The following is a 71589-nucleotide window of genomic DNA, read 5'->3' on the forward strand; positions in this document are numbered from 1 at the left end:
TCTCTCTCTCTCTCTCTCTCTCTCTCTCTCTCTCTCGAGTCCGGCCAGATGCTTCAAGGAAGCCCCTGAGCAGATGATGGAAGTGGGGGGGAAAGGGGGGTGGAAATCCCCCCCCAAAAAAGGCAGAGAAGCCTCGGAGGAGAAAGTGGGGGGAGAGAGGATGCACCTTTCTGGCCTTCCTGGCAGGCAGAGCGGGAGGGGCGCCCTTTTGTGGTGTGTGTGTGTTTGCAGGTGTGTCCCTTGCACAGACCGACCCGGCCCTCCCTTCTGCAACTAGAGAGCGAGAGCCGGACCCCCCCCTTCCCTTCCTTCCTTCCTTCCTTCCTTCCTTCCTTCCTCCCTTCCTTCCATAGAGCGGGGCCAGCCTCCCCCCTCGCCCCCCCGGGTGACCTGCCTTCCCCATGGAATGCTTTCTTGCATTTCCTTTTCTTTGGGATGGTTTTTGTTGCTGCCTCCTGGACAATGTTACGAGCCTGTAGTCAAAGTTCTTCAGGCACTCTGTCCACCAAATCAAGTTCCTTAAATCTGTTCTTCATTTCCACTGTGTATTCATAAGGGATTTGGTTTAGATTATACCTGACTAGCCCAGTGGTTTTTCCTACTCTCTTCAGTTTAAGCTTGAATTTTGCTATAAGAAGCTGATGATCAGAGCCACAATCGGCTACAGATCTTGTTTATGCTGACTGTATAGAGCTTCTCCATCTTTGGCTGCAGAGAATGTAAACAGTCTATTCCACTGTTGCCCACCTGGTGATTTCCATGTGTAGAGTCGCCTCTTGTGTTGTTGGAAAAGAGTGTTTGTGATGACCAGCTTGTTCTCTTGACAAAACTCTATTAGACTTTGCCCTGCTTCGTTTTGAACTCCCAGGCCAAACTTCCCTGTTGTTCCTTTTACAGTGGGGTCTCGACTTATGAACGGCTCGACATACGAACGTTTCGACTTACGAACCGCTCTCATAGGACTATATGGACTCGACTTACGAACTTAGATTCGAGTTACAAACTCTTTTTTCCTTTTTTAAAAAGCTAAGTCATCTTAGGTTAAAAGGAAAAAAGAAAAAATATCCCCCTCTAGTGGCAGAAGGCGGAATAGCAGCTTCCCATTAGTTTCTATGGACGAAAAGAGCAGATACAGATTAAATGGTTTTCAATGCATTCCTATGGGAAATACAGATTCGACTTAAGAACTTTTTGACTTGAAAACCGCCTTCCAATATGGATTAAGTTCGTAAGTCGAGACCCCACTGTATCTCTTCACTCCCTACTTTAGCATTTCAGTCCCCTATAGTGAGAAGAACATCTTTCTTTGGGGTCTATTCTAGAAGGTGTTGTAAAATCTTCATAGAATTGGTCAATCTCAGCCTCTTCAGCATCAGTGGTTGGTGCATAAACTTGGACAACTCTGATGTTGAAAAGTCTGCATTGGATTCGTATTGAAATCATTCTGTCATTGTTGAGATTGTATCCCAGAGTTTTTCCCAGTCTTTTGTTGACTATGATGGTAATTCAATTTCTTCTATAGGATTCTTGCCCAGAATAGTAGATAGGATAATCGTCTGAATTGAATTCGCCCATTTCTGTCCATTTTAGTTCACTGATGCACAGGATGTCAAAGTTTATTCTTGCCAGGGTTTATATACAGTGGTGCCTCACATAGCGATTGCTCCGTTGAGCGACGAAATTGCTTAGCGACAGAGTTTTTGTGATTGCAAAAGTGATCACTTTTCAATGGTCCCTATGGGGTTTTTTGCTTTGTGATGATCGCGGGGAAGCAATCATCGCAAAGCCCCCATTTTCGCACAGCAGTTTCAAAATGGCCACCGGGAAAACAAAAATGGCTGCCTGCTGTTATTCCTTGCTTAAGAGGCACCGAAAATGGTGGTGCTATGGATGATTTTCGCTTAAAGGTGAGTTTTCAAGCCCATAGGAACGCATTTATCGTGTTTTAATGCATTTCTATGGGCTTTTAAATTTCGCTTAGTGAAGTTTTCGCTTAGCAACATTTTTTCCAGAATGGATTAACATCACTAAGCGAGGCACCGCTGTATCTTACATTCCAGGTTCCTATGCAGTATTTTTCTTTGCAGCCTCAGACTTTCCTTTCACTTCCAGGCACATCTGCAGCTGAGTGTCATTTCAGCATTTGCGCGACCACTTCATTAACTCTGGAGCTACTTGTCCTCCGCTCTTCCTCAGTAACATGTTGGATGCCTTCTGACCTCAGGGCTCATCTTCCAGCGTCATTTCTCTTAGCCTTTTGTTTCTGCCTATGGAATTTTCTTGGCAAAGGTACTGGACTGTCTTGCCAGTTCCTGCTCCAGTTGGATCATGTTTAGTCAGAACTGTGGACTATGACCTGTCCGTCTTGGGTGTCCCTGCACGGCATAGCCTGTTGCTTCTCTAAGTTACTCAAGCCCCTTCATCACGATAAGGAAGCAATCCATGAAGTAGGGATTCCATGCTAGGGATCATGAAAAAAGGGGATTGAAAATAAAACAACCGTACTGCAAAAAAGACGTGATGGCACTGGAAAAGGTGCAGAAGAAAGTGACAAAAATGATGACTAGGCTGGGGCACCTCCCTGATGGCGTAGATACCTCAAAAAGGAGATTGGACAGATTCCTAGAGCACAAGTCATGATGGGGATGTACAATCTCCAGGCTTAAAAGGAAAGTCCCTGCAAAGGCCAGATGCAAGAGAGGGGGATCAGGAGACAGGGATCACGTTGTCTCATGTGCTCCCAGAGGCTTCTGTTGGGGCCACTATGAGATACAGGAAGGTGGACTAGAGGGGCCTTTGGCCTGATCCAGCAGGGCTCTACCTATGTTCTTAAGTTCGCTTGAATGCCTCCATTGGTGGAACGCTCTTGGCCTCCTCTGAACTTGCTGCAATTTGTTAGTATCCTTCTTGAGGTGCGGGGTCCAGAACAGGACACAGTACTCTAGATGTGACCTAACCAATGTTGAATAGAGGGGAACCAGGACCTTGTGGGATTTGGAGACTCTCTTCCTGTTAACCCCTCTTAAAATAGTGTTTGTCTTTTTTGTAGCCACATCATACTGCTGGCTAATACTCAGTTTGTGATCTATGACGATTCCATGATTTTTTTTGTTTATAGCATTGCTGAGCCAGGGATATGTTTTTCTGTATATCTTGACTTCAGAAAAACATTTGACCAAGTGTCCCAAGAGATCCTGTATAGCAAGCTAACTAGGTGTGGGCTGGATAGATCGTCAGGTGGATAATCGTACTCAGAGAGTGATGATTAATGGGTCCTTCTCTAACTGGGAGGAGGTCAGACGTGGGCTACCCCAAGGCTCAGTTCTGGGCCCTGTGCTCTTCAGTGTTTTTATTAGTGATGTGGATTGGGGATGCAGGGAAGCTTGTCAAAGTTGCAGATGATACCAAATTGGGTGGAATAATTATTTATTTGTTTAATATCCTGCCCGTCTAGACTGAAGTCTACTCTGGGTGGCTAACAACATAGAAGAATAAAATAAAATAAACAACATTTAAACCATAAGGATATCAATAAACCAAGTATTGACGGGAGGGGAGGCCTGCCTAAAGAGCCAGTTCTTCAGTTGACTCTTAAAAATAACCAGCGAGGGAGCCAGACATATCTCTGGGAGGGGGGAGAGACGGTTCCAAAGTCGAGGGGACACTGCGCAAAGCCCTGGTTTCTTGTTCTTTCTCTTCAAGCCTCCATCGCCATTAGGCCTCTCAGCTGCCCATCTTGACTAAACCAAGTGATTCGGGTAGATCTAGGTGGGAGAAGGAGGCGTTCCGTCAGATATTGAGGTCCTAAATCGTTTAGAGATTTATATGTCATCATTAGTACTTTGAATTAAATGCAGAAACGAACGGGCAGCCAATGCAGGGCAGGCGGAGTAGGGGAGATATGTTGGTGTTTTCTCACCCCAGTAAGAAGTCCGGCTGCCGTGTTCTCCACCATTTGAAATTTCTGCATCAGTGTCAGAGGTAGCCCCACGTAGAGCGCATTACAGTAGTCTAATCTCAAGAATACAAGCACATGGACCAGAATGGCCTTGATAGGATGGAGCCCTGGGCCGAAAGCAACAGAATGAAATTCAACAGGGATAAGTGCAAAGTCCTGCATCTCATAAAAAGTAACCAATTCCACAGTTACGAGATGGGGAAGACCTGGCTCAGCAAAACTACATGCGAGAAGGATCTGGGAATTGTCGTAGATCGCAACCTAAATATGAGCCAACAGTATGATGTGGCTACAAAAGAGGCAAATTCTATTTTAGGCTGCATTAGTAGCTCCTTCATGGATTGCTCACTCCTTAATGGATTGGTGCCTTGTCGTGGCAAAGGGGCTTGAATAACTCAGAGACACTATGGGCTATGCTGTGCAGGGACACCCAAGACGGACAGGTCATAGTGGAGAGTTCCGACTAAACGCAATCCACCTGGAGTAGGAAATGGCAATGCCACTCCAGTATCTATGCCAAGAAAACCCCATGATCAGAAACAAAGGGCTAAAAGATATGATGCTGGAAGATGGGACCCTCAGGTCGGAAGGCGTCCAACATGCTATTGAGGAAGAGTGGAGGACAAGGACAAGTAGCTCCAGAGCTAATGAAGTGGTTGGGCCGAAAGGACGCTGAGCTCTGGGCATGCCTGGAAGTGAAAGGAAGGTCCGATGCTGCAAAGCATAATACTGCATAGGAACCTGGAATGTAATATCTAGGAACCTCGGTAAACTGGAATTGGTCAAACAGGAGATGGCAAGAATAAACATTGACATCCTGGGCATCAGTGAACTAAAATGGATGGGAATGGGCGAATTCAACTCAGACGATTATCATATCTACTATTGTGGGCAAGAATCCCGTAGAAAGAATGGAGTAGCCCTCATAGTCAACAAAAGAGTGGGAAAATCTGTAATGCAATATACAGTAATCTCAAAAATGATAGAATGATGTCAATACGAATCCAAGGCAGACCTTTCAACATCACAATAATCCAAGTTTATGCACCAACCACCAATCCTGAGGAGACTGAAATTGATCAATATTATGAAGACTTACAACACCTTCTAGAACTGACCCCAAAGAAAGATGTTCTTCTCATTCTAGCAGATTGGAATGCTAAAGTAGGGAGTCAGGAGATAAAAGGAACAATCGGAAAATTTGGCCTTGGAGTTCACAACGAAGCAGGGCAAAGGCTAATAGAGTTTTGTCAAGAGAACAAGTTGGTCATCGCAAACACTCTTTTCCAACAACACAAGAGGTGACTCTACACATGGAAGTTACCAGATGGGCAATACCAAAATCAGATTGATTATATTCTCTGCAGCCAAAGATGGAGAAGCTCTATACAGTCAGCATAAACAAGATCTGTAGCCGATTGTGGCTCTGATCATCAACTTCTTATAGCAAAATTCAAGCTTAAACTGAAGAGAGTAGGAAAAACCTCTGGCCTCGTCAGGTATTATCTAAACCAAATCCCTTTTGAATACACAGTGGAAATGAAGAACAGATTTAAGGAACTTGATTTGGTGGACAGAGTGCCTGAAGAACTTTGACTACAGGCTCGTAACATTGTCCAGGAGGCAGCAACAAAAACCATCCCAAAGAAAAGGAAATGCAAGAAAGCAAAGTGGCTGTCCAACAAGACCTTACAAATAGCAGAGGTGAGAAGGGAAACTAAATGGAAGGGAGATAGGGAAAGTTACAGAAAATTGAATGTAGACTCCCAGAGAATAGCAAGGAGAGACAAGAGGGCCTTCTTAAATGAACAATGCAAGGAAATAGAGAAAAATAATAGAAAAGGAAAAACCAGAGATCTGTTCAGGAAAATCGGAGATATTAAAGGAACATTTGTGCAAAGATGAACATGATAAAGTACAAAAATGGGAGGGACCTCACAGAAGCAGAAGACATCACTAATAATAATAATAATAATAATAATAATAATAATAATAATAATAATAATAATAATAATAATAATAATAATAATAATAATAATAATAATAATAATAATAATAATAATAATAATAATAAAATTTATAATATAATTTATTGTCACTGTAAGTATATACACAGTATACCCATACAACGAAATTCACAGACACCCAGAGACCAGACACATGCACACACATAACATTTCCCAAACATTCCCCACCCACTAGAAGTCCCCCACTAAAAATACAAACATCTACACCTCAGGCCAAGTAACGCAGTCCAACTAATTATTTACTACTGGTGGTCTTTAAGCTCATTATTAATTGCAATTATAGCTCTAGGATAAAAACTATTTAGAAAACGTGTGGTCTGAGTCTTAATTGTTCTATATCTTCTGCCAGACGGTAACAGTTCAAAAAAGTTATAAGCAGGATGGGAAGAGTCTCTAAGGATGCTGTGTGACTTCCTCAGACAGCGGGATGTGAAGATGTCATCCAGGGTTGGTAGCTGGAGCCCAATGATATTCTGGGCAATTTTAATGGTTCTCTGTAGAGCTTTTTTGTCCGCTACAGAGCTACTCCCAAACCATGCCAGAATGCCATAAGTTAGGACACTCTCAATGGTGCTACGGTAGTAGGACAGAAGTAAATGCTGTGATAAATTTAACTTCCCGAGCATTCTCAGGAAATACAGCCTCTTCTGTGCCTTCTTTATTAGCATGTTGGCATTTATAGTCCATGAGAGGTCCTCTGAGATGTAAGTACCCAGAAATTTAAAACTACCAACTCTCTCCACTTCCTCACCGTTTATGTACAGTGGTAAATGTACATTCCTCTTCCTCCTAAGATCAATTATGAGTTCTTTAGTTTTCTTGATGTTAAGTGTGAGATGATTTTCTTTACACCATAGTATCAATCTTTGTACTTCCTTTCTATAAGCAGACTCATTGAAGAGGTGGCAAGAATACACAGAGGAATTATATCAGAAAGATTTGGATATCCCGATTAACCCAGACAATGTAGTTGCTGACCTAGAGCCAGACATCCTGGAGAGTGAAGTCAAGTGGGCCTTAGAAAGCTTGTCTAACAACAAGGCTAGTGGAGGTGATGGCATCGCAGTGGAACTATTTAAAATGTTAAAAGATGATGCTGTCATGGTGCTACATTCAATATGCCAGCAAGTTTGGAAAACTCAACAGTGGCCAGAAGACTGGAAAAGATCAATCTACATCCCAATCCCAAAGAAAGGCAGTGCCAAAGAATACTTCATCTATCGTACAATTGCACTCCTTTCCCACGCTAGCAAGGTTATGCTCAAAATCCTCCAAGGTAGGCTTCAGCAGTATGTGGACCGAGAACTCCCAGAAGTACAAGCTGGATTTCAAAGGAGCAGAGAAACTCGAGACATTGCTAACATGCCCTGGATTATGGAGAAAGCCAGAGAGTTCCAGAAAAACATCTACTTCTGCTTCATTGACTATGCAAAGCATTTGACTGTGTGGACCACAGCAAACTATGGCAAGTCCTTGAAGAAATGGGAGTGCCTGATCACCTTATCTGTCTCCTGAGAAACTATATGTGGGACAGGAAGCAACAGTTAGAACTAGATATGGAACAACTGATTAGTTCAAAATTGGGAAATGGGTACGACAAGGCTGTATATTTAAGTTATATGCAGAATACATCATGCAAAAGGCTGGACTGGAAGAATCCCAAGCCAGAATTAAGATTGCCGGATTATCAACAACCTCCGATATGCAGATGATATCATTCTGATGGCAGAAAGTGAGGAGGAATTAAGGAACCTCTAAATGAGGGTAAAAGAGGATAGTGCAAAAAACAGTCTGAAGCTCAACATCAAAAAAAGTAAGATCATAGCCAGTAGTCCCATCACCTCCTGGCAAATAGAAGAGGAAGCAGTGACAGATTTCACTTTCTTGGGCTTCATGATCACTGCAGATGGTGACAGCAGCCATGAAATTAAAAGACGCCTGCTTCTTGGGAGGAAAGCAATGACAAAGCTAGACAGCATCTTAAAAAACAGAGACAACACAATACAAAAGTCCGCATAGTCAAAGCTATGGTTTTTCCTGTAGTGAGGTATGGAGGTGAGAGCTGGACCATAAAGTAAGCTGATTGCCGAAGAATTGATGCTTTTGAATTGTGATGCTGGAGGAGGCTCTTGAGAGCCCCCTGGAATGCAAGGAGAAGAAACCTATCCATTCTAATGGAAATCAACCCTGAGTGCTCACTGGAAGGACAGATCCTGAAGCTGAGGCTCCAATACTTTGGCCATCTCATGAGAAGAGAAGACTCCCTGGAAAAGACCATGATGTTGGGAAAGTGTGAAGGCAAGAGGAAGAAGAGATGGTTGGACAGTGTCACTGAAGCAACTAACATGAATTTGACCCAACTCCCGGAGGCAGTGGTAGACAGGAGGGCCTGGCGTGCTGTGGTCCATGTGGTCACAAAGAGTCAGACACGACAAAAGGACTAAACAACAAACACAAAAGAAGTGAGTTTCCAAATCCCGCACGGTGCTAATCCCCCTCTATTCAGCACTAGTGAGGCCTTGCCTTGAGTATTGTGTCCAGTTCTGGACACCAAACTTCAGGAATGATGCTAACAAATTGGAAAAAGTTCAGAGGAGGGTGACAAAGACGATCAGGGGCTGGACACCAAGCCTTAGGAGGAAACACTGAAATAGCTAGGCAGGTTTAGCTATTTAGCATTTTTAAAATGTTTGAAAGGCTGTCATATAGAGGAGGGGCAGGATCTGTTCTCAGTCATCCCAGAAAGCAGGACATGTAACCGTGGGCTCAAGTGAAAGGAAGCAAGATTTCAGTTCAATATCCAAAAAAACTGTTGCAGAAGCACGACAGTGAGATTAGTTACCTCAGGAGTTGGTGAGTGCTCCAACACTGGAGGCATTCAAGAAAAACGTAGATCCTCACCTGGCAGATACCCTGTTTTTTGCTCCATAAGGTGCACTTCCCCCCCAATAAAAAGTGGTGTGAAAAGTGTGTGCCTCTTGTGGAGCAAATACTGTCCCCCTCCGCCACCATCACTCCTTTCTGAGGCCTTCGGAGGCCTGGGAAGACTGGTGGCAGCGAGGCCCCCCCGGTGGTGCCTTCTGAGGCCTCCGGAGGCATCAGAACGTATCGCAGAGGTCCCCACCACCACCATTGCTTCCTTCTGAGGCACCTGGAGGCCTCAGAAGGCACCGTGGGGGGTCCCCTCGCCACCATCACTCCCTTCTGACGCTTCCAGAGGCCTAGGAAAGCAGTGATGGCAGCAGGTTTGAGTGTCTAAAGAAACTTTCTTACTCACAGAGCGATGTGGGCTATTTTTGCTCTTCGGGTGTCCTACCTGGTCAGGATGGTGTGCAGAGCTTAAAGTACACAGTCAACAGTATTTTGTCCCCAAATAAGGGGATAAGTGGGAATATAGGGTTAGAAGCTTTGTCCATTTCCACACCTTCTAGGTTTCATCACAGGGTTAAAAGGCTGGTGAAACTAGGAACTCAAGTTGGCCCCTTCCCCTTGTGGAATAGCACCTTTAACAGGGTGGGAGTGGTGGAATCATTTTAGCACTTAATCTTGTGTTTTAGTTTTTTTGTGTGAACTTTCTAGGACTTACCAAAGTTTCCATCCGAAGTAGCACATGGAAGAGGCTGCAACTGCATTTTTAAGGGTCCTGTTCTTAAGGCTAATGAGCACAGTGGAAACTTTCTCCCTGTGTTATTTTGCTTAGCTAGACAGGGCAACAAAGATGATTAGGAATGGAGAGGACGTCCCTGACATCCCCCCGTCATGCAACTGGGAGTCCCCTAGTTATGGTGTCGAATGATAGAATCATTTGACTTTGGAGTGGGCTATCAGTCTATCAAGTCCCGTCCCTTGCTCAATGCTATCATATACAAAAAGGAGAATGGGACCCAAATTATTTCCAACCCGGCAACAATATTCATAACCTCTTCATACGCCATAGGTCGGCTGAGCCACTCAAAATTTCTCAGGAACTACCAAAGTCCGTCTCTGTTGGTGCTCCAATCTGGGAAGTGGCTCTGCCCTTCCCTGCCTCCTCCAGCAGCTGACCTCTACGATGAGGAAGTGAGACAAGGATTCTCCCCACTAACCAAATGATTGATTGACCACAGGAAGAGGCAAGGAAAGGCCAGCAGGGCTCCGTTCTGGATTGGTGCACTACTGGAGAAGAAGGACCCCAGCAGTGCACAGCGAGACATGACTGGTCCAGCTATCCTGTTGGGCGTGGGAGAGTTTGTGTAAAAAAGGTAAAGGTTCCTCTTGACAAATGTACAGTCATGTCCGAGTCTAGGGGGCGGTGCTCATCCCATTTTTAAGCCATATAGCTAGCCTTTGTCCATAGACAGTTTCTGTGGTCATGTGGCCAAAGCGACTAGGAACGTCTTCTTTAGGAAAGAGTTCTATTATGTCTGTCCCCTCACACTTCCTTTCTCAAAGCAAAACGCACCCAGTTGTTTCCTTCTTTCTATGTTGGCTTTCAGCTGTTAATGCATTGTTTTCGAGTTGCTTGCAGAGTGTCTGCTTTGTAATCTCTGTGATGAGTTGTGTTTTTGTGTTACGAGAATGGGATATGTAGTCCTAAGATTGTCCAAATAGCATCCATCTTGATTTAATGTCTGTGTCTGTGGTAGGAAAATTTTACATGCTGTTTCAGAGAAGCTTTGTTCTCTGGTTATCTAGTTGCCAAGGAGAGTCAGGGAGTGACATTCCTGGTAGTCATAATAATTCCGCCACTACATGATAACAACTCAAGCTCCCATGAGAAAGTTAGGCGGGACAACAAGACCCAGGAGGGGTGTTCCTTATGAGGCATCCTGGGAAGAAGAAGGAAGGAGTAGTTGTTGAGAGGAGGAAAAAGATGGAGTTTGACTGAGACGGGAGAGACATGTGCTTTTCCCCGAAATGGATTATAACATTTGAATGGAGCCTTTTTACCAACATGGACTAATGGTTTACAACTGGATGTTACCTTACCTGTTGGACTATGGACAGTGATGTCTCAGGATACGTAAGAATAACTACGCTTATGCATTATTATAGTTTAGAATATATTTCTTGTTTTATTTTTATATCTGGAGTTTAAAGGGTGATCTGACTGACTTGGTTGGAAATGATATTAACTGATTTACTTTGCATTAATCTGAATTCTATTTAGAATTCTATTTCTTAATAAAAGCGTTAATGGACATGATTAGATGCATTGGTCTCTTGAACAGAATAGCCTATCTAATTGGCCACGGTGTTTGCTACTAAATAGAGCCCATATTTTTCCTGAGTAATAACTCATGGTAAAGTTGTGTTTCTGCTTTTTCTTAATAAAGGGGTTGGACTTGAGGAAGGAAAATTATGCAGGGCCTGGCTGAGATCTAGGGCTCGTCTTAGCGGATAAGGACTGACTAATTTTCTGGAATCTCTCCTTCTCCGGCTTCCCCTTAATCTTGGAGATGGGGGGAATGCTTACAATCTCCTCAATAATTTTCCCTAAGATGGATGTCAAACTGAGAGGTCTGCAGGACCCTGGTTCCTCTTTTAGAAGATAGGACTCTTCTTTCATCTCTTTTTCTCTCCATCAGGTGATGAAGAGGACAAATGGAATTCTATTTAGCCAGTCATTCTCTCAGTGGAAAAAAAAGAAATATGAAGGATGAAAAAAATTAGACACACTAAAAAGGCGAAAAAGTGAAGAAAGAAAGCGAGAAAACAAGTGGGAAAAAGAAATCTCCAGCTTCTGCTCTTGATGTTGATGCATTTCTGATCATCTGAAAAAGTCAACCGCGGGGGGGGGGGGGGAAGAAAATGTTCCCTGGACAAATAAACATTCAAGGGTGCCTCAGATAACAATAGACTTCACAAAGTCCACCCAGAGGGGAGACAAAGCCAATGCATTCAAAAAGGAAAGAGCATCACAATGCAGAGTCATTGTCCTTCATGTGAAACATCCCTGAGAGGTGAGAGACCATACAAATGCCTACATTGTGGAAAGAGCTTTAGTAAGAGCAGTACCCTGAGTTCGCATGAAAGAACTCACACTGGGGAGAAACCATATGAATGTGTGGAATGTGGAAAGAGCTTCAGTCAGAGCATTCACCTGAGTAACCATCAAAGAACTCACACTGGGGAGAAACCATATAAATGCATGGAATGTGGAAAGAGCTTCAGTCACAGCAGTTCACTGAGTTCCCATCAAAGGACTCACACTGGGGAGAAACCATATAAATGCATGGAATGTGGAAAGAGCTTCAGTCGGAGCAATTCCTTGAGTTTCCATCAAAGGACTCACACTGGGGAGAAACCATATAAATGCCTGTAATGTGGAAAGAGCTTCACTCAAAGCACTCACCTGAGTTCCCATCAAAGGACTCACACTGGGGAGAAACCATATAAATGCATGGAATGTGGAAAGAGCTTCAATCACAGCAGTTCACTGAGCTCCCATCAAAGGACTCACAGTGAGTCTAAAATGTATTTGCCTTTTTTGTAGCCACATCAAACTGTTGTCTCATATTTGGTTTGTGATCCACGACAATTCCTAGATCCTTCTCAGTTTTAGTTTTGCTGAGCCAAGTTTCCCCATCTTATAACTGTGCAATTGATTTCTTTTTCTGATGTGCAGCATGTGATGATATGTGTTCTTGAATCTAGAGTGTGTTTTCTATATGGGATGTGTAGTCAGGTAACTATGAAGAAGGAATCCATTTTAAAGATGGGAAATCCATCTTTCCCCTAGCTGCCAGTCTGTTATCTGGTTGCTAGGATTCCACAGAGAAGAGTCTCTGAAGTCAAAACATTCCCTCAACGAATGTAAATAACACCTGCAGTTTTCATGGGAATCAGAGGCGGAGAGAGACCACTTTTCCTTCACCCTGATTGGCCGTCAGCTGGAAGAAGAAAGAAGGGGGGTGACAGCACGGAGAGTGAAAATGGAGGATCTCTGAGAGACAGAGAAAGATGCCTTTTTACATCATGGATTTTAGAGGAATGCCTTTTTAAATTAGGGATTTGAGAGAGATGCTTTTTCACAGAATGGATCTTTGAGAGTTACTTATTGGACGATGGATTTTTGAAGGACTTTGGAGTTCCTGGAATTCGTAAGGATGTAGTTTTTCATAGAAGATAGGGGGGAGGCCTTGCCTTCCTAATTTCCTTTAGTTAAGTGATTTTATTGTGTTATTGTTATAGCTGGAGTTTGTTGAGTTTCCAATAGCTTATATTTGGAAATGTTCTTGATTGCTATGCTTTTGCAGTAAACTGAATTCTTTTTAAATCTTTATTTTTCTAATAAAAACAATTATACTTAAGAATTTATGATTGGTCTCTTGAAGAGAACAACCTGCTACCAGACTTGCTACCAGACTTTTGGCCACATACTAATTAACTTGAGTCCAATATTTTCCTGAGTTCTGAGAGTTCTAAATGACTCTAAGACTCATGGTTTATTTTTGGGTTTCTTAATGGTTCTTGAACGGGGATAGACCTGAGAAAAGAGGGTCAGTGGGACGGCCTGGATGAGAAAAGGACTCATCTCATTCTAAATAGGAGTACCCTGAACTCTGGACTCCCTCTATCCCGGCCTGTCTTATTCCTTTAGGGGAAGGGCAAGCTTACATAGCGGCAGCTTGGGATCTCCTACGTGGTGGGCTTTATAGTCTTGACATAGCTACAACGTGGGATCCGTTCCACAAGCTTTGAGATTACTTGGTAAGCAGTAGTGTGTTACGATACACATACTGTTTTGCTTTGATTTATATGGTAGCAAAGTGGCTGTTGTTTTACTTAAAGCTCTGATTGCTAAACGTGACAGAGTGGATTTTTCTTTTAGCTAGAGGTTTTACAGATAAGACTTTAGCTCTCAGGCTAAGTCTATTGGGACACCATTCTATGTATGTATTCAGTTGCATTTCCAAGTACTGAGCAGAGGAAAGATAGCAAGACTCCTGAGAAATCTGTTTCATGTCAGCCTCAAGCTCACCGTTTTATGGCTCTTCCCTGTGCCAACACTTCAGCAGCGGTAACAGGGGAAGTGAAGGAGAGGGAGAGAAAAGATGTCTCACCACGAGCGTGCATCTGCTGAGCTGAATGTAGCCAATACAGCTCAGAAAACTTTGGACAGAGAAATTTTGGAAACCTTTGAACACCGGATTTTGACTCAGAGTGGAGCTAAGCAGCGGATTGTCTATAGTTCTTTGCAACTACCAAAGGAGTTACAAAGGGGCAACATAATGTTCAGATTCACAGAGGATGACATCCAGAGATTACTTGCAGCAGACCCAGACTTAACTTGGTCTAAATTGGGGGAGATGGAGCAACAGGAAGATGACAGAGAGGAACGCATTCCAGTCCAGACAGGCCTGCCAGCCAGGGACTTTCCTGATGACAGCATCCAGACATCAGCAGGAGTAACTGTGGGTGAGTATTCTGCAGATGCCGGCAGCGCTGCTGCTGATCAAAAGAGACAGAGCCTAACATCTGAGTAGAAATTAACCCTAATGTTTGCAGATTTCATAGCTTGTCAGAAAAATTGGTTAATGCTAGAACTGTTAATGAAGTACAAGAGCAACATTACCGGGAGGAGAAATTGCAGCTTTTATGTAAAGAATTGTCAGAGAAGGAGCGTGATAGAGACTCATTAGGAAACATTGATCAAAGTAATTTACCTTACTACCATGAAGGCGATGATATATTGAGTTTTTATGACTAATTTTGAACTTTCTTGTAGGGACCTTAAAATACCAAAAGAGTGGTACGTTAAACTGCTACGTACACAAGTCTCTGGTCAGGGGGCAGCCATTTTAGCTAGATTAGCAGATGAACGAGTTGATTGGGTCATATTTAAAGTTCTTGTGCTACGAAAACATGGGTATACTCCAGAGATTTTGAGACAAAACTTTAGAAAATTGAAAAAATTTCCTCATGAGAGCTATTCTGCTTTGGCAGACAAGATAGAACACCTAGGTGATCAGTGGTTGGAATCATTAGGAATTAGCACATTCGAGGATTTAAAATGATACTTTATATGGAACATTTCATCAATATGGTGCCTTCAGACATAAAAAGTACTTTGCTTGAGAGAAATTACAAGGATTTACAGACGTTGGCCTTAAAGACTGACAAAATTCTGTCCTTTAAGAGACCTGAACTTAGTGTTAAGCCAAGGACTGCTCCAGAAGTGCCTAAGAGGCAGAGCCAGTATGATTTTAGAAAGCCTGCTTTTCAAGAGCCCAGGCAAACTTCATTTGGGCAGTGCAGGAGCCTAGCTCCTACCCAAAGTAAACCACCCTTTTTCTGTTTTGAATGTGGAGGTGAACACCTAAAAAGAGACTGTCCAAAATTAAAGGTACCAGCTACCCAAGTTAAGAAACCAGCTAGCAAAACCCGTATCCCTGCTCCACGCAAGATGAAGCCAAGCACTCCTAAGGTGACTTACTTAAGTTCTACCCCACTGGAAAATCAGCAGGTGCCAGCCAAAAACAGTGCAGTTCCTGTGCCTAACCAGACAAGCTTAGTGCCTACACAGAGACAGGAAGGAGTTAACTTCTGCCAGCGTTTAATTTAATTTAATTTACTTTTCTTTTCTTTTTCTATTTACTATTTATGATTCATTATGTTTTGTTAATTGACATTTGATATTTTTGGATTTATGCTGTTATAATTGTATATTTTTATGTTAGCCGCTCAGAGTGGTATTGACCTACCAGATGGGCGGGATACAAATCAAATAAATAAATAAATAAATAAATAAATAAATACCCAAAGTAAACCACCCTTTTTCTGTTTTGAATGTGGAGGTGAACATCTAAAAAGAGACTGTCCAAAATTAAAGGTACCAGCTAGCCAAATTAAGAAGCCAGCTAGCAAAGCCCCAACACCAGCCCCACACATGTTGAAACCTAATACTCCCAAGATGACTTACTTTATTTATTTATTTATTTATTTATTTATTTAATTGATATGCCACCCACTCTACCCAGAGGTCTCTGGGCGGCTTACAATAATTAAAAATTCAATACAATAAAATGGTTAAAATACAATTAAAATACAATTAAAATACAATTAGAATTGCCATCATCAGGACCCACAGTTGTTATTTCAATTAAAAGCTTTCTGGAACAGGAAGGTTTTGACCTGGCGCCGAAATGTCATCAACGTCGGTGCCAGATGAATTTCAGTTGGGAGGGCGTTCCATAGTCTAGGGGCAGCTGCCGAGAAGGCCCTTTGTCTACAAGCCATCCCTCTTACCTCTTTGAGGGATGGCTCTTTCAAAAGGGCCCCCTGGCTAGATCTTAACAGCCTGGTAGGCTCATATGGAAGGAGGCGGTCCTTCAAGTATCCAGGGCTTAAGTTCTACCTCATTGGAAAATCAACAGGTGCCATCCCAAAGCAATGCAGTTCCTGTGTCTAACCAGTCAAGCATTGTGCCTATACAGAGACAGGAAGGAGTTAATTTTTACAGTAGCTCCTTCACAAGCCAGCGGAACGCAGGCAGCAGTAAATCAATTTGTGCCTAGAATCATGGGGTTGCAAATTGCTGAAATAACAACAGAGCCTGTTAGACAAACTGAAAAGAGAGAGAAATTTACTGTGATGGACTCTTGTTGCATAGTTCCTGATTCTCAACGAGCTTGGACATTACAAAATTTTTCTGAAATTGTTTTTATGCATACATCTGGAGATGTTGCTTTAAGTGCTTCTCGCGATTCAGGAGCTGATATTTCGTCGATTAATCAGAAATTCTTGGATCTTGCTTTGATTCTGAATAATCTGAGATGTCCTGTGAGAACTTATGGGTCTAGGGAATTTGAGGAAAAGTTTACACCTTTAGCTTTTCTTCACCTAACTTTTAAGCGTTGGAGTGGCTTTAAGCATGTTCTAACTCATGAAGTAAAACCTGATTTCTTGCTGGGGAATGACCTTGCCTATTTGGATTATATTCAGGGCCTGAATACAGTGGGGTCTCGACTTACGAACTTAATCCGTATTGGAAGGTGGTTCGTAGGTCGAAAAATTCATAGGTCGAATCTGCATTTCCCATAGGAATGCACTGAAAACCATTTAATCCGTATCTGCTCTTTTCCATCCATAGAAACTAATGGGAAGCTGCTATTCTGCCTTCTACCACTAGAGGGGGATATTTTTTCTTTTTTCCCCCTTAGGTTCAGGAAACGAGGGGGAAGGCAGGGAACACTAAAGGCAGCACTTTAGAAATCTTTTTTTTCAACGAAGCCAATTTTAAATCATGTTTTAAAGCATGTGCTGATTTTTTCAGCACAAAGACACACAGGCAGGCTTTTTAGGTGCTGAGCAAGCCTCCCCAAGCCTCTTCAGAGCCAGCCAATCAGCTGATAGGCAGGGAGAGGAGGGTGCAGGAGGGAGGGAAAGCACAAAATGGCTGCCAGGCTCCCTTCTGGTGTGGGCTTTCAGCTGTTTCCTGCTCTTTTTCCTGCTGTTTGGGGGCTACCAAGGCCTGGTAAGTGACTTTCTTTTATTTTAAGTTTCTGACCTTTTTTTTTCCCCCAGAAGCCTCTAAGAGGAGGGAGGGGCACTTTTTTCTTGTTCGTAACTTGAGGGAAGTTTGTATGTCGAGTCCTTATTTCCCCTATAGGGTGGGTTCGTAAGTTGAATTGTTCGCAGGTAGGGTCATTCGTAAGTTGAGACCCCACTGTGCACCTTCTGTTAAGGTAGTCACCCGTGCTCAAAGCCGGGAGATTCAGGAAACGGAACCTGAGGAGGAATCCACTGAGAACAACTCAGATGGAAACCTAATGCAACAGCAGCCTCTTGTGACCAACCCTGATAATGCAGCTACTACAGAAACTAAATTGGAAGACTTGACCCCAATGGGATCAGCTGATTTTAAATTAAAGCAACTTAATGATCCTACTTTAGCTTCTCTGAGGTCACAAGCAGATAATTATGCAGTGCAACCTGTGCAACAGCAAGTTAGCTTTTTGTGGGGGCAAAATGGACTTTTGTACAGAGTATTTCCCCAAAGCCAACGTGGATGCCCAACCTGTCCAGCAGTTGGTATTTCCTAAAGAATACCGACTGAAGATACTAGAGATGGCTCATGACAATCCCAGTAGTGGACATCAAGGGGTACAGAAAACTTTAAATAGGATTTCTCAACATTTTTACTGGCCTGGCATTTCAAAAACTGTGAAGGACTATGTTAGTTCTTGTGATTATTGCCAAAGGACAGGCCATCAGACAGACCAAGTCAAGGCAGAGATGCAGCTAATGGAGATTCCTGACCAAATGTTCCAGTGTTTGCAAATGGATGTGTTGGGGAACGTCACTTCTGCCAGGATGGCAATGCAAGGCTGAATGTCTGTCTCTTCACCCGATATCTAAAAAATGAAGATAAATGCCTTTCTCCCTGCGGGTCCTGTGAGTAAATAACTTTTAAACTCCTTATGAAAACTTCTGGCAAATATAGAAGGACTTTTGAAGCGTAGCTGCATTGTCTTTAATCTAAAAGAAAACACTTTCACTTTTGACCGGAGAAGCCGGAGGCTGAAAAGAGAAACAATGTGGGCTGTTGAACACGGCTTGGCTTCCTAAGTTATAAATCTCTGCCTTGTTTATACATGAGGAGAGGTAGAGATAGGACGAAGAGTAAAAGCTGGGTGCGTGTGCCATCACAAAAACCTTCAGATCGCAGCCTCGATAGAGTTGCCCGGTTACAAAGAACAGAGGAGGGGGAAGAGTCGAGCTTTGCAACCACTATGGAGAAAACAGTTTCAGATTTGGTCTCCTCCATGAAAGGAATGCAAAGCCAGTTTGCACAGCTTCTCTCTAAAATGGGGATTGTCCGATTAAGATGGGATTGAACAAATAAAAAAGGGAAGGCATTTGGATATATATATGTGAATAAATATATGATGTGGGGTGAAAAGGAGGTGGAGGTTCGGCTGGGGTCCAGACTGGTGGGAGTGGCATCTCCCCCCCTCCCAGATCGCGTGTTTAACATTAGTGAGACGCGGGGAAGCTGGAGGGAGGAAAAATGTTTATATGTAGGGAGGAAGGGTAGGGATAGAGAATTAGAAAGAGGTGAATTTAATTTTTTTAGTTGTTTTTGTTTATGTTTTGGGAATTGCACAAAGGGACCAACTAAGAAGCAAAAGATTGAACAGATATGGGGAAAAACATAAGAGTAGCCACTTTAAATGTGAAAGGCCTAGGAGCTGTATTAAAGAGAAGGAAAATAGAATTATTATTAAAAAAAAGTAGAGTTGACATTATCTATCTACAAGAGATACATCAATTAAAGGATGGAGTCAATGAATTGAAATTGCAAAATATACATATATATGAAAAAACATTTGGGACATCCAAATCTAGAGGGGTAGCAATATTAATATCTAAACATTGTGAATTTGTAGTAAAAGAAGTAATAAAAGATAGTAATGGCAGATATTTGATAATCCAAGGACAAATGGGGAAGAAGAATACACATTAGTAAATGTGTATGCACCGAATATGAACCAAGGAGAATTTTACAAACATGTCATTAAAGAAATGGAAAAAGTTAGGAAAGGATATGTGATTATGGCAGGAGATTTCAACATGGTCTTAGATAAGTTGAAAGATAAATCTACACATAAAAAAGATGAATTGCATACAAGGGATAACCCCCTAAGTAAGATAATAAATACTACCGATCTGAAAGATATATGGAGAGAATTGAAGGGAGATGAAAGGAGGTTTACATATTATTCTGCGGTACATAAAAGTTACTCTAGAATAGATTTTATGTTTATATCACAAAATTTAATTTCAAAAGTAGTAGACACAAATATTAATGTGATAAAGATAACAGACCATGCATTGATGGTGATGGAAATAAAAGTGAAGAAAGATTATAGAGAAGCTAGGAGATGGAGGATAGACTCCAATATTCTTCAACATACAGAGGTGATAGACAAAGTCAAGAAAGAATGGTTGGAAATATGGTCATTTAATGAAGCGGGTGGGAATAAAATAGGCGTGTTATGGGACACCATGAAAGCTGCTATGAGAGGAATTGCTATAAGAGAATCTTGTAGATTAAAAAGATTGAGAGAAGGAAATGTAAAAAGGATTGAAGAATCATTAAAGGATTTAGAAACTAAATATTTTATAGATAGAGACAATAAAAAATTATTAGAGATACAAGCTAAAAGAAAGGAATTGGAAAGCTTAGAATTAGAAAAAGTACAGAGGGACCTGATATATACTAAAAGGAATTTTTTTGAACATAGTAATAAAAATTCAAAACTTTTAGCTAGAATGGTTCATACCAAAAGAACAAAAAACAACATTGGTGTGATTAAAGATAAAACAGGAAAAAACTGCAGTTTAATGAAAGAAAAATTAAAGATTATACAAGATTTTTATCAAAATTTATATAAAAGTAATAGTGCGTCAAAAGAAGATATAGAAACTTATATTAAAGAAAATGTTAAGAGTGAAATATCAGAGAACGATAAAAAAGACTTAGATAAAGAAATAAAAGAGGAAGAGATTATAGAGATAATTAATAAACTAAAATATGGTAAAACTCCAGGTTTTGATGGATTAGGTTCGGAATACTATAAAACCTTTAAATCAATACTGATCCCTAAATTAAAAGTGCTTTATAATGAAATCTTGGAAGGAGAGAGGATACCAGATTCATGGAAACATTCATTGATAACTCTTATCCCAAAACCTAATAAAGATTTAACAGACCCAAGTTCATATAGGCCTATTTCTTTACTAAATCAGGATGCAAAGATATTTACAGCAATACTTGCAAATAGAATTAATAAATTTATTATAAAATATATCAAAGAGGATCAGAATGGTTTCTTGAAAGGTAGGCAAATGGAAAACTTAACAAGGAGGGTTTTGAATATTATACACAATATAGAAAAAAATAAACTGAAGGCAGGCATTTTATCATTAGATATATTTAAAGCATTTGATTGTGTGGAATGGCCAACATTAAAGACTTTGTTAAAGGGTTGGGATTTTGGAAAAAAGTTTAGGGGGATAATAGATCAATTATATTTAGAGAATACTTCTGTAGCAATAGTTAATGATGGGATGACAGATCAAATAGCTCTTGGCCGAGGTACTAGGCAAGGTTGTCCTCTCTCTCCAGTTCTGTTTTGCCTGGTTATTGAAATGTTGGCAAATGTAATTAGGAACGATGATTTAATTGAAGGTATAGGAGAAAAGAAGACAAAGATTAATTTATTTGCGGATGATTCCTTATTGACAGTGAAAAACCCGTTAGAATGTATAGATAAAATTAAAACACACTTAGAAAAATTTGGAAAAATAACCGGATTAAACATAAACTGGCAAAAATCTGACTTAATGTTGTTTAATTATAGTAGAATAGAACAAGAAAAGTTTACTGAAAAACATGATTTTAAAATATGTAAAACAATTAAATACTTAGGAATAGATTTAGCGAAAAATATTCAAAAGATAAAGGATTATAATTATAACAAACTAAAGGAAGTAATTAATAAGAAACTACAAGAATATGATAAATTCAAATTATCTTGGTTTGGAAAGATTGCATTGGTAAAAATGAACATTTTACCGAAAATTAATTTTCTATTCAGAATGTTACCAATGCAGTTAACAGAGGATGAGTTGAAATATTGGCAAGGAATAGTTAACAAATATTGTAATGAAGGGAAGAAATCTAGAATAAATAAAAAGTATTGGTATAAAACAACAAAAAAGGTGGTATAGGTTTGCCAAATATAAGAAACTATTATTTAGCTAACCAACTGAGGTTTATTGGTGAAATTATATATAATCCGGAAAGGTTAATTTGGTGGGAAATGGAATCATCAGAATTACAAGGAAATATAGAAAAATATTTATTTGCTAAAGGTAAGAAAGACAAAATAAGTCAAGTTAATAATCCTTTTTTAAAGACACTGTTAAATATATGGTATAAGTATAAAAAGAATTTATGTTCATCATACTCTCCATTTAGATTAGTGACAGAAATAGAAGATTTTCCTACCAATATGAAGGTGTATATGGATTTATTTAAAGAAGAAAAAGTGATTAGACTGAAAGATTGGCTGTATAAAATGAGATCGATAGATCAAATGAAACAAGTATTTCAAAACAAGAATATTTCATGGTTGAACTATGTACAACTGGAAAGATGGACTAAGGAATGGGCAAATAAATATAATAAAGGTAGAGAACACACAAAATTTGAGCAATTTTTACTCTCATATGAGGACATTCAGATGACTGACTCAGTAAAAGGTACAGTGAGTAAAATTTATTCACTTCTTAATTTAGAGGAAGAAGAAAGTGAGAAAGAAGGATTGAAATTGGTGTGGGAACAAGATATTGGGAAAAGAATAAGTGAAGAAGAATGGAGGAGGATATGGAAAATGAGGATTTTAAGATTGATGTCAGTAAGAATAAAGGAAAAATTTTTTAAACTTAGTTTAAGATGGTATTTAACACCGGTAAAATTAAACAAAATTAACACCAGTCATCCGAATGTCTGTTGGAAATGTGAGAAAGAAGTTGGTACATACTTTCATATGTGGTGGGAATGTGAAAAGGTACAAAGTTTTTGGAGACAATTTTTTAAAGAATTAAGTTGTATCTGTGGAAAAGATATAGAATGTAAGGCTGAGATTGCTTTGTTATCAATATATGAGAACGTGGAATATGACAAAATGATTAAAGAATTGATAACTAATCTAATAACAGCAGCTAGATTGATTATTGCTAGACAGTGGAAATTAAAGACTGAATTACAAATTGAAGAATGGTATAAAGAAATATGGAATATAGCATTAAATGATAAATTAACTTGTAATTTAAAGATGAAGAAAGGAGAGTTGAAAAAGAATAATTTTTATGTAATATGGGGCAAATTTTTGGAATATGTGTTAATAAGGGGAAAAGGGAGAGCTCCAAATCAAGAATCTATGCAGTTCTGGAGAGGAGGACAATAGAAGAAGAATGAGAAGAAGAAGAAAAAGAAGAATATGGCAAGAGGTCCCGTATATGGTGGTGGGGAACACTGTTATTGTGTTGTAAGTGTATATGTTTTATGTATATGATTTTTTTGTTATAGTTATAAATAAATTAAAAAATATATTTAAAAAAAAGCAAATGGATGTGTTGGGACCTTTTGTTCCTACTAAATCTAAGAAGAAATACATAATCTCATTCATCTGTCAAGCAAGTAGGTGGATTGAGGCTTATGCCATAAACAACATTTCAGCACCAACCATCGCACGTATTGTGGACTTATGCTCACGTATTGGAATACCTTCTCAAATAATTTGGGACCAAGCTGGTGCTTTTAAAAGTGAACTGATGAGTAAAATCTGTGAGATAAGTGGAATAAATATCACATTCAGCACGGCCCATAATCCCCAGTCACATGGAATGATCGCGAGAGGTCAACAAACTTTGCTTAGGATGATTAAAACTTTGGTGCAAGAATATGGTAACATTTGGGATGAACTCTTGCCTTTTGCCTTGTTTGCCTATTGCAGTGAACCACATGCTTCTCTGGGAAACTTTTCTCCAAGCGAGATTGTATTTGGGAGAAATCTATAAGGACCTTTGGATTTGCTGAAATCTGATTGGGAAGGAGTTGTGAAAAGCAGTACTGTTCCAGTTGCTGATTTTGTTAGAAAACTTCAAGAGAAACTGTTAGCTGTCAAGGAATTGGCTAAAGAAAATTTGTTGGACGCTCAAACAAAACAGATGTTTTACCATGACAAGAAATCCAGACACAGGGAATTTTCTGTTGGTGATTTGGTACTTGTTCTGAACCCACTCAGACCTTCTAAGCTGGAAGTTGTCTGGGAAGGTCCAGGAGAAATTGTTCAAAAACTGGGAAATGTCAATTACCTTGTCAAAACGTTGAATTCTGGGAAGAAACCTGTTATGTACCATGTCAATAGTTTGAAATTGTATAGAGATAGATCTGCAATGGGTTTTCAATGTCATGCTGCATTTTTTCAATCTGAAAATGAACCTGTTGATATGTTAACTGAGTTACAAGATGTAGGTACATGGTCTGACAATATTGTTTTGACAGGTACTACTGATCAAAAAGAAAAGCTTTTTCAAATTCTAGAGTAATATACCAAGATGTTTTTTCAGACAAACTTGGCTATACTAATTTGGTCAGTCATGTTATTAACACTGACAACAGCCAGCCAATACAGTCTAGCCCATACAGAGCAATTGGTAATCATGCTATCCAGATTGAACAAGAGATACAAAAGATGTTATCTCTGGGAGTTATTGAGCAATCATTTTCTCTGTGGGCTTCACCGGTGGTTTTGATTCCAAAACACAATGCTTTAGGTGAAATTCGTGATGAAGTAAGATTTTGTCTTGATTACATAAAGCTAAACAGTGTTATGGTTCCTTACATAAAGCTAAACAGTGTTATGGTTCCAGATCCATACCCATTACCTAGAATGGATGATTTAACTGAACGCATTTCACAGGCCAAGTTTATCAGCGTCCTTGATCTAAAGAATGCATATTGACAGTTCAATTTAGCCAAGGAATCACGAGATAAGACCGCATTCATCACTCACGTGGGAACTTTTCATTTCCGACATCTACCATTTGGTTTAAAGAATGCATGTGCTTCATTCCAGAGAATGATAGACAAACTTTTACATGGTTTACCTTTTGCAAGTGCTTATCTTGACAATGTTGCAATTTTCAGTTCTGATTTTGATTCTCACATGTCTCACATTGAAACTGTTTTGTCTAGAATTCAGCAAGCAGGACTTACAGTCAAAGCAAGCAAATGTCAGTGGATGCAAGGAAAGGTCATGTACTTAGGTCATTTGATTGGTCAAGGAGAAATTCAGACTCTGCATGCCAAAGTACAAGGTATTAATGATTGGCCTATTCCAAAAACTAAGAAGCAAGTACGTCCATTTTTGGGCCTAGTTGGCTACTACAGAAAATTCATTCCTGATTTCAGTCATTTGGCTACACCTCCGACAGAGCTAACTAAGAAAAGACAGCCTGTCAAGGTAAAATGGACACCAGAGTGTCAAGGTGCTTTTGATGCCTTAAAGGCTAAGATTATGGCTGCACCTATACTGAAATCACCTGATTTTGACAAACCATTTTACAGACTGATGCCTCTGAATTAGGCCTTGGTGCTGTGTTGTTACAGCAAGGGGAAGATGGGAACCTTTATCCAATCTCATAGTTCTCCAGAAAACTCTTGGAAAGAGAGAGACATTATACAGTTCCCGAAAAAGAGGCGTTTTCTATATTCTGGTCTCTAAATCTTCTTAGACCATATCTACGGGGGAGTAAATTTACCCTCCAAACAGATCACAGAGCTTTGGTTTGGTTGCAGAAGATGAAATCTCACAACCAAAAATTGTTGAGTTGGAGTCTGGCATTGCAAGATTTTAATTTTGAAGCTCAGCATATTCTGGGAAAACTGAATGTTGTGGCAGATGGTCTTTCTAGGATGTACTGTGAAGATCCAGATGTGCCGGACTGTTGAAACATTGTTTTCAACTGTTTCTGTATTCTTAGAGTAATTACTGTGTTTGAATTAATTAACATGACTGTTTTCTATTTTCCAGACAGTAGAAGTGCTTAACCAAGAGATTGTATTAAATTACTACTATTAGTATGTTTTCTACCTCAATGCTTTGCTAGATTAAGTGCAATATTAAAATGTATTAATGTTAAACATTAGCATATACACTATGTAACCAATTCGTTACTTTTAGTTACTGTGTTTCATTACCTAAAATTAGAACAGAATTACTGTTCTGAATTTTAAGAGCTCCCAGTGGTGGCATGTGATGATATGTGTTATTGAATCTAGAGTGTGTTTTCTAGATGGGATATGTAGTCAGGTAACTATGAAGAAGGAATCCATTTTGAATCCATTTTAGGTCTGTGTCATTTTGTACCAGAAACTTCAAGATGCAGTTTCTTTCCCCTAGCTGCCAGTATGTTATCTGGTTGCTAGGAGTCCACAGAGAAGAGTCTCTGAAGTCAAAACATTCCCTCAACGAATGTAAGTAACACCTGCAGTTTTCATGGGAATCAGAGGCGGAGAGAGACCACTTTTCCTTCACCCTGATTGGCCGTCAGCTGGAAGAAGAAAGAAGGGGGGTGACAGCACGGAGAGTGAAAATGGAGGATCTCTGAGAGACAGAGAAAGATGCCTTTTTACATCATGGATTTTAGAGGAATGCCTTTTTAAATTAGGGATTTGAGAGAGATGCTTTTTCACAGAATGGATCTTTGAGAGTTACTTATTGGACGATGGATTTTTGAAGGACTTTGGAGTTCCTGGAATTCGTAAGGATGTAGTTTTTCATAGAAGATAGGGGGGAGGCCTTGCCTTCCTAATTTCCTTTAGTTAAGTGATTTTATTGTGTTATTGTTATAGCTGGAGTTTGTTGAGTTTCCAATAGCTTATATTTGGAAATGTTCTTGATTGCTATGCTTTTGCAGTAAACTGAATTCTTTTTAAATCTTTATTTTTCTAATAAAAACAATTATACTTAAGAACTTATGATTGGTCTCTTGAACAGAACAATCTGCTAGTAGACTTGCTACCAGACTTTTGGCCACATACTAATTAACTTGAGTCCAATATTTTCCTGAGTTCTGAGAGATCTAAATGACTCTAAGACTCATGGTTTATTTTTGGGTTTCTTAATGGTTCTTGAACGGGGATAGACCTGAGAAAAGAGGGTCAGTGGGACGGCCTGGATGAGAAAAGGACTCATCTCATTCTAAATAGGAGTACCCTGAACTCTGGACTCTCTCTATCCCGGCCTGTCTTATTCCTTTAGGGGAAGGGCAAGCTTACACAGCACTTTGCACTTCTTGCCAAATTTCATTCTGTTGCTTTCAGCCCAGGGCTCCAGCCTATCAAGCTCATTTTGATTTTTTTCTGTCTTCCAGGGTATTGCTACTCCACGCAATTTTGTGATATTCACAAATTTGATTAACATTCCCTGTATCCCCAATCCACATCATAAATAAAAAATATTGAAGAGCACCAGGCCCAGGACAGAGCCTTGGGGTACCCTACTTGTGACCTCCTCCCAGTTAGAGAAGGACCCATTAATCATCAGCCTCTGAGTACTATTCTATAGCCAACTGTGTATCCATCTTACACTTGATCTGTCCAGGCCTCACCTAGTAAGCTTGCTAATCAGGATATCATGGGGCACTTGCTCAAAAGCTTTGTTGAAGTTAACATAGAATACGCCTGCAGCATTCTCTCTCTCTATCCGGGTTCCTTGGACATATCCCAACATGTGAATGGCTTGTGAAATGCTTGGCAGACCCTGTTGGGGGGGGGAGGAATCAGGAGGGTCTCGCAACCCCGACGTGGGTCTTCCCTCTCCTATTTCTGTCCCCCTTTGAGGCTCTACCCATTCTGGTCTTTCTTCCTCCCCCCACCTACTTTGTTGTGGGATCCCCCCAATCTTCCCTTGGAGGATCCCAAGGAGGGGGCTTTTCAACTGAGGGGAGGATGCCTGGGGAGGGGTCCCAAACAAAGTGACCAAGGAGCATGAAAGAGCCCCTCTCAGCCCCCTGTTCAAGAAGGAGGGAGCAGCTAAAGCCACTCTTTTAATGCCTTCCTTGTCTTTTTTAACACTGCGGTGGGAGAGACCCACGGAAGATAAGTGGGGGGGGTGGAAAGGCCAGCATTCTTTTCAGCCCCTGCCTTCCTCCGGCACATTCTCGGTGCAAGTCAAGAGGGGGAAAGTGCTGGGATCTCTCCTCACGCTTTCACCCATCAGGTGCTTTCTCTCTCTCTCTCTCTCTGAATATATACATATACAGTATATTATTTAACAAGCACACCCTCACCAGAATATGGCGCATGCCAAAACGCAAGCCAGTGCCTCACCCCGCTTGTCGGGAGGTCTGCAAGGGAAGGTGGACCCCCTTCTCAGACTTGTCCAGCCCCCACAAAGGCCCCTCTGGACCTTTCTCCCACTGGGACCAGACTGACCTTGCTTGTGATTTAGCCCATTTCTTTTTAATTCACCTTTCAGGGCACACAGTCTTCTTCGTTAGGCAGCTTACAAGCCTTTTTCATGAGCAAGCTGGTGAAGAGAGTGGTAGCCCATCAGCCTTATGCACTCCTGGAGGAGACGAGTGCCCTTGATCCATTCCAAACTGGGTTTAGGTCGCATAATGGCATGGAGACAGCATGCAAGATGACCTTTTGAAGGAGACCGACAGGTAAAATGTCCTTGCTGGTCCTCCTTGATCTATGAGTGACCATGGTATCCTCCTTGGAGGGTGCAGCTTGAGGAGATGCTGTCCACTCCATGGACTCTAAATTGTGGAATCCTACAGGGGTCAATTATCTCCCCAGTGCTATTTAATACTTATATGAGGCCGGTGGGAATGGTCATCTGGGGGTCTCTCTTACCCTGAAGGATGAGGTGCGCAGTTTGGGCGTACTCTTGGACCAAGCGCTATCAATGGAGTCCCACTGAGTGTCTGTGGTCCACACCGCCTATTCTCATCAAAGATGAATCACTCGGCTGCATCCTTACCTTGACACAGGATCCATCAGCACGCTGGTCCATGCACTGGTAGTCTGGTGATCACACTACTGCAATGCTCTCTATGTGGGGCTGCCCTTGGCGCTATCACAGAAACTCCCAAAGGGTCCAGAACTCCGCCGCCAGATTGCTAAGTGGTCTGAGGAGACATCTGCGTATTTCCCCCACCTTGGCTGCCCTGCACTGGTTACCTGTTCATTTCCATGCCAGCTTCAAGGTAATGGTGTTAACATACAAAACTCTAAACAGTTTGGGACCTTGTTATCTGACAGAACATTTCCTTCTGGCTGGACTGGCCTCTCCAGTAAGATCTTCCCAGCTGAGTGGTTGACTCCTCTTATTGTTGACTATCTTGACTCATTTTATTGTTCAACCCCGCCGTCTGAACCTTTCGGTTCTTAATATTAATGCTTATTGATGTCATTTTTATTTGTTTAATTTTGTTTTGAGCAATTTATACTTTGTCTTCTTATGGTATTGTCTGTTTTATTATGTTATGTAAAGCGCCCAGATGGGCGGTATATATAAATCAATTAAATCAATCAAATCAATAAATAACTTCCTTAATCCAAGTCATTACTCATGTTGAAGAGCACCAGACCCAGGACTCAGCCTTGGGGTATCCCACTTCTTACCTCCTCCTGGGGAGGAGACAGTCATCATCACCCTCTGCAGTTGAACCCCCCCCACTCTCCTCTCTCTCCACCCACCACCCCAACAATATTGTCCACCCAAAACTCATGAGGAGCCCCCTTGGCAAGTGTTTTCCCAGGAGACCATAAAGATGTTTGTGGGGGGGGGGGTTAAAGGAGAGAGAGAGATGTGCAGGCGCACTCCTTCGATGTCCAGTTCCTGTTTGATCTGCACCGAGTCAAGAAGCTCCTCTACCGGGCGGCACTTGACTGCAGTGAAGCCAGCAGCACCCGGCAAACAGCTGCCGGGGAAAACTATGTTTTATGAGCTGGTCACCTGACCGTAATAAATAAATTCATTCATTCAACGTTGAGTTTTGGAGCCATAGGAACGCATTAAACACAAGGATCTGATTTTTTTTTCTCCCAAAAGGTAGTTGTGACAGGTATAAAAAAAAAGCACATAATCTTTAGAGCATTGTAAAGTTTTAGTGTCAAATTCAGGAGTCTCCATCTTCAGATCATTCCAGCTTTGAATATTTCCTTCCTTCTCCTGTCCCCCATGTCTTGTAAGACACCCAGAGTGGCATGGTGTCATCTAACCAGATGGGCATTATATAAAAGAAAGGAAAGGAATCATTTTTCCACACTTTGCGATTCTCCCTCCTGGTCTCGTCTTCCTCTTCTTCGGAGATCAGCCTCCATGCCCAACTAAGTCTGGCCCTTCCAGGCAAGTCCTTCCCTCACCCCCCTCCCAATTTTTCATATTTCCTGCTTCAAAGGCTGGAGTCTTCTCCTGCTGAGCGGCATTAGGAACAAGTAAAAGGGAGGGTTGTTAAAGTCAGTGGTAATGGTTCTTAATGCCACTGTTGACTGCTGTTCACTTTACATGGTTCAAATGTTATTCTGTATAGTTTATTAAATATTTTATTACACTATTTGGTTCAGAATATTTTTTTTCCAGTTTTCCTCCTCTAAAAATTAGGTGCGTCTTAAGTTCAGGAGCGTCTTATGGACTGAAAAATACGGTAATACATTCAGACTATTCTAAGGCCTTTTGGAAATGTGATGAAGAAATTGACACGTATTATCATATGTGGTGGGACTCTGAATGCATTCAGAAATTTGGGAAACTAATTTTTAAGGAAACACGTGATATATTTGGAAAAGATATTGAATTCAATTCTAAAATTGCTTTGTTGTTAATTTTTAATAAGATTTTGTTGTTTAGTCACGTCCGACTCTTCGTGACCCCATGGACCAGAGCACGCCAGGTCCTCCTGTCTTCCAATGCCTCCCGGAGTTGGGTCAAATTCATGTTGGTTGCTTCGATGACACTGTCCAACCATCTCGTCCTCTGTTGTCCCCTTCTCCTCCTCTTGCTCTCACACTTTTCCAACATCAGGGTCTTTTCCAGGGAGTCTTCTCTTCTCATGAGATGGCCAAAGTATTGGAGCATCACCTTCAGGATCTGTCCTTCCAGTGAGCACTGAGGATTGATTTCCTTCAAAATGGATAGGTTTGTTCTCTTTGGAGTCCAGGGTACTCTCAAGAGTCTCCTCCAACACCACAATTCAAATTTTGATAAGATAGAACTTCATTATTGCTCAAAGGAATTGATTTCCAATTTTATGACAAGTACTAGAATATTAATAGCTAGATTATGGAAAGATAAAAATGATATTAAATTAGAAGATTGGTACAATGAAGTATGGGACACTGAGCTAAATGATAAATTGACTATTGAACTTAAGATGAAAAGAGGGGAAATAAGTTCAAATATTTTGATGCTATTTGGGGTTGATTTATTGACTTTGTATTAGTGAAAGGAAAGGGTAAAGCCTCTGAACAACAAACAATACAATTTTGGAAAAGAGGTTCATATTAAAAGTATTGTTCCAAAGGGTCCCGTGGGTACGGGAGTGCACTGTGGTTTAGATTGTAGTAGTAACTATTTTGTTTTCTTTCATTTGTTTTGGAAATTTAAAAATAATCTTTAAAAAAATCTTATACACTGGGAATAACATTTTTTTCAAACAAAACATTGAAGAAGAGGTTAAGAAGACTGATAAATCTTTTTTTTTAAAGTTGTTAGAAAGTTGGTAATGTTACAGGTGAGAAGTCTGCCAATCTCCCCTCTGACCAAAGTGGTTGAGAAATTTTCTAGAAATTCTTAAATGGGTTTATAAAAGATTGGATGAAACGGATACAAGATGGCAGGGAAATAGGGGAGCTGGTGGGCGAAGGGAGGATTTCATGAGGAAACATAGTTGAGTTAGAAAAATGGACAAAAGAATGAAAAAGAAAGGAAGAAGGTAGAAAATTTGTGAAATATGAGGAAAGTGGGTGGGTGGGTGGGGTTGCGTGCTTCTATATCCATGATTAACAAAAGCCAGGAAATAGCCCAAAACTGCTGTACAATCTCATGCCCGCCTTGCCAGCAGGAAAAAGGAGGCCAAGCCTGACAGAGCAAAGGGCGGCTGAAGGTTGACAACCACCCAAGGCAGCCGTCCAGAGGGTCTACAGCAGGGGGTCCCCCCAACCTCGGGCTTCCGGATGTTCTTGGACAGAGGGCAGCCCCTCTTTCCCCCCCAGGGGCTCTCCTACCCCCCATTCCTCTGTGTGGGAAGAGTATAGGGGGTGGGTGGGTGGGTGTTGAGGGTCTGGGTTCAGGTCAGGGCCTGGTTCGCGTGTCAGGAACTTCCCTCCCTTGCAGGGGCAGCATCAGCAACTGCCTTGGCTGCCATAGACATGAAATATAATCCTCATGATCCACATCCCTCCTTCCCCCCCAAGCAAAACCCTTGTCTTCTGCCCCTCCTGTCCAAGCCCCATTTATTTCGGCCCCCACCTATCCTCCCTCCCCTTGCAGCCCCCCCTCCCCACTTCTCCCCCCCACCAAAAAGCCCCCCATTTCCCACTTGGGGCTTTCTAGGAACTTCCCCGCCAAGGTTTCCAACCAAAGGGGTTTCCTGGTGGGGGGGCTCAAGCTCAGGAGGGGGGGAGGAGGGGGAAAAACACAACGGGGGGAGGGGGAGGCGAGCCTGAGGGGACTCCGGGAGAAACACACACAAAGACACACACACACACACACACACACACACACAAAGAGCGGGTGGGTATTTTTCTCCTTTTGGTGGGGAATATCTTTCTAGGGTCCCCCACCCCCACTGCCACCCCTTTCTCCCCACCCCCCCAAAAATAAAGGCCCCAAATCGCCCCCACCTCCGTCCGGATCCTCAGGCAGGAAAGAGGGCGGGAAGAAGACATTGACAGAGGGGGGGAAAGTGGGGAGGGGCAGGGCCCCCACTTCCGGTTCTGGTGGGGGGGGAACGCAGTGGTGGAAGCAGCCCCTCCTCTTTCGTAGCTCCTCCTGCCCATCCATCCCCCTCCCCCTGGGTCAGCCTTTGTTTAGAAGACCCACACAGACTCTTTTCTAATCCCCCCAAATTATGAAAACTTAGCTTTGAGTATTTAGCCTCTGGGTTCAGAATGTTCGGACATTAGGAGTCCCTGTGGCTTCTGAGCCTGCAGTCTCCACCTCCAATGAGGTGTGTCTCAATCGGTTTGTAGAGCATCAGCTGATGTCAGTTCCAGGGATGCAGGTTGTGGGGTGTTGCAGCTGGGCTCCCCCCTCCTGTCTACCCCTCCAGGGCTAGACACACACACACACACACACACACACAAACAAGCCCCAGTAAAGATCCCCTTTCCCCCAGCAGGAGATGAGGAATGGAGAGGCCCCTCCAGCCCCCCGAGGAGTGGGGGGTGAGATGGGGGCAGGGGCTATATTTCTCCCCATTGTGGGGATATCTTTCTAGGGACACCCCCCCACTGCTCTCTCCTCTCCCCCCCGACCATCGCCCACCTCCGTCTGGATCCTCAGGCGAAGTTCCTGTGGAGGGGGTGGGGGCATAGGAGGGGCCCCAGAGAAATGGGGCTTGGAGGTGGGGAGAATATAGGGGGTTGGCTAGGAGTGAGGGAGGCTAGATCCAGGCCCCTTAGTCTGCCCTCCGGCCAGGTGGCCTCTGCCCCCTTTCCCCCTCCCCCCTCTGGCCAGCACTGGAGGGGTAGATCCTGCCGGCCAGTTCCTCTGCTCCCCCCAAGAAAGGAGATCTCTGCTGGAAAGTTTTCTCCTGGCTGCCCAGGAAGAGCCCTTTCCGGGGGTCAGGTCCCAAAGGCCCCCTCCAGGGCCAGCCCGTTTCCCAAAGGCCGGCTCCTCGTTTCCAAAGACGAACCACCTCTCCGGCGGCCTCTGATTTTGGAGGCTCCTCTTGACAGACGGACGGAGGGGGCTTTGGGAAGAGACAGAAGAAGAAGACTCGCCCCTCCTAGATGGAGGGCTGGAGAAAATAAAATAAACAGAGAAATGCAACCCAGAAAGAGTCCCTCCTCACAGGGATCATTTCAGCCTTTGCATCTGGGGGTGGGTGGGAGGCAGGCCTTTTGCAAAGCCAATGGCTCTGAAGCATCCATTCCAGACCAACCCAGGCATCACGATAGGAGGGAGGGAGCCAGCCGCAAGACCCCACCACCTTCATCTTTTGCAGCTCGTGCGACAGTTGTGAGTCAAGTCGGAGGGAAACGCAGGAATGTGTAAGTTGGAAGACAGCTGGGAATGTGGATGATGATGATGATACTGCATTTCTATGCCACCCATCTGGCAGCCAAAGCTGAACCTCAAACCCCCCCGCTCTTCCCACCCACAGCAATGGGGGCAGGAGAGACCCTGGGGAGAGGGCCTGTCCATTTTCTACACTAGGAGAAGTTTGTCTCTCTCTCTCTCTCTCTGTGTGTGTGTGTGTAGTCTTATGTGAGGTTTGCTGCTGCTGATTTTGGGTTCAAAAATATTCTCAGGAAATAGTCTGAATCTCCTCTTGGTTTCCCCATTTCCTGCATATCTCATACTGTAGATGTTGTTGTTTAGTCGTTAAGTTGTGTCCGACTCTTCTTGACCCCATGGACCAGAGCACGCCACAGGTCCTCCTGTCTTCCACTGCCTCCCGGAGTTGGGTCAGATTCATGTTGGTAGTTGTTGTGGGTTTTTCGGGCCCTTTAGCCATGTTCTGAAGGTTGTTCTTCCTATCGTTTCGCCAGTCTCTGTAACCAGCATCTTCAGAGGACAGGAATCAAAACTCTTTGCACTGGTGCAATACCGACTCCTGTCCTCTGAAGATGCCGGCCACAGAGACTGGCGAAACGTTAGGAAGAACAACCTTCAGAAAAGGGCTAAAGAGTCGGAAAAACCCCACAACAAACATGCAAAAGTATTTACAGTTAAAAAAGAAATATATACAAAGTAAAAAAGCACAATTTGGCTGTAAATGTGTTGTTAACAGACAATTTTGTTCTCTCCCAGTTGTTTCTAAAATCCATTGGTGGCTGTCACTTCCACACTGTTATCTTTCCGTTCTTCCAAGGAATTTCACCCGGCATCATGAAACCAAACACCTATGTTTCTCCATTCCTTTCTAATAACACTTTGTGTGAGATTTCTCCCAATATTTATATTCCTTTATTCTGCATAAGTCAGCAAAACCAAATCTTCCCAAGGCTTAGATTTCCCAGCCTCCGAGAAGCTCAGATGTTAAGAATCAAAGGATTTGGTCACCTCCGGCCCAGTGCAGTCCAGGGCCTAAAGAGAGCAGAGCTTGAAAAACCAAAATTTCCACTCCTTCCAGTGTAATCCCTGCCATTACAAAGCAGTATACTCTCAATACAGTAGCATAGAAATGCCTGGTTCTTCATGCATCATATATATATGTGTGTGTGTTCATAAAAAAGAGAGAATAGGTTCATTGGTAGCCTCTTTAAAACTCAATTACGATTATTATTTTTGAGGGTAAATCCTTATAAAACAAAGGACAGCTTCTCTCTCTTCATTACTTGCTTTTCTTTCATCAGTTAGCCTTAGAACATCCATCCCGTTCTCTATTTACACTAATTTTGTAAAACCGTCTATTGCACAATATATGCTTATTTTCATTTTTTTAGCACAAGGTTCCACATCTATTTTGTGATATCTTTTAATTAACGATGAAAGTAAAAAACATCAGAAGTGGCACTTCACAATGCACTGCACTTATCTTTTCTCTCTGTTTTGCATTACGTCATTTTATTGCTTATTCTTTCCAGTAGAAATCAGCACAAAACTGAATGAGCTCCTTCTGCCTTCTTATCAGGAGCTCTGAATAAAGCTCTTTCCACATTTCATAAATTTCTATGGTTTCTCCACACTGTGAGTTCTTTGATGGACCCTAAGCTGACCAATTGAAAGAAAGCTCTTTTCACATTCCATGCATTCATGTGGTTTCTCCCCAGTGTGGGTCCTTTGATGTAACCTAAGGTCACCATTCCAACTAAAGCTCTTTCCACATTCCATGCATTTATGTGGTTTCTCCCCAGTGTGGGTCCTTTGATGTGACCTAAGGGCATCACTGCGACTAAAGCTCTTTTCACATTCCATGCATTTATGTGGTTTCTCCCCAGTGTGGGTCCTTTGATGTACCCTAAGCTGACCACTTGAAAGAAAGCTCTTTCCACATTCCATGCATTTATGTGGTTTCTCCCCAGTGTGGGTCCTTTGATGTAACCTAAGGTCACCATTCCAACTAAAGCTCTTTCCACATTCCATGCATTTATGTGGTTTCTCCCCAGTGTGGGTCCTTTGATGTGACCTAAGGGCATCACTGCGACTAAAGCTCTTTTCACATTCCATGCATTTATGTGGTTTCTCCCGTGTGGGTCCTTTGATGTACCCTAAGCTGACCACTTGAAAGAAAGCTCTTTCCACATTCCATGCATTTATGTGGTTTCTCCCCAATGTGGGTCCTTTGATGTACCCTAAGCTGACCACTTGAAAGAAAGCTCTTTCCACATTCCATGCATTTATGTGGTTTCTCCCCAGTGTGGGTCCTTTGATGTACCTTAAGATGACTATTGCGACTAAAGCTCTTTCCACATTCCATGCATTTATGTGGTTTCTCCCCAGTGTGGGTCCTTTGATGTACCTTAAGCTGACCACCTGAAAGAAAGCTCTTTCCACATTCCATGCATTTATGTGCTTTCTCCCCAGCATGGGTCCTTTGATGTGACCTAAGGGCATCACTGCGACTAAAGCTCTTTCCACATTCCATGCATTTATGTGGTTTCTCCCCAGTGTGGGTCCTTTGATGTAACTTAAGGGCACCACTCTGACTAAAGGTCTTTCCACATTCCATGCATTTATGTGGTTTCTCCCCAGTGTGGGTCCTTTGATGTATCCTGAGCTGACCACTTGAAAGAAAGCTCTTTCCACATTCCATGCATTTATGTGGTTTCTCCCCAGTGTGGGTCCTTTGATGTACCCTAAGATGACTATCGTGACTAAAGCTCTTTCCACATTTCATGCATTTATGTGGTTTCTCCCCAGTGTGGGTCCTTTGATGTCTACTCAGGTCACCACTCTGACTAAAGCTCTTTCCACATTCCATGCATTTATGTGGTTTCTCCCCAGTGTGGGTTCTTTGATGTACCCTAAGCTGACCACTGAGAGTAAAGCTCTTTCCACATTCCATGCATTTATGTGGTTCCTCCCCAGTGTGGGTCCTTTGATGTGACCTAAGGTCACCACTCTGACTAAAGCTCTTTCCACATTGTATGCATTTATGTGGTTTCTCCCCAGTGTGGGTCCTTTGATGTACCCTAAGGTGACCACTTGAAAGAAAGCTCTTTCCACATTCCATGCATTTATGTGGTTTCTCCCCAGTGTGGGTCCTTTGATGTACCCTAAGCTGACCACTTGAAAGAAAGCTCTTTCCACATTCCATGCATTTATGTGGTTTCTCCCCAGTGTGGGTCCTTTGATGTACCCTAAGATGACTATTGTGACTAAAGCTCTTTCCACATTCCATGCATTTATGTGGTTTCTCCCCAGTGTGGGTCCCTTGATGTAACTTAAGGGCACCACTCTGACTAAAGGTCTTTCCACATTCCATGCATTTATGTGGTTTCTCCCCAGTGTGGGTCCTTTGATGTACCCTAAGATGACTATTGTGACTAAAGCTCTTTCCACATTCCATGCATTTATGTAGTTTCTCCCCAGTGTGGGTCCTTTGATGTCTACTCAGGTCACCACTCTGACTAAAGCTCTTTCCACATTCCATGCATTTATGTGGTTTCTCCCCAGTGTGGGTTCTTTGATGTACCCTAAGCTGACCACTCTGACTAAAGCTCTTTCCACATTGTATGCATTTATGTGGTTTCTCCCCAGTGTGGGTCCTTTGATGTAACTTAAGGGCACCACTCTGACTAAAGCTCTTTCCACATTCCATGCATTTATGTGGTTTCTCCCCCGTGTGGATCCTTTGATGAGACCTAAGGGCACCATTCCAACTAAAGCTCTTTCCACATTCCATGCATTTATGTGGTTTCTCCCCAGTGTGGGTCCTTTGATGTGACCTAAGGGTATCACTGCGAGTAAAGCTCTTTTCACATTCCATGCATTTATGTGGTTTCTCCCCAATGTGGGTCCTTTGATGTAACCTAAGCTGACCACTCTGACTAAAGCTCTTTTCACATTCCATGCATTTATGTGGTTTCTCCCCAGTGTGGGTCCTTTGATGTACCCTAAGATTACTATTGCGACTAAAGCTCTTTCCACATTCCATGCATTTATGTGGTTTCTCCCCAGTGTGGGTCCTTTGATGTAACCTAAGGTTACCACTGTTACTAAAGCTCTTTCCACATTCCATGCATTTATGTGGTTTCTCCCCAGTGTGGGTCCTTTGATGTAACCTAAGATGACCACTCTGACTAAAGCTCTTTCCACATTCCATGCATTTATGTGGTTTCTCCCCAGTGTGGGTCCTTTGATGTACCCTAAGATGACTATTGCGACTAAAGCTCTTTCCACATTCCATGCATTTATGTGGTTTCTCCCCAGTGTGGGTCCTTTGATGTGAAGGCAGATTTCTTCTCCTGCTGAAACTCTTTTCACATTCCATGTTTTTGTATGATTTCTCCCCAGGGTGAGTTCTTCAAACTGAACTGCTCTGAAGCTGTCTCCACACTTCAGGCATTTAAGCCGTTTCTCCTTTAGCTCATGGGTTTTTTCTAAGCTTTTCTTCCCAGCTTCACACTTGACTCTTTTCAGGGACAGAAGAAGAGACTCTGTATAATTCTGGCCATCATGTTTGTTACCTGATAGAGAAAAAAAAGATGTCTTGAGAATATAGCACAGAGCAGAATCTAACTGGAGGTTAAACCAAAGAGTTTGCTCTGTCTTTGACTCCTTTGAAAGGCATATGTCTCCTGAAGGCTTTACTGGCAACATTTGAAAAATTAGCTGTATTGGGAAAACAGCATGGACTCCCCTTGCCTGAATTGATCTGTACGAATACTTTGATCTGTACGAATACTTCCCAAAGGGCCAGTGATGGCAAAATATAGTTGATTAATATTAATCAAAATATTATTAAACATGGGCCATCAAGTCAATTCTGACTGATGGCTAACCTTTTTTGGGGGGTTTCTAGGTAGAGAATACTCAAAAGTTGTTCCCCATTCCCTGTTTCTGGGACCTTGCAGTTTCCCGAGGGCCACACAAGCTGACCTTACCCGTGGGAGACACAGCAGGGAACCTCTGGTTCTGCAACCAGATATTTAAACTTTTTATTCATCAGCATATAAAAGTTAGTTTAGGAGAGATTATATATGTATGCATCTAGTGATTGTGATTTAGAGTGTGTAAAACAGACATAGGGTTAATAAAAGTAGCAGATCACACATTGGTGAATATGGACTTTAAGGGTACGTGTGATTATAAAGAAGCTAGGAGGTGGAGGTTACGTACAGGAATTTTATATCAAAGTATTCGTACAGATCAGGTCACTGAGAAATACAGTAAATTTAGGTCTTCAACATACATAGGAATGGTCGTTTGACAATCAATCAATCAATCAATCAATCAATCAATCAATCAATCAATCAATCAATCAATCAATCAATCAATCAATCAATCAATCAATCAATAGGAAAGCCGAAGAAACAAACTGCGTGTAGGTCAGCCAGATCCCGAAGGTGATTCACTGGGAAAGTTTGAGGCTGCCGTAGCCACAGGCAGGCGACTGGGATTGTAGGGGCTGAAGTTGGTATAAAAGCAGGTCAGGTAAGAGCATTGCTTAAGGGCAGTCAGGCTGACAGTGGGATCGTGAGCAAAAAAGTCATTATATGTTCTGTATACACTGTTATGCTGAAGTTAAGCTATTTAAATTAGATGTTTAAATAAAAAGTATTTTTATAATTACGTTTGCCTGTCATAAGTTTTTAGATCCGGAGAGAAAGACAAAGCATGGAGTTTCTGTCAGGTCTCTCTCATTCCCTCCAGAGGGGCAACATCTACGCTTCCACCAAGGCCACTGTTTGTGTCCACATATCAAAAGTTTTCTTGACATTTTACAACATAAACATATATTAGACAAAACGGAGAAAGATATGACGGAAATATGGAGGATAATTCGTAAGAGAGGGTAGTAAGGAAAGCCTAATTTGATGTACTATGTAATGTGTAACACAGGGTTACTACCTAAAATTATTTTTTCTTTAGGATGAAACCAATAAAGGAAGATTTGACAGACTGGCAAAACATAATTAACAGATTTTGAAATAGTGATGAAAAAGCAAGGATTAATAAAAAGTACTGGTATTAATACCAGAAACAAGGAGGATTAGATTGACCAAGGAGCAGGGAACTAGCACCTCATGGGATTTGGAGTCTCTCCCTCTCTTAATGCAGCCTAAATAGCACTGGCCTTTTTTGCAGCCACATCACACTTTTGGCTCATCTTTGACGTGATCTAAAACGATTCCAAGGTCCTTCTCGCTCCTAGTACTTCTGAGCAAGGTATCCCCCGTCTTGTAACGGTGTGAAATAGCAGGGGAAACCATGGAACCCAGAGACACTCCAGAGGCCAAGAGGTCAAGAGGTGGAGCAGGACTCACCCAGCACCACTACCGTTCACAGAGTGACATCCCACAAGGGGAAATCCTAGAAGCTGACAGTCTGACAATCCACCGCTTCTCTCCCAAACCCAAGGCAAAGATCAGGGCTGTTTTTCAGCAAGTGTGGATGGCAGGGAGCAGAAGAGAGGGTGTCCTGGGTAGACCATCTTCACTGCTCTCAGTCCTGCTCCTAATATTCAGGCTGCCTTTTCCTATGGGGAGCCTGGCAACTTTTTCTCCTGCTGGCAACACACTGTATCATATTTTTTAAAAATTGTGGCTACAGAAGTACAATGTCCCACATTCAGACTGTCAGGTTATATAAAATAAGCCAAATACAACAGAACCTGAATTTTACAGCCATGAACATTCGGTACAGAGACCATGTACACAGTGTCAGCAGGTGTGTCCAACAAGGACACTGGAATACACAACTTAAGGGTGAAGATGATGTCAGGTCTCTGACCACCAACTGGACAGTGTGGGATAGTCTATATGGCCACTGGGTCATGACTTCTTTCTCTTGGCTCATGGAGAGGGTTGTGGACTTTTACGCCGTTGCTGCTGTTTATAAATGGCAATAGACTTAGTTGCTAGAAGTCTAGCACCTCTGCCTGATTTTCTTGACTGCTGGGACTGGAACAAGGAGCTTCAGCAACAGGCGCTGCTAAAAAAACTGTGCCACTCCGACATAAGCACTACTGAGGCTGATGAACACCTCTGGAGGTCTCCAAAGCTTACACACCAGGCTGGAATTCCACAGTTTATTACTGTTACTATTATTATTTTTGTTGTTGTTATTGTTATCTTAATGTATATACCGCATTTCTCCCAAGAAGGGACCCAAAGCAGCTCAGAACATTAAGTCACACAGTTAAAAACACTGTAGGTTAAATATTAGAATACAAATTATTGGACGAAATTGGCAACTACAGGGCCGTCGCCAATGTTTCTTTCATGAGCAAAGTGGTCGAGAGGGTGGTGGCTGATCAGCTTCAGGCTCACTTGGATGAAACAGATGCCCTGGATCCATTCCAGTCGGGCTTCAGGCCACACCACGGTACAGAGACGGCATTGGTCGCCCTGTGTGATGACCTGTTGAGGGAGGCCGACAGGGATAAAACGTCTCTGCTGGTCCTCCTCGACATCTCAGCAGCCTTTGATACCGTCGACCACACTATCCTCCTGGGTAGGCTCTCCGAGTTGGGAATTGGTGGCTTGGCACTCGCCTGGTTCCGTTCCTTCTTGGGGGACCGTCCCCAGAGAGTGCAACTTGGGGAGAGGGTCTCGGCCCCGTGGAGTCTCAATTGTGGGGTTCCACAGGGGTCGATTATCTCCCCAATGCTGTTTAACATCTACATGAGGCCACTGGGAGGGGTCATCAGGGGTCTGTGGGGCTTCGTGTCATCAATATGCTGATGACACCCAGCTCTACATCCCCTTTTCACCAACTGCAGGTGATGCCGTCCTGTCCCTACAGCGCTGCCTGGGAGCCGTACTGAAATGGATGCAGGAAAATGGGCTGAGGCTGAATCCGGACAAGACGGAGGTTCTGAGGGTGGGTGGCCCTGTGGTTGGCAGCTTTAGTGACTCTCTTACATTTGGGGGGGGGTGACCCTGGCCACGAAAAGTGGGGTCCGCAGCCTGGGCGTACATCTGGACCCGACACTCACCATTGAAACGCAGGTGGCGTCGGTAGTCTGCACCGCCTTTTTCCATCTGTGGCGGATCGCTCAGCTGCGGCCCTATATCAACATGGGGGCACTCACTACCTTGGTGCATGCGCTCGTAATTTTAAGATTAGACCACTGTAACGTGCTTTATGTGGGGCTACCTTTGAGGCTGATGCGGAAACTTCAGGTGGTGCAGAATGCGGCGGCCAGACTCCTCACTGGAGTGAGAAAATACCAACATATTTCTCCAACTCTGGCTGCATTGCATTGGCTGCCCATTTGTTTCCGCGTCGACTTCAAAGTCTTAATGCTTACTTACAAGGTCCTAAACGGTTTAGGACCTCAATATTTGGCGGAATGCCTGCTCCCACCAAGGTCTACCCGGATCACCCGTACGAGTCAGGAGGTGAGGCTGAGGAGCCTGACACTGAGAGAGGCCCGGAAGGAAAAGACACGAAACCGGGCCTTCTTGGCGGTGGCTCCTCGCTTCTGGAACAACCTCCCTTCAGAGATTCGTGCGTCCCCTATGCTGGGAATCTTTAAAACCCAATTAAAAATATGGTTGTACATCCAGGCCTTCCCTCCAGTCAATACCTCATTTATTGTCTATTCCTTCTTATTTTATTCTCACTCAATTTTATTTTAACTGTATCAAATGATTATGTAATGTTTTTGTGTTTTATTGTATTATCCTATACTGGAAGCCGCCTAGAGTGGTCGAGTAGACCAGATAGGCGGGGTACAAATCAAATCAAATCAAATCAAATCAAATCAAATCAAATCAAATCAAATCAAATCAAATCAAATCAAATCAAATCAAATCAAATCAAATCAAATCAAATAAATAAATAAATAAATATATGATTTAAAATATAATTAAAATATTAAAATAGGAAAAATTAGTATTATATGCTTAAATGGGGTGCAGGGATTCATAATTGTTAAAAGCCTGCCTGAAGAGATGGGTCTTTAGCTTTTTTCGGAAGGATAAACAGGGAAGGTCCCTTTCCTGATCTCCCGAGGGAGAGCGTGCCATGGCCTGAGGGCTGCCACCGAGAAGGCCCTCCTCTCCCATGTCCCCATCAGCTGTCCTTGGCCTGGCAATGGGGCTGAGAGGAGGGCCCTTTCTCCTGATCTTAATCCCCAAGAAGGCGCATATAGGGAGATACCGTCCTTCAGGGAGCCTGGGCCCAAGCTGTTGCATTACTTAAAAGGAAACAGATCCTTAAATTAAATTTCCTATTCTGGATGTTACCAATAAAGATTACTGACAAGAATGGCAAGTGATGATTAACCCCTCTGACCAAAGTGGTTGAGACATTTTCCATAAATTCTTTTTTTTTTTTTAATAATTTTATTTTATTTAGGAACAGGGATAGAGGGTACAGAAAGAAAGAGGGGATAGGAAAGGAAAAATGGTTTTGGGGGATAGGAGAGCATAAAGTATAACATCATCCAATCAATTCATATTACTAATACATATCAACTTTTTGCTTTTTCACAGTTTGATTACCCTCCTGCTTTTATCTTATCATTTAATTTTAATTTTATTCTATGTTATTCCAACATTGTCTGGTAGCTGCTGCCATTTATACAATACATCCCATCGTTCAGTTTCTTTTTGAATTGAACAGTCTTTCAGCCCATCTGACAGAATATCCATTTTTTTCACTTCCCATATTTTCACCATAAAATTATCTGGTTTCAGTATCTCTGCCTCCTTAAGATTTTTGTCATAATGCTTTTTAATTTTGGAAGCTGCATGGGTCACTGGATAACTCTCTACTGCATTCATATTACCTGGTGTCATGTCTAATACAGACGATTCTAAAGTCTGTACAACTTCATTTAAGTTTTGTTTGGCATCTACTGTCCCCTCTTTCGTCCCTTTCATCAAATTTTCTATTTTGCTAAGACCTGCATGTGACAAACCCAGACCTACTGGGATCTGCCACACGTTAACTAAGCTGCCACCAACCATTCCCTTTAAGAAGTCACACAGACCAGGGATGGATTTTTAACAAATAAAAGAATAAGGTTTATTTAAATCACACACAGGGAAAATAAAATGATCAGGTGAATAAGATTTAGTAACGTGGCTTAGTTTCACTCATACATACACACAGTTTGGTTCACACAGAACCCTTAACTTGAAGCACAGACCCTGAACCTATCAGTTCTGGCTAACCAACAGACACCTGAACCTATCAGGTTGGTACTCTGACACACAGTAGTACCCTGTCTGACACACAGACTCCCACACCAGCTTCTTCTTCCCAGCTGCTGCTTCGTCACATCCCAGCGTCTCCTCTTCTCCACACAGGCTTCACCTATATATACAGTACAGCCCCTCCTCCTGATGTCCCGCCTTCCACTCCCCATAGGATGGAACTTTCCCTCCAAACCCATGACAGACAGGTAACATCAGTGCTGTATGTAACACCTCCCCTCTTTATAAGTTGTTTTGTAGGGGGAAAGCTAAGGTGCTTTTTCCCAAAAAAACAACCTGGATAAAACACACAACAACAGTTATACATACCATATCATACCTACATATACTTACATCCTAAGTTAACCATAGCAATTAGGCATTTAAACATTTACCATATACATTACATCAATTTACCTTTATTCATACAAACCAAATTCAAAAAACAGGTACATTTAACTTTTTGTCATCAATATATACACATAGTCCATGTTCTTTCGCCGTCTTCATTCTTCAGGTCTTCTTGATAAGGCGTCAGCAACACAGTTCACTGACCCTCTGACCACCTTCACTTCAAAGTCATAGTCCTGTAGGTTTAAAGCCCACCTCATAAGTTTGCTATTGTGGGTTTTCATTGTCTTTAACCATTGCAGTGGTGAATGGTCAGTGCACAGAATAAAATGTCTTCCCCAGATGCAAGGCTTGGCCTTCTGGATCGCGTAGACTATGGCCAAACACTCCTTCTCCACGGTTGCCAAATGTCTCTCACCTTTTTGAAGTTTCCTACTCAGGTAGGACACTGGATGCTGGTCACCATTCTCATCCTCCTGGCAAAGAACTGCTCCTACCCCGCTGTTAGACGCATCGGTGTAGATGATGAACTCCCGGTCGAAGTCTGGAGCACGCAGCACTGGATACTTGATGAGCGCCTCCTTCAACCTCTGGAACGCCGCCTCACAGTCGCTGGTCCACGGGATGCGGTCATCAGCCTTCTTCCTCGTCAGATCGGTCAGCGGAGCCGCAATCTCGCTAAACCTCGGGATGAACTTTCTGTAGTAGCCCACCAACCCAAGAAATGATTTGACTTTTTTCTTGGTGTTGGGCCTGGGCCAATCACGAACGGCTTCTATTTTGGCCTCCAGGGGTTTTATCACTCCTCCCCCTACCATGTGACCCAAGTATTTTCTTTCTGGGATACCCAGCTGCAGTTTGTTCTCTTTGCAAGGCCTAGGCCAAAGCACTTCCTCCCCTGGGTCAAAGCGCCTCTCCCTGCCTTCCTGGTCATCCCAAGCTTTCTTTCTGACCTTTTGAGCTTGCAGGGTCTCTGCTGCTAGCTCTAGGTTTCTCTTTAGGTCATTCCTTAAAGAGTCTATGTATGTCACAACGTCTTGTGGGTCATCCTGGGTGATCTGCTCCCAATTTTGTTTGATCAAATCAAGGGGCCCTTTCACCCTTCTCCCAAATAAAAGTTCAAATGGACTGAACCCGGTACTGGCTTGTGGCACTGATCGATAAGCAAACAAAAGGGATTGCAGCTTCTGGTCCCAATTGTTTGGATTCTCTGCCAAGTAAGCCCTAATCATGCTCATTAGAGTCCCATTGAACTTCTCAGTTAACCCATTACTTTCAGGATGATAGGCAGTAGTTTCCTTGTGCTTAATTCCACAGATTTGCCATAAGCGTTTCATGAGCTTTGATGTGAACGATGCTCCCAAATCTGTGATTATTTCTGAGGCAAATCCCATCCTGGACATATACCCCACCAAGGCATCTGCCACTGTGTTAGTTTCAATGTTAGTCAAGGGTATGGCTTCAGGGTACCTCGTGGCATGGTCCACAATGGTGAGAATGAACCTGTTCCCCCTCTTTGTGGCCTTGGGCAAAGGTCCCACAATATCCACCCCTATGCATTTGAACGGAGTGTCAATCACAGGCAAAGGGCACAACTTTGCTTTGGTCCTGTCGCGGCTATTCCCCTGCCTTTGACACACATCACATTGTTTACAGAACTCCCTGATCTGCTTCCCTATGTCAGGCCAGTAAAAATTCTGTGTGATTCTCTGCTGTGTTTTGTTCACCCCTAAGTGTGCAGCAAACATGTCAGAGTGCCCCCTTTGTAAGATCATGGGGCGATACTTTTCAGGTACCACCAGCTGACTTCTGATCCCATCTCCCCCTTTTGAGATATTCCTCAGGGTCTCTCTATACAAAATCCCCTTTTTCTCCAGAAATCTCACTGGGGTTTCAGGTGTTAGCTGGGCGTCAGTCACCTGTTCAAAACACTTTTGGAGAGTGGCGTCTGCCTTTTGCTCCTGTCCAAATCTGCTGTCTGTGGTTAAGGTTTCCACCACAGCTTCTGAACTCCCCTCTGCTTCCGTCTCGGGCTCATCATTACCCCCCTGAACTGTCCCCGTGGTGGCTTGTGAACGTGTAATCACTAGCACCCGTTTCACATGTTCAGCCAGGTCATTTCCCACGAGCACGGCTGCTGGCAGAGTCGATGAAACTGCTAGCCGCCAAACTCCCCTCCAGCCTTGAAAGTTCACAGGTACCTCCGCTACTGGCAGTGAGATTATCTGCCCCTCAATCCCTGCCACCTTCATGCTCTCATTTGGGATCACATATTCCCTAGGAATAATATCTGGATGGCACAGGGTCACCTGAGAACAAGTGTCCCGCAGCCCCCGATACTGACGGTCAAGTATTCCTACGTCCACCCCTGCTGTCTCAAACAACTGAGAATCTGTTCTCACCAGCAGGCAGCGCCTGACCTCTACAAGAGGACCATTTTCCTCAGCCTGATCAGCAGATGTAGCTGTTCCAGATTGAGTAGCCATGGCAACAGGCTCCCTCAGTGACAATGAGCCTTGCTCTTTCTGGACACAGAACACCGCTTTTGGCTTGGTTCCACTCGAATCCTGAGGCACAATTCCTTTTAGCTGCTTTAATTTTTCACACTCTGAGATTAGATGGCCCTTTCCCTGACAGAAATAACATTTTCTGGTGTATTTTGATTCTCTCTCATCTTGTTTTGGTTTTCCCTCCAAAATCTGAGGTCTTGGCTTCATTTCTGAGGGCTTCCCTGCACCATGGGCCCCTCCCCCTTGCTGGTTTTTCCCTGGTCCCTGAGAGTACTTGCTGTAGGTTTCTTTAGGTTTTCCCATCGCTTTCCCCTCACCCAAGGGCTTTCTTATTTGGGAAATAAAATCGGCGATCTCGGCTGCTTCTGCCACAGATTTCGGTTTCCTTTCCCTCACCTGGAATTTAAGTTCCCCATGCAGGACTGCATAGAACTGTTCCAGCGCTATCAAGTCTTTGAGCTGCTGAAAGGTCTCTGTCCCCTCCTGAGATAGCCATTTCTCTAGCAGCCTCACTAATTGGGCCCCCACTTGGGTAAAAGTCTGGTCTGGTTTCTTGGTGATTGACCTGAATCTTTGCCTCAGCTGTTCCGCATTTATCCCATGTCTTGCAAACACCAGTTTTTTAAACTCTGCAAAATCTTTCATCAGTTCCTGTGGCATCTCTGAATAAACTTCAGCCAGGCTACCACTGATTAAAGATGGCATAATGGTCATCTTCTCAGTTTCCCTCACTGAGAAGTCCACAAACGCTCTTTCCACTAAGGAAAAGAACACCTCAGGACAATCTCCCTTGTGGTACACAGGGAATTTCTTCAGGTCAGCTTTAGACAATTGGCCTCCCTCAGAATCCCTATTGTTATTATTGTTCTGGTTCATCATTTCCAATTTCCTTAATTCAAACGCCATTTTCTCTCTCTCCAATCTTTCTGCTCTTTCCATTCTCTCTATTTCAAATTGCCTTTGTTTCTCTCTTTCCTCCATTCTTTCTCTCTCTAATCTTTCCTCCATTTCCCTCACCCTCAGTTCATGCTGTTGGGCTAGGAGCAATTTTCTGAGTTCTAGGTTCTGCTCTCCTGTGCTGTCACCCTGCACTGAGCCAAATTCATCCTCAGAACCTTGGTCAACCTGGGGGTCTTTCACTTCACCCATTTCTGCCATCTGGCTTCGAGTCAAGGGCATAATCCCCCCTCAGAACAGGCTGCTTTAAAAAGTCAAGCCTCAAAATAAAACGACCACTTTTTTTTTCTTTTGCCTCAGAATCAGCTTTCCCTATAGATTGCTGCTGTCCTTCAGCACTACTTGCAACTGTAGCCAGCCGGAGTCTACCCCCCTCTGCTGGGCCTCTCAGCAGGCAGGCTAAATCACTGTTACTATACAGTTTTGCCTCAGCTTTTTTCCCGCCAAAACCAGGCTGCCTCAGAGCACCCTAATCTAGTCTCCCCAGTTGGCACGTTCTTCTACTAGCGCACCTCCCCGTGAGGTACACCTAGAAGATTACCTACGCGCCTCAGATTGTCCCTGACTAGACCCCCCTTGCTCTGGGCACACTTGCCAAGGCTTTGCTGGACCGCTGGACAACTGGACCAGTCGTATCCCACACGCTGGACACCAATCAATGTGACAAACCCAGACCTACTGGGATCTGCCACACGTTAACTAAGCTGCCACCAACCATTCCCTTTAAGAAGTCACACAGACCAGGGATGGATTTTTAACAAATAAAAGAATAAGGTTTATTTAAATCACACACAGAGAAAATAAAATGATCAGGTGAATAAGATTTAGTAACGTGGCTTAGTTTCACTCATACATACACACAGTTTGGTTCACACAGAACCCTTAACTTGAAGCACAGACCCTGAACCTATCAGTTCTGGCTAACCAACAGACACCTGAACCTATCAGGTTGGTACTCTGACACACAGTAGTACCCTGTCTGACACACAGACTCCCACACCAGCTTCTTCTTCCCAGCTGCTGCTTCGTCACATCCCAGCGTCTCCTCTTCTCCACACAGGCTTCACCTATATATACAGTACAGCCCCTCCTCCTGATGTCCCGCCTTCCACTCCCCATAGGATGGAACTTTCCCTCCAAACCCATGACAGACAGGTAACATCAGTGCTGTATGTAACACTGCATTCACTTGCTGAAACCCTGATAATATTAGCCTTTGTATATTAATCTGCCATTCCTTTTCTATTTCTTGCACCACTATTCCAGAACTTTGGGATTGAACAGACCAAGTCTCCATTTGTTCTTTTGAATTTTTGGGGTCCATCTCAGGCTTTGGGGTTTGTATAAATACCACAATAATCACCCCCTAGAAATCCTTCCACAGTTTCCACAATTTTATCAACAATTCAAACCCCTCATCATAAACCTCCCCTTAGATCTCCCTCCAATCTTTGTCCAAATATTGTAGTATAAAAATCAACTTTTAGCCCAGCAAATACAATATCAATTAGAACCGTGATGCAGTTATTTCTTCTTCTCCTGAGTTCAGCAAGCTTCTATTATTAGACTCACACGTGGTCACAAACAAAACAACAGTCACAGAGTCTCAAACTGTCCAGTAGATTGTCCTTGGAGCTCGTCTTGTGATCTTCATTAACCCCTTAATGCTCCTTAGTCCAGTTGGCCACGTCAGCTCCTTCTCCCGAAAACCACCGGATTCTATTATTTATAGTTCACAAAGTCCAGAGAAGGCAAAGAGTAACGTATCCCAGCCACACTGCATCCACCGAAGTCTCTTAAATCCAGTCAGACGGTGTTGCTGTCTGGGATTCTTCTCCAGAAACTTAAGATTTATTTTTCCATCTCAGACTCTCGGCTTTAGAATCAGCCTGGCGTTTTAATAGTTCACTTGGAGAAGCTTAGTTTCGCTTTTGAGTCAGACTGATAAGATAAACCCGCTGCTGCATTTATTCTTTCCGCCAAATATTTTCATTCTTATTTCAGCTTAATGAGGCTGCTTCATAAATCAGAGGCTTCGGCTTACTTACTTGTTATATATTATTAGTTTATATTGATTGCTCTCCTCTCCCCCGGTAAAGGGTTCCTCGCGGCTCAGTGCCAAAAAATGGCGCCCGCTCCAATCCGTGCACGGTGATTTCTTCAGAAGAGAAAAGTCCGGGTCTGCCTCCCTTTCTTCTCCTTCTGCTGCTCACCATCTGCTTCAGAGAGACTTCTTCTAGACTCTCCTTTGATCCCCATTTCAAAAGAGGGATCCCGGACCGGAGGGTTCCAGCTTTTTCCAGAGAGAGCTCCTCTCTGGAGTTGCTGGCAGCACCGCAACAAAGCCCCGCCTCCCCCATAAATTCTTAAATGGGTGTATAAAAGATTGGATGAAACGGATACAAGATAGCAATCAAATAGGGAAGCTGGTGGGAGAAGGGAGGATTTCATGACTAAAAATAGTTTAGTTAGGAAAATGGGCAAAAGAATGGAAAAGGAAGAAAGTAGAAAAAATGTGAAATTTGAGGAAACTATTAAAAAAGACTGAAGTTAGAAGCAATGAAAAATAGAAAGGAGATTGTAAGTGAAATGTGCAAACCGACATGGTTAAAGAAAACTGAAGGGAAAGATTGCAGTAAAACATGGAATATTTATTTTATTATTCATTTATGTATTTATTTATTGAACTTCTATGCCACCCATCTAGACATAGTCTACTCTGGGCGGCTCACAGAACACAAAGTAAATATATTAGCAGTTAACAACACATAGATAGTAATTTACGATGGAGAGAATAAAAAGAAATTTAAATAGTGCCCAGAGGGAAGGCCTGTCTGAATAACCAGGTCTTGGTTTTTAAAAATGCCCAGCGAGGGGGCCAAAGGGATCTCTGATGGCAAGCTGTTCCAAAGCCGAGGGGCCACTGCCAAGAAGGCCTGGTGTCTCGTCCTTTCTTTCTGGACCTCCCTCGGCGTTAGGCTCCTCAGTCGCCCCTCCTGACTAGAACGGGTGATACGAGTAGAGCTAGGTGGGAGGAGGTGTCCGGCCAAGTATCGAGGTCCTAAACCATTTATTTATTTATTTATTTATTTGATTTATATGCCGCTCATCTGGTAAATCTATACCACTCTGAGCGGCTAACAGGAACATGTATACAATTATAATAAAATAAATTAAAATTTAGGGCTTTGTATGTAATCATTAACACTTTGAAGAACGGGCAGCCAGTGCAAGGCGGCCAGGGTGGGAGTGATGTGTTGGTGTTTCCTCACCCCACTAAGAAGTCTGGCCACCGCATTCCGTGCCATTCGGAGTTTCCGCATCAATCTCAAAGGTAGCCACACGTAGAGAGCATTACAGTGGTCTAATCTCGACATAAAGATAGGGTAATCTGTCAAAGATGGAAATAGGTGGAGCGGACCACAGACGCCACCTGTGTTTCCATGGTGAGCGCCTGGTCCAGATAGATCCCCAAGCTGCGAATCTCACTCTTCGCAGTAATAACAGAATTATGAAGCATAAGGGTAAAAGAAAATTGCTATAGAGTAAAATGGAGATGGCACTTAATTCCGGTGGCATTGAATATATTAAATAATAATGCATCATCTCTGTGCTGGAGGTGTTTTATAGGAGATTAGGGAAAAAACTCGATTGAATCCATGATTGCCTTATTGAATATGGTTAATAACCAAGGGAAGAAAGAAGAAAAGGAATTAGCTATTAAATGGTGCCTATGGCAAGGCTCATCTTTGCAAGGAACAGGAAAAGCGATTATCAAATTAACCTTGAGGAACGGTATAGAAAAATGTGGAATGTGGCCACTGATGACAATGGACCAGTGAAATAAAAATCAGAAGAGGGATATTGAAAACTAGTAAGAGCCATGTGCTTTTGGAGAGAAATAGGGTGCTAAAAATGCAAAAATAACCATCATCCTAACCCCAACCAAGTCCCTAAGGGAAAGGTGGCAAGAGGTGGAGAAAGGTGGACGTGAGTAACGTGGGTTAATTTCAGCTGATGGGATGGTGTGTATTGTAATTTGTATCCTCTCTTTATTTTCTCTTTGTGATTTTCTTTTCAATAATGGAGGATCATCGGATCCTATAATCTCTGTCTCCGTGTATCTTTCGCCCCTTCACCTAGCGTTGGTTTTCAAAATGGAAACATTTTCCCTAGATGCTCTCTCCTTATGACCAAAGACCATCATCCTCAAACATTATTTCAATGATGTTTCTGCAAGAGATTCAATAAGTTCTGGGGAAAGGATGGACAAAGATCTTGGCAATTTTTTAAAAAAACCTGTGGGAACCTTGGGAGAGTAATCCTCAACCCACATTTATGTATGTACGTTTGTATGTGTGTATATCTGTATGTGTGTGTATGTACGTGCTTCATCTATCACTTGCTTAAAGTGGCACCTTCTCTAAAATCCATGCCTGGGGCCCGATAAATGCACAAACGCCCACACCCACACCCTGCAATCTCCCCACCTCTTGTTTCTTTCCAGAGGCTGTGCAAAGCTTCCCTCTTCCCTGTGAGAACGTCCCGGCAGGAGCCCTTCTTGAGGAAGAGACGGCACCCCTTCCTCCTCCTTGGGTCTCCAGCTTTCCCTTCCCTTCCTTTCAAGGGCAGCTGAGGCTCCGCGCCCGGCCAGGGGAGACCCTGCCTTGGTCGTCGCAGGAAGAGGCCAAAGAGATACAGGAAGAAGGTTGGCGGGTGTTCTTCTGGGACAGCATCAGTCCTGCAAAAACTGTAACGGATGCTCCCCAAATCAGTCAATTAGTCAACTGGAAGTGACCAAAAAGACTCCATGTATTGAAAAAAGGTCTACTCTTGCAGAGAAGCCAGAAGAAGAAGAAGGCACTCCTCCATCTTTCCCTCTCCAACAATCCTGACATGTAGGAGTCACTTCACCCTCTTTGATCCCAAAAGAGGAAAGGAGAAATGGGGGGGGGCATGCCAGGCTCTCCAGAGTTGGAATCTCACTGACAGCACCACCATTTTGATACTGTCATGGGGTCCAAATTTGTTAACTGAAACAGACTTAGCATGGCAGGTGCAACTAATCAAGAAAACTGGGAAGTCATCCTGTATCAGCAGACGATGGAAGGTGTAAGAGAACGATGTAATGTAATTTGTCGGGGGCTGATGTGGATATAAACGAGGAGGAAGACATGCACCATTTGGTTCAGTTTGAGAGCTTATGCCATCCTGAACTCAACTGCTCTGAGTGCTCACATTTCCTCAGAGTCAGAGAGGCTGCCAGTTGGTCTCTCTCTCTCTGTCTGTATGTTTGGAAATAGATGAGTGAAAGGAACTATTTGTTTGAGACTTTTGTTCCACCAGGACTGAAGAACTTGGGGGAGAACAGTTCAAATCCTGACATTTCACACCAATTCAGTCCTTTGCACTGTCACGCCCCATCTCGGTGACCCCTCTTGCCCTCACCAGGCACCATGGAAGATCTGGTGGAAGGCGGCCTCCAAACGCTCCCGATGCTTCCTGTGATTGGGCTAAACTTCTCTGAAATACTGATGTAAGCTTTACAAGATCTCGCATCCTGCTAATCATAGGGTTATAATTTAATGAATATACAAACACAGTGTTGCATCTGATCTCAAAGAATGAAAGAGATCTTACCTGCTTTAAGGGGGGGGGGGCTTTGGGTTTCTTTTTCGTCCAGAGAAAAGTCGGGAGAGCATCAGCTGAACCTCACCCCGTCCTTGGGAGAAAAGAAAAAAAAAACCCAAATCATTCTGGAGGCTTCTCGGATGGACAAAACTAAAAGCTTTCCCTTAGCACAGAAGCTAACAATCTGGCAATCTGGAGAATACAATTCTTTTAAATAATATCCTCTGGCTTATGAATGGGGGGGGGGGATTGTGTGCTTCTATGCCCATGATTCCAAAAGCCAGGAAATAGCCCAAAAATGCTGCACAATCTCGTGCCCGCCTTGCCAGCTGGAAAAAGGAGGCCGAGCCAGACAGCGCAAAGGGTGTCTCAAGGGTGGCCACACCCAAGGCAGCCGTCCAGAGGGTCTAACAGCAGGGGGTCCCCCCAACCTTGGGCCTCCAGATGTTCTTGGGACTTCCACTTCCAGAAATCCTGGCGAGTAAAGGGGGTGGTGAAGGCTTCTGGGAGTTACAGTCCAAGAACCTCTGGAGGCCCGAAGTTGGGCACCCCTGGACTCTGCAGGAGACCCTCTTCTGCTCTTTGCCCTTCACAGCCCTGACCATGGCTTTGTGTCTGGGGGAGGAGTGGTCACTTGATGAAAAAGGGGAGTCAGATTCTGGGATGTTCCCTTGTGTGGTGTCACTCTGGGAATGGCAGGGGTGCTGGGGGGACAGACTCCTGTTCAACCCCCCCAACCCTCAGCCTGTGGAGTGTTTCAGGTTTCCATTAATTCCCCGCACTCTTTCACAGAGGCATGAAGAACCGGAAAGAGCCTATGCAGAAGAATGTGGTGGTCCGGCCCCCCCCCTTCTAGGGACCCCCACCCCACCCCACCCCCACTGTTCTCGTGCCTCCTCCCTCCCCCGCAAAAAAATAAAGGCCCCCAAATTGCCCCCCCACCTCCGTCCGGATCCTGAAGCGGGAAAAGAGGCCGGAAAGAAACAGCGAGAGAGGAAATGGGGGGGAGGGAGGGGGCACGGCCTCCACTTCCGGTTCCGGTGGGGGGGGACGCAGCCCCTCCTCTCCGGCTTTCGTAGCTCTACGTTCTCCCCCCTCCCTTCCCTCCCAACCAATCGCCGCTGAGATTCGGTAACTTTCAGTCTCCATCCTGGGGAAGGGAGAGAACGTAGAGCTACGAAAGTGGTAGAGGAGGGGGAGAGCAGGAGGGGCCCCTCCCCCCCTCCCCCCACTTTTCCTCCCTCGCCCCTCCCCCCTCCCGACCTCTTTCCCGCCTGAGGATCCCAACGGAGGTGGGGGGGCGATTTGGGGGCCTTTTGGGGGGGCAGGAGAGAAAGAGGGGAGGAAAATACTCGGTCGGGGGGGGCGCAGGAGGGGCCTTTCCGTGGAATCTTCGGCGGGAGGGGGGATCTTTCGTGGGGCTTGTGGGGGGGGGGAAAGAGAGGCGGGAACTCAGGACCCCCCCTCCCGACCAAGGCGCCCCCCCTCAGCCCCCCCCCCGTGGCGACTCCGTCTTTGACGCCTTTGTTTTCTTGCCGGTTCCTCACAAAAGAGGCAGGCTGCTTCCTCCTCCTCCTCCTCCTCATCATCATCAACCTCCCTCCCCCCCCCCGAGATGCTCTCACTTCAACCTCAAATCGATTCAGGGACAGACCCGTGAAGAAACGCCTCCCGTTCCTCCCTCAGGGAGGGGTGGAGGGGCTGGCTGGGAATGAAGGCAGCAAATCCCAGGGAGGTCCCTGAGCCCCCAGGGGTGCCTCGCAGGACCGGGTCTTCGCTAGGCATTGACTTTTTGGGTTTTTTTCCTGGGCTTTCTTTTTGTCTCCTGAGCACATGGCCTGGGGGGGGGGCCTAGGAGTGGGACTTCCTGATTTAAAAGCGCGTGTCCCAGGACCGCAAATTTTATGTCTAGCCTTAATAGGGTAAATAGGAAAGGCAATGAGATTTGCATAAGCCGGGGAGTCAGGAAAGTTTTAAGGATCAGATCATACTTCTGCACTATTAAAGAGCCGGCCGGGGAGGTGGGGCTCGTCAGCCTTGGAAGGCAGCCCATCTCGGAGAAGGAAAACTCCGATTTCAAGCCTCCACTGCCTTGTGGCTTTATCCACTCATGGAAAAGGCTTCAGGAGATAACCTCGAGGCAAAACCCGGAGCTGGAGTCCTCTATTGGCTCTTGCCTTTCCATTGGATCATTTCAGCAATGTGGAGAGGGGGGATCTGCTGCTCCTCCATATTACCCTACCCGGGATTCATGCTCTGGAGAGGACACTCCTCGATTCAGAGCATGTTACCATAGTGTCTCGAGACTGAAGGATGCCTATGCTATGACTTTTTGCGATCACTATAGCAATTCGCGAAACAGCGATTCCTATGGGGGGGGGAATTCCACTGGACGATCTTTGCTCCCTGCTCCGCAAACCGATTTTCGCTAGGCGACGATTTCGCTAAACAGCGATTTCAGTGGAAAGGATTATCATCGTCTAGCGAGTCACCACTGTATGTATTTAACTCCTTCTATGACTTCAATATATTTCCCAGTCTCTGATCTCTCATTCCCTCAATCAATCAATCCCCCTTTGAAACTCTCTCTCTCTCTCTCTCTCTCTCTCTCTCTCTCTCTCTCTCTCTGTCCAGACCCCTCCTTTTGTGCCCCCCTTTCTTCTCTCCTGCTCCCGCCTTCCGTCCTCCTCATTGGCTCTCCTGCCAAGGTTCCCTGTTGACAGACAGGTGCTGACTGGGGTACCCGCGACACCCCCTTTCTGTGTGTGTTCCTTGCAGAGTCCCCTCAGGCTGGCCTCTCCCTCCCCCCCTTTGGTGGTTGTTCCTCCTCCTCCCCCCCACCTTCTCCAACCAAAGTCTGGACGCAACCCCCCCAAAACCACTTTTGTTGGAAAGATTTGGGGAAGGGGTCCTTTTTGAGGGGAAAAAGAGGAGGGGGCTGCAAAGGGGTGGGAGTAGGGGGTGGGGGACTATAGGAGGGGTCCACAGAGAAATGGGGCTTGGCGGGGGGGAGTAGATAGGGGGTCGGCTGGGAGGGAGGGATGTGGCAGATAAGGATGATACTTCATTTCTATGGCAGCCTGCAACGGAGGGAAGTTCCTGGAACGCGAACCAGGCCCTGCCCTGAACCCAGACCCTCAACACCCCCCCACCCCCTTCCTACCCACCCAGAGCAATGGGGGCAGGAGAGCCCCTGGGGAAAGGGGCTGCACATTTCCTACACTGGGAAAATTCTCTCTCTCTGTGTGTGTGTGTAGTCTTGTGTGAGGTTTGCTGATGATGATTTTGGTTAAAAAATATTCTCAGAAAATTGTCTGAATCTTCCTCTTGGTTTCCAGGAAGAGACTTTCTTAGAGACAGGAAATTCAGTCATTAGATTCTTAATTAGCTTGGAATTCATTCATTCTTTCATTCATTCATTCAAAATTCCTTTTCTCCTGCCTTTCTCCTCTTTGCGTGTTTATGTCTTGCTGTTTTCATTGGCGCAGGGGATGGTGGTCGGCTGGATGGCCAGACCTTGGGGACCAGAGAGGCTGAGCGAAGGGCCTCCTGGAAGGTCTTAAAAAGCAGACAGAAGTTGTGTGTCATCATCACACGGGGGGTGTCGGACCATCACATTCTTCTGGATAGCCTCTTTCCGGGTTTTCATACCTCTGTGAAATGGTATGGGGAATTAATGGAAACCTGAAACACTCCACAGGCTGAGGGTGGAGGGGGTTGAACAGGAGTCCCCCCCCCCGCCCCAGCACCACTGCCATTCACAGAGTGACACCATGTGAGGGAACATCCCAGAATCTGACTCCCCTTTTTGTCAAATGACCACTCCTCCCCCAGACACAAAGCCATGGTCAGGGCTGTGAAGGGTAACTGCAACTCCCAGAAGCCTTCACCACCCCCTCTGCTGGCCAGGATTTCTGGGAGCGGAAGTCCAAGAACATTTCACCAGTCTCTGTGGCCGGCATCTTCAGAGGACAGGAATCAAAACTCTTCGCTCTGGTGCAATTCCGACTCCTGTCCTCTGAAGATGCCGGCCACAGAGACTGGCGCAACGTTAGGAAGAAGAACCTTCAGAACAGGGCCAATGAGCCTGAAAAACCCACAACAAACATGCAAAAGTATTTAAACTATTTAAAATATATATACAAAGTAAAAAAGCACTATTTGGCTGTAAGTGTGTTAACAAAGAGAACATTTTGTTCTCACCCAGCTGTGTGTAAAATCCATTGCTGGCTGTCGCTGCCACGTGGCTATATTCCCACTCTTCCAAGGACTTTCACCCGGCATCAGTTCCGTCGTCTGTTGTACTCCTTGAAACCAAAAATCTATGGTTCTCAGTCAATCAAAGAGGCAATAAAAGGGATAGAGACGAGGAGAGAAATGGTTGTTCCATCAGCTTCTTCCATCATCTCCCTCCCCAACAGCCAGACTCTTCAATTAGTCCTCGTTAATTCCATCTCTTTTCGTTAATAAATCCCAACCGCATGGCAGTCTCAAAACTTTGACCGTCTCTCTTCCTTCACGGTCCTCGTCGGCCCTGCCTGTCCTGTTTGGCTCAGGAAACTTTACGGTGTGTATGTGTGTTGTGTGCTGTGTGGATCGGGCAGTTGAGGTCTGGCCACTGGGTGTCTTCTCCACTGAATCAGGACAAGGCCCCGAGAACCTCACTTGGAGGACGGAGAAGCTTCCCCAGATCGATCGATCGAGGGTGTGTGTGTCTGGACTGGGACAGGGGGCTTTCCACCCGGGCGGGGAGGGGGCTCGACCTGGCCTTCCAAGGGGGAGGGGGGACCCAGTCTGGTCCCAAAGGGGCTTCTGCAGAAGAAAGGAAACGAGCTCGCTTTGCCATGACTGTAGGAAGGAGGTCGGCCTCCTTAGCACACACCCCAAAATGGTGGGTCCCTATTTGCTTCAGCCTCTTTCATGAAACCAGGAAACTAGCTAACAGAGTGGTCTTAATCGACTAGATAGGCGGGATATAAATTGAATAAATAAAAAAATAAATAAATAACACTCCCTGTTACCCAAAAAGGGGTTGGGGCGACCCTCCAAGAGGAAGATTTGGGGAAGCCTCAGGTGGTGGTGGAGAAGTCACCCCCTCCATGGAAGTCCCCCCCAATGAGAACCCAATGAGAACTCGCTCCTCCTGCACGTCACCTGTTGCTGGGTGGAAGCCTCCGGGGCGTCTATTATGGCGTCTATGAGGGGGGTTGCCTGGCAACCCGGTGACTCAAAGGGAGAGGTTCTGGCTCCGCCCAGAAGACAAGGGAGACCCAATGAGAGCTCCCTCCTCCTCCTGCTCCTTCCGCGTCACCTGTCTCCGGGCAGAAGCCCCTCCCTCTGGAAGGCTGGCTGGGCAAGAACCCCCCTTTCTTCCCCCTCGAGTGACTGACAGGCTGCCCTCCAGGCTCCACCCACAGCTCGTCTCTGCGCACGCGCGAGATCCCCTCCCTGGCTCGCTCTACCTCCTGCGCATGCGCTCCTCTTCCTCACAGAGGGGGGGGTTGGTTTAGCCAGTGGGGGGGAGGGGCTGTGGCGCCTGCGCAGTGGAGAAGGCGGCCAGAAGGTCTCCCCCCCCCTCAGAGAAGGCGGTTGGGGGAGTTTTAGTGGCCTTTCTCGTAAGTAGAAAAATCCCCCCCCCGTGTGTCCCTGGGAGAGGTGGGGGTGGGGGGGTGGGGGGGTCTGAGTTTCCCCCAAGAGGATTCAGGATGGCGGGCAAGGCGTCTTTCGAGGAGGGGCGGGAGGCCTAAAACGTCCCTTCAAGGAAGAGCCTGGCCTGGACGGGGGGGGGGGCGAGGAGGGGAGGGGGGGAAGGAAGGAAGGAAAGGAAGGAAGGAAGGTCCGTCTCTCTCTCTCTCTCTGAGGAAGTCGAGAGATGGCCGGGAGCCTTCCTCCTTGCAAAAGGGGAGGTGGTGGTGGTGGTGCCCCCCCGGTCAGTCTGTGCAAGGGACACCCCCCCCACACACACACCCACACACCCACAAAAGGGCCTCCCTCCCGCTCTGCCTGCCAGGATGGCCAAAAAGGCGAGTCTCTTCCCCCCCCCCGCCTTCTCCTTCTCCTCCTCCAAGTCATTTCCCTTTAAAAAAAGAGAAAAGGAACCCAGGTGGCAAATCCCCCCCCCAAACACGTCCGGACTTGAGATCCTGACAGGACAGGTGAGGAACCAGGCGGGCGGAGGCGTGTCAGGAAAGGCTCTTCGGAACAAGCCTTTTCGTGTTTTCGTGTGAGGGGGTGAAGAGTTCTTTCCACCTCCCTCGGGGTCTGCCAGGCTTCGGCGCCTGTGAGAGTCGGTGCGTTTCGGGGGGGGGGCGACTCTTTCTGCAACCGGCTAGCACGTTTTTGGGGGGAGAAATGACAGAACGAGGCTATTCTGGGGAAGAGATACCCTTCCAGGTCACCAGAGTTGTTCGTTCTGACTGGACGATTTCTGTAGCTCAAGGGAAGCCGCGGCCATTCATTGCTGAACCCGAGTCGCTGCCTGTTTCTGTCAGCCTTTAGGCCGGATGAAGGAAAGGATGAAGGAAAAGGGAGGTCAGCCTCTGGAAAGCTGATTTCTCCAACGCCCGTCTGCTCTGTGGCCCTTTTGCGCGGGAGGTGCTCTTTCTCCTTTTTTTAAACTAGCGCTTCCACACACTTCTGCCCGTTTGCCTTTTTAAACCCATACGGCTGTTTTTAACATTCGGGGCGGCCTGAGGCCCTCCGACCAGGAGAAAAAGGGGGGCTACGAAGGAGACTTCCTAAACCCTTCCTCCCCAGTGATGCTGCTTTTTCTGGCCACCTTCGCCTCCAAAGGACCTTGAATAGAATTACTCCTCGTTTCTACTGGCCCAGTGTTTCAAAATCAGCCAGATGTAATTGTCCCAGCTGTCCTATTTGCCAGAAAATGGGGCATGCGATTCAGGTTACTGAAGCTGAACTTCAGAGAATGCCTGTTATTTTCAAACCTTTTAAATAAACCGAGTTGGGACGTTGTGGGACCTTTTCCACCCAGTAAGACTGTTTTCTCCTTCCCGCTTCCAGTGGCCTTTGAGGAGGTGACCCCGTATTGCCCCCAACTCAGAGGGTGGGATCTTCTGGATCGAGGCTTGAGATCTCTGCGCGAGGACCTCCTGCTGGAGATTTCTGGAAACAACGTCTCTCCAGGTAACTTAATTTTTTAAAAAAATATCTAATACATATACAGTGCAATAGCCATTCCCATTACTTACTTCCTCCTCCCACCCCACTCTTTGTCCCATTGCAGACGTGGGATATAAGAGCTTCGAAACATGCTCTTAAAATGTTCACATTTCAACCTGACTCATGATCCCCCCAAATGATAGAGCCTCAGAGGCTGATAATAATGTTGCTACTCCTCAATATCTATGAAAGGTTCTCCCTCAATAAATAAATTAATGGGGGGGGCTGGGGAGCTTTTATTCCTTTGGCTGCCTGAAGTTTTTTTGTTAATTTTTCCTCTAGTGTGATATTCTGGCCATCTAACACGTAGCTTATAAAAGGTGTATAAAGTAGATTTGCCTGAGCCCTTCCGTAAAGTGACTTGTAAGGCTAACTCTGGAGATTTGATTACGGATTGCCTAGCAATCTTTCTGGTTTCATTAAATGTTTGGGGCAAGGTAAGGTGCTGTATCCTGCTTTTAAAAAATGTTCTGGGTGTTTTTACAGCATGGTTTTGAGCTGGGGGGTGTTATGTTTCTGTGCTTTGATGGGTCTTGGGAAGTCTGGTTTTTGTTTTTCCCATTTCTGATGGGTTTTGGGTGGTTTCCTTGCCCCCCCTTCGAACCCCCATCCGAGAAGCCGGGTTCCGGGGAGGTTGCGGATCGTGGCGCCTTCACGGGCATCGCTCCTGGTCTGGAGGGCAGGAAAGCCATGGTGGTCCCCCCCATACTCTCCCCCCCCGGGGAGGGAGGCTTGTTTCCCCTGGGATCGGCTCCTCCTGCCCATTCCCCCCTTTGGTCCACGAAGGGGTGCTGGAAGAGGGGGGGCAGAGGAGTTAGTAGGGGTGTCTCTGTGTGTGTGTGTGTATGTGCGTGTAAGAGATGCCCATGGATAGCGCCCCCACCCATTCGTGGCCCCCGACCCCCTCCCGGCTTCTCAGGACTGAAGGAAAGGATGGGAGGAGAAGAGGAGGTATGGGGGGCTCTCTCTCCCCCCCTCCATCCTTCCATCCTTCTGCGGGTCGCTGCCCTCGCCCCCCTCCTCTTAAAGACTGTTTATTAAGCAATCACCCGAGGGATGAGGAGGATGAGGATGAGCAGGACGCGAAAAGGCTGAGGGGGGAGGGGAGGAAAGAGAGGGGGCGAACGTAGAGCTAGGATAGTCCTAGAGGAGGGGGCTGCTTCCGGGGCTGTGTCTCCCCCCCACCGGAACCGGAAGTGGATGTGCCCCCTCCTTCCCTCGCTCCCTCCTCCCCCCCACTTTTCCTCCCTGTTTCTTCCGGCCTCTTTCCCCGCCTGGAGATCCGGATGGAGGTGGGGGCGATTTGGGGGCCTTTATTGGAGGGAAGGAGAGAGAGAGAGCAGTGGGTGTGGGGGGGTCTGTAGAAAGATGGTCTCAAGCGCTTGTGGGGGGCCAGAAGGGGCCTTTCCGTGTGTGTGTGTGTGAGAGAGAGAGAGGGGGGGGGGTTGTGTCTCTGTGGGAAGTCAGGGCCAAGATCTTGATACTCTGAAGGGGCAGGAGGGACACACACACACCCCTGAGCAAGCCCCCCCCAGCCCCCCTTTTGTGTTTGTGCATGTTAGTGTGCTTTCCCCGCTGAGCCCCCTCAGGCTCACCTCTCTCTCCCCGCCCCCCTTCCGTTGTTGTGGTTGTTTTCCCCTCCTCCCCCCGACCTTCTCCAGCTGAAGTCTGAGCATGACGCCCCCGCCAGGAAACCCTATTTGTTGGGGGGAATTTCGTGGAAAGGCCCAAGTGGGAAATGGGGGCCTTTTTTGTGGGGGGGAGAAAAAGTGGGAGGGGGCTGCAAGGGGGTGGGTGTAGGGGGTGGGGGAGGAGGAGGGGCCCCCAAAAAATGGGGCTTGGAGGAGGGAGAAGACGGGGTCGGCTGCCCATTTCCTACACTAGGAAAACTGTGTGTGTGTGTGTGTGTGTGTGTGTGTGTGTGTGTGAGACAGAGAGAGAGAGAGAGAGGGAGAGACAGGAGCACTTGGACAGCCCCCCCCCAAGCAAAATCTCTCCCAGCTTCTCAGGATGGGAAGAAAGTGATGGGAAGAGAGCCCCCCGCCCCCTTTCCTCCTCTCCAGGCCCTGACCTGAACTCAGACCCTCAATCCCCCCAGTGCTTTTCCCACCCACAGCAATGGGGGGGCAGGAGAGCCCCTGGGGGGAGAAGGGCTGCCCGTTTCCTACACTAGGAAAACTGTGTGTGTGTGCGCGTGTGTGTGGAGTCTTCTGTGAGGTTTGCTGCTGATGATTTTGGGTTAAAAAATATTCTCAGGAAATTGTCTGAATCTCCTCTTGGTTTCCAGGAAGAGACTTTCTTAGAGGCAGGAAATTCAGTCATTAGATTCTTAATTAGCTTAGAATTCATGCATTCATTCATTCAAAATTACTTTCCTCCTCTTTGCTTCTTTATGTCTTTCTGCTTTCGTTGGCGCAGGGGATGATGGTCGGCTGGATGGTCAGACCTTGGGGCCTGAGAGGCTGAGCGAAGGGCCTCCTAGAGGGTCTTAGAAAGCAGGCGGAAGTTGTGTGTCATCATCACACAGGGGGTGCCGGACCACCACATTCTTCTGCATAGCCTCTTTCCGGTTTTTCATGTCTCTGTGAAATAGTACGGGGAATTAATGGAAACCTGAAACACTCCACAGGCTGAGGGTCGAGGGGGCTGAACAGGAGTCTGTCCCCCCAGCACCCCTGCCGTTCCCAGAGTGACACCACGTGAGGGAACATCCCAGAATCTGACTCCCCTTTTCATCAAGTGACCACTCCTCCCCCAGACACAAAGGCATGGTCAGGGCTGTGAAGGGCAAAGAGCAGAAGAGGGTCTCCTGCAGAGTCCAGGGGTCCCCAACCTCTGGCCTCCAGATGTTCTTGGACTGCAACTCCCAGAAGCCTTCACCACCCCCTCTGCTGGCCAGGATTTCTGGGAGTGGAAGTCCAAGAACATCTGGAGGCCCAAGGTTGGGGGGACCCCCTGCTGTAGACCCTCTGGACGGCTGCCTTGGCTGTGGCCACCCCTCAGCCTCCCTTTCCTCTGTCTGGCTCGGCCTCCTTTTCCAGCTGGCAAAGCGGGCACGAGATTGTGCAGCAGTTTTGGACTATTTTCTGGCTTTTGGAATCATGGGTATAGAAGCACACAATTCCCCCCCCCCCAACTCATAACCTGGAGGTATTTTTTGAAGAATTGAATTCTCCAGATTGTCAAAAAGACAAAGGCTTCTATGCTAAGGGAAAGTTTTTGGTTTTATCCATCTGAGAAGGCTCCAGAATTATTTGTTTTTATTTTTTTCTCCCAAGGACGAGGTGAGACTCAGCTGATGCTCTCCGGCGTTTCTCTGGATTAAAAGACAAGAATCCAATTCTGAAGCCCCCCGAAAACTTGAATAGCAGGTGAGATCTCTTTCATTCTTTGGGACCAGAAGCACCACTGTGTTTCTTTATTTATTAAACAGTAACCCTATCATTAGCAGGACGCTAATCCTGAATTACATCAGTATTTCAGAGAATTTTAGCCCAATTGCAGGAAGCATCAGGAGCATTTGGAGAACGCCTTCTACCAGACCTTCCATGGTGCCTGGTGAGGGCAAGAGGGGCCACCGAGATGGGTGTGACAGTGCAAAGGACTGAGTTGGTGTGAAATCCCTATATTCTGAGGTTCACTTTGAGTCTTTTCTGTCAACTTCCTTCCAGCCAGTCAACTTCCTTCTGTCAACTTCCTGCCCAGTTCTGGCAACCTCTGGTCTGTGAAAGGAAGCACACACTGTCAGTTCTATGGCTGAGTGTGGGTTCGAACCGGCTTGCGTGGGTCCCAGTTTTACTGTCTGCAGCAGTGCCTCTATGAACATGTGCAGAGTTTTTTTTTTTGGTTCCCAGTCCTGCTTCGCTCAACCCAGTGGTCACCAACAGCAGGTGCTGTCGGTGAGATTCCAACCCTCGAGAGACAGGCATGGGGCCTCCCCTGAATTTCTCCTTTCCTCTTTTGGGATCCAAGAGGGTGAAGTGAAGAATTCACTCCTGCATGTGGGGATTGTTGGAGAGGGAAAGATGGAGGAGAGCAAAACCACAAAATGTTTCATGTTTTATACAGTGGTGCCTCGCATTACGACGTTAATTTGTTTCAGCGAAATCGCTGTAAAACAAAAACATCGTAAAGTGAAATTTAAAAGGCCATAGAAACGCATTAAAACCCGGTTAATGCGTTCTGATGGGCTGGAAACTTACTGTCCAGCAAAGATCCCCCATAGCGGCGGCCATTTTCGGTGGCTGTCTTGCGAGGAATCCATCCCAGAAAACAGCGGGGAGCCATTTTATTTACCCGGTGGCCATTTTGAAACTGCCAATCTGCTGTGCAAAAATTGTCACTTTGCGAAGATCGGTTCCTGAAGCAGGGAACCGATCATCGCAAAGTGAAATTCCCCGATAGGAAACATCGTTTTGAGATCGTTTTTTTAAATAAACATTTTATTGGTTTTTCAATCTATCTACATTGTTTTGTGCTTGTCAAACATCGTGTTACATGTTTGCTTACAATTATATGTTTTTTACATCTCGGTATCTTCCCGGTTATCCCCCCAAATTCCAAACATCTTTCAAACATTCAAACCATTCATATACAAATTTTAGTACATAATATGACTACTATCATAATATTACTCTCATATTATCTAAAATTCTCAAGATCTTCTAGTAACATTCTTATTGAAAATGGTTCCAGATCCATGACCCAGCTTTATATCTAGTTTAGTTTACCTAAAATAAAAGACCACCATATTACATCTTTACCCTGATTAGGGCTCCCTTATTTCAATTTAATTCTCTTTTTTAATATACCGAATATACCCTTTTACATTTCCAGATTGTAAATATATACATGTTTTCAGTATTAAGGGGCCCTTCCTTATTTTCCCTTTTTCATCTTTCTAGGTAATTCCCTCTCTAATTTCTCTCTTCTCATTTAAAATTTCTGTGTCTCTAAGCATTCTGTCATCTTTCATGTCCTCTGAAACCATTTTGTAGATCTGATTTATGTCTACTAACTCTTTATATGCTTGATTTATCTTCAGTGGGTCTTCCAGGCTTTTTTTGGTTAATTTTGCTGTTTTTCCCCCTTTGTTTTCCCGTAGTGCGCTCCTCTGGTCCAAGACTGATGTTTCTCTTAGATTAATTTCCTCCAACTGCTGCTTTGATTGAGATACATCGTCTAAGTTACTCCCATTTCCTTCTGTGTTGTTCCCTGTTGTTTGCGGACTGTAGTCCTTCTGATGTTGATTGGATAATTTGGCCTCTTGATAATGAGATGTCACTGTTTCCAATATTGTCTGAAGGGTACATTTTATTTTATTCCAAAATTGTCTTTGTTGTGCCATTCTGTTTCCGCTGCCCAAATGGTTATAAACAGATATTCAAAGTTTCCAGAGTCATTTCTAAAAATCCACTTTGGCTAAATAGGCCTGAACCAAATTTGGACCCTCAAAATGCCCTCAATATTTGTATCTGCGGCCTGATGGCCTTAAAGGTCCACTTTAGGGTTAATTTCCCAGCCAAGCACAAAGAAAGTCAAAAGGAAATAACCGCAGAGTGCTCAAGGCCACCGCTCCTAGGCTCCGTGCCAAAAGATTCCAGGCAGTCAAAATAGAGTCCAGATTTATCAAATATGACTCACAGGAAAATTTCTCAAGCTTCACAACGCCAAACTGCAATATTCTTAATGTGTATTTTTAAAAGTTATTTCATTTCCATCAGCTATCCCTCTCTCCAGATTTTTTGCCGCTTTATAGTTTCTGAGATGAGATAGCAATTCTTTTTTCCCCCATATATAAGAATTATTTCCTCCAGGGGTATAAGCAATTAGTTGAAAAAGTCTCACCCAGTAAACAACGATGCCAGAAAGCTGATGCTCTTGCTTCTTTTAGCCGGCTGTCTATGACTTGCAAGCGAGCCGAAGGCTGCTTGTTTCTGCCCGTTGGCTGATTAGGGAGTTTCCTGGATCAAACGGGGCGGCTGCCGCCCCGCCCCCCACGATCAACAGGCTTACCCCCCCCCCAGTTCACCACCACTCCAGGGTGGTTCCGACACCCTATGGTGTCCCAAACAAGGTCAGAATTCAGCCCAGGGGGACAGAGCTCTGTCCTCCTGCTGCTGTCTCATCGCGACGTCAAGCCGGAAGTCGTTTTGAGATCGTTTTTGTGATTGCAAAAGAGTCGACATCAAGTGGTTTTGTCATGAAACGGAACGCCCGTCTTGCGAGGCACCACTGTATTACTTTATCTTTTGACTTACCTCGTTCCTCAACTTATCCAAATTCATTTTAATTTCACCTTGTAAATTCCAAGTGATCTTTACCTTAGTGTGTATGGGAAGAAAGTAAATGAAAAAGCAAAGGCCGAGGAGGTCTGTTCTGTGCACATAGCGGTTGGTGGTCGTGTGGGTAAGCTTTCCTTCATTAGGGCCAACTGAAATTCCAGCCTGGTGTGTAAGCTTTGGAGACCTCCAGAACTCTTCATCACCCACAGTAGTGTTTATGTCAGAGTGGTGCAGTTTTTTAGCAGCTCCTCTTGCCAAAGCTCCTTGTTGCAGTCCCAGCAGTCAAGAAAATCAGTCAGAGAGACTAGACTTCTAGCAACTAAGTCTATTTCCATTTATATACAGCAGCAACAGCAAAACACTCCGCAACCCTCTGCATGAGCCAAGAGAAAAAAGTCATGACCCAGTGGCCATATAGACTACCACACTGTCCAGTTGGTGGTCAGAGACCTGACATCATCATCTTCACCCTTAAGTAGTGTATTCCAATGTCCTTGTCGGGCACACCTGCTGACACTGTGTACATGGTCTCTGTACTGAATGTTCATGGCTGTAAAATTCAGGTTCTGTTTTATTTGGCTTATTTTATATAACCCGACAGTCTGAATGTGGGATATTGTGCTTCTGTAGCCACAATTCGAAAAAGGTCCAATGTGTTGCCAGCAGGAGAAAAAGTTGCCAGGCTCCCCATAGGAAAGGGCAGCCTGAATATTGACAGCAGGACTGGGAGCAGTGAAGATGGTCTGTGCAGGACACCCTCTCTTCTGCTCCCTGCCATCCACATTTGCTGAAAAACAGCCCTGACCTTTGCCTTGGGTTTGGAAGAGAAGCAGTGGATTGTCGGACTGTCAGCTTCTAGGATTTCCCCTTGTGGGATGTCGCTCTGTGAACGGTAGTGGTGCTGGGTGAGTCCTGCTCCACCTCTTGACCTTTTGGCCTCTGGAGTGTCTCTGGGTTCCATGGTTTCCCATGCTATTTCACAACATTACAAGATGGGGGATAACTTGCTCAGCAGTACTAGGAGCGAGAAGGACCTTGGAATCGTTTTAGATCACGTCAAAGATGAGCCAAAAGTGTGATGTGGCTGCAAAAAAGGCCAGTGCTATTTAGGCTGCATTAAGAGAGGGAGAGACTCCAAATCCCATGAGGTGCTAGTTCCCCACTCCTTGGCCAACCTAATCCTCCTAGTTTCTGGTATTAATGCCAGTACTTTTTATTAGTCCTTGCTTTTTCATCACCATTTCAAAATCTGTTAATTATGTTTTGCCAGTCTTTCAAATCTTCCTTTATTGGTTTCATCCTAAAGAAAAAATACTTTTAGGTAGTAACCCTTTGTTACACATTTCATAGTACATCAAATTAGGCTTTCCTTACTACCCTCTCTTACGACTTATCCTCCATATTTCCGTAAAATCTTTCTTCGTTTTCTCTAATATATGTTTATGTTGTAAAATTTCAAGAAACTTTTGAGATGTGGACACAAACAGTGCCCTTGGTGGAAGCGTAGATGTTTCCATTCTGGAAGGAATGGGGGAGACCTGACAGAAACTCCGTGCTTTGTCTTTCTCTCTGGATGCAAAAACCTATTGCAGGCAAACGTAATTATAACAATACTTTGTATTTAAACATCTAATTTAAATACAGTGGAGTCTCTACTTAAGAACTTAATCCGTATTGGAAGGCAGTTCTCAAGTCGAAAAGTTCTTATGTCGAATCTACATTTCCCATAGGAATGCATTGAAAACCATTTAATCTGTATCTGCTCTTTTCCGTCCATAGAAACTACAGTGGAACCTCTACTTAAGAACTTGATCCGTATTGGAATGGTGTTCTTAAGTTGAAACGTTCTTAAGTTGAAGCAAAATTTCCCATAGGAATGCATTGAAAACTGATTAATCCGTTCCGGCTGTTTTTTGTCCTTATGTACAGGCACATTTGTACGCTGAAGCATTAGTTCCCATAGGAACTAATGCAAAGCCGGTTAATCTCTACCACTAGGGGGAGACTTTTTTAAAATCTAAGAGATCTGCCTAAAATGACCTAAGGTTAAAAAAGGGCAGGAAAGTTTTTTTTCCCCGTTCTTATCTTGGTGCTCCGTTCTCAAGTAGAAGCAAAATTTAGTGAACAGAGCTGTTCTTAAGTTGGATTGTTCTTAAGTAGGGACGTTCTTAAGTAGAGGTTCCACTGTAGCTTAACTTCACTATAAAAGCATGTACAGAGCATATAATGACTTTTTTGCTCACGATCCCACTGTCAGCCTGACCGCCCTTAAGCAAAGGTGCAGCAACGAATGCTCTGCCTGAGCTGCTTTTATACCAACTTCAGCCCCGACAGTCCCAGGCGCCTGCCCGTGGCTACGGCAGCCTCAACCTTACCCAGTGAATCACCTTTGGGATCTGGCTGACCTACACGCAGTTTGCTTCTTCGGCTTTCCTATTGATTGATTGATTGATTGATTGTATTTCTACCCTGCCTACCTGATCAAACGTCCATTCCTATGTGAGTATGTTGAAGACCTACATTTACTGTATTTCTCAGTGACCTGATCTGTACGAATATTTTGACATAAAATTCCTGTACGTAACCTCCAACTCCTAGCTTCTTTGTAATCACATGTACCCTTAAAGTCCATATTCACCAATGTGTGATCTGCTACTTTTATTAACCCTATGTCTGTTTTACAAACTCTAAATCACAATCACTAGATGCATACATATATAATCTCTCCTAAACTAACTTTTATATGCTGATGAATAAAAAGTTTAAATATCTGGTTGCAGAACCAGAGGTTCCCTGCTGTGTCTCCCACGGGTAAGGTCAGCTTGTGTGGCCCTCGGGAAACTGCAAGGTCCCAGAAACAGGGAATGGGGAACAACTTTTGAGTATTCTCTACCTAGAAACCCTCCAAAAAAGGGTAGCCATCAGTCAGAATTGACTTGATGGCCCATGTTTAATAGTATTTTGGATACTGGTTAATATTAATCAACTATATTTTCCCATCCCTGTCCCTTTGGAAGTATCAATTCAGGCAAGGGGAGTCCATGCTGTTTTCCCAATACAGCTAATTTTTCAAATGTTGCCAGTAAAGCCTTCAGGAGACATATGCCTTTCAAAGGAGTCAAAGACAGAGCAAACTCTTTGGTTTAACCTCCAGTTAGATCCTGCTCTGTGCTATATTCTCAAGACATCTTTTTTTTCTCTATCAGGTAACAAACATGATGGCCAGAATTATACAGAGTCTCTTCTTCTGTCCCTGAAAAGAGTCAAGTGTGAAGCTGGGAAGAAAAGCTTAGAAAAAACCCATGAGCTAAAGGAGAAACGGATTGAATGCCTGAAGTGTGAAGACAGCTTCAGACCAGTTCAGTTTGAAGAACTCATCCTGGGGAGAAATCATACAAAAACATGGAATGTGAAAAGGGTTTCAGCGAGAGAAGAAATCTGCGTTCACATCAAAGGACCCACACTGGAGAGAAACCACATAAATGCATCGAATGTGGAAAGAGCTTTAGTAACAGTGGTAACCTTAGGTTACATCAAAGGACCCACACTGGGGAGAAACCACATAAATGCATGGAATGTGGAAAGAGCTTTAGTAATAGTAGTCATCTTAATTCACATAATAGGACTCACACTGGGGATAAACCACATAAATGCATGGAATGTGGAAAGAGCTTTATTCAGAGTGGTAACCTTAGGTTACATCAAAGGACCCACACTGGGGAGAAACCACATAAATGCATGGAATGTGGAAAGAGCTTTAGTAATAGTAGTCATCTTAATTCACATAATAGGACTCACACTGGGGAGAAACCACATAAATGCATGGAATGTGGAAAGAGCTTTAGTAATAGTAGTCATCTTAATTTACATAATAGGACTCACACTGGGGAGAAACCACATAAATGCATGGAATGTGGAAAGAGCTTTAGTAATACTAGTCATCTTAATTTACATAATAGGACTCACACTGGGGAGAAACCACATAAATGCATGGAATGTGGAAAGAGCTTTAGTAATAGTAGTCATCTTAATTCACATAATAGGACTCACACTGGGGAGAAACCACATAAATGCATGGAATGTGGAAAGAGCTTTAGTCTGAGTGGTGACCTTAAGTTACATCAAAGGACCCACACTGGAGAGAAACCACATAAATGCATGGAATGTGGAAAGAGCTTTAGTCAGAATGGTAACCTTAGGTTACATCAAAGGACCCACACTGGAGAGAAACCACATAAATGCATGGAATGTGGAAAGAGCTTTAGTCACAGTGGTAACCTTAGGTTACATCAAAGGACCCACACTGGGGAGAAACCACATAAATGCATGGAATGTGGAAAGAGCTTTAGTCAGAGTGGTGACCTTCAGTTACATCAAAGGACCCACACTGGGGAGAAACCACATAAATGCGTGGAATGTGGAAAGAGCTTTCTTTCAAGTGGTCAGCTTAGGGTACATCAAAGGACCCACACTGGGGAGAAACCACATAAATGCATGGAATGTGGAAAGAGCTTTAGTCACAGTAGCACCCTTAGGTTACATCAAAGGACCCACACTGGGGAGAAACCACATAAATGCATGGAATGTGGAAAGAGCTTTAGTCAGAGTGGTGACCTTAAGTTACATCAAAGGACCCACA

The 71589-nt window shown here is 44.5% G+C and overlaps 2 protein-coding genes and 1 pseudogene across 9 annotated transcripts in view; 2 read left to right on the top strand and 1 right to left on the bottom strand.

Moving 5' to 3' along the window:
* The first annotated feature begins 553 nt into the window (after nt 1-553).
* LOC144584991 (uncharacterized) lies at nt 554-26517 on the top strand (annotated as a pseudogene). Its single transcript, XR_013539483.1, has 2 exons — nt 554-8447; nt 11553-26517. The product of XR_013539483.1 is annotated as an uncharacterized LOC144584991 (transcript).
* An 8667-nt stretch (nt 26518-35184) lies between these two features.
* The window catches only part of LOC144584975 (uncharacterized), a 618887-nt gene continuing 582482 nt past the window's right edge, over nt 35185-71589 (bottom strand). The window contains exons 1-3 of one of the 4 annotated variants that reach the window (XM_078382366.1): nt 57691-58919; nt 53497-53578; nt 35750-38356 (exon numbers count right to left, since the gene is read on the bottom strand). In XM_078382366.1, the coding sequence (XP_078238492.1) occupies nt 35899-38160 (2262 nt within the window). In that variant the 5' untranslated portion in view covers nt 38161-38356; nt 53497-53578; nt 57691-58919 and the 3' untranslated portion in view covers nt 35750-35898. Of the gene's footprint in view, nt 38357-53496; nt 53932-54429; nt 54532-57690; nt 58920-71589 lie in introns of those variants that run through there. The other 3 variants (XM_078382364.1, XM_078382367.1, XM_078382365.1) reach the window with 3 other exon arrangements.
* Nucleotides 58985-71589, top strand: part of LOC140702989 (uncharacterized) — a 13655-nt gene continuing 1050 nt past the window's right edge. The window contains exons 1-5 of one of the 4 annotated variants that reach the window (XM_078382401.1): nt 58985-59102; nt 60508-60630; nt 63945-64037; nt 65771-69449; nt 70157-71589. The exon at nt 70157-71589 is cut by the window's right edge and continues 1050 nt beyond it. In XM_078382401.1, the coding sequence (XP_078238527.1) occupies nt 70353-71589 (1237 nt within the window). In that variant the 5' untranslated portion in view covers nt 58985-59102; nt 60508-60630; nt 63945-64037; nt 65771-69449; nt 70157-70352. The remainder of the gene's footprint in view (nt 59103-60507; nt 60631-63944; nt 64038-65770; nt 69450-70156) is intronic. The other 3 variants (XM_078382402.1, XM_078382403.1, XM_078382400.1) reach the window with 3 other exon arrangements.

Source organism: Pogona vitticeps, chromosome W (assembly GCF_051106095.1).
Source record: "Pogona vitticeps strain Pit_001003342236 chromosome W, PviZW2.1, whole genome shotgun sequence".
NCBI classification, from domain to species: domain Eukaryota; kingdom Metazoa; phylum Chordata; class Lepidosauria; order Squamata; family Agamidae; genus Pogona; species Pogona vitticeps.